The sequence below is a fragment of the Xenopus laevis genome, chromosome 2L (assembly GCF_017654675.1).
Source record: "Xenopus laevis strain J_2021 chromosome 2L, Xenopus_laevis_v10.1, whole genome shotgun sequence".
Taxonomy (NCBI): domain Eukaryota; kingdom Metazoa; phylum Chordata; class Amphibia; order Anura; family Pipidae; genus Xenopus; species Xenopus laevis.
This window is the reverse complement of record NC_054373.1, coordinates 94,853,624-94,925,712: the sequence shown is the minus strand read 5'-3', so window position 1 is coordinate 94,925,712 and position 72,089 is coordinate 94,853,624. Positions and strand designations below refer to the sequence as shown.

The window sequence follows — 72,089 nt, the reverse complement described above, 5'->3', positions numbered from 1 at the left end:
TGGGTCAAATTGGTCCGTATTCAGCTGAATTCAAAACAAAGGAATAATGCAATCGATCGAATTCGATTCAAAGTTTTTCCCAAATGTCAGTTTTTTTCAGCATAACTGATCAATCTTTAGGCCCCCAACTAGTTGCAGATGGACTTCCAACACAGCTAAAGTGAGTCATAGATAAAAGTTTGGTTGGCTGCTTCACAAAAAATTTTTTTACCATGTCATTTAAATGTTCAGCACCCATATTTGCACCTTACAAGCTATTTATGTTTGAAATGTCAAAAAATCCCTTGGTGCGCTTTAAAATTCTCATTGAAATCTCAACCGATATGAAGAAATACAACTCGACTAGCATAAGCAGAGAGATTAAAAATTCATAAAACACTATGACCTTGAGTGAAAGGTGGGCTTAAGATGAAGATTTTAAGTTGTTAAAGCTTGCAAGTAGTCTTAAAGGCACCTTTAAAATTATATCTACTTCTGATATCCTAAATAGTCATTTACATGGCTTCAAACTACAGAATGTTGCAGAAAATAAATTTCTTGTCCATTATAATTATGGTAACATGAATAATGTAGCTTCAGTAAAGCTCATAAAAAGGATCTTTTTTTTAACCTCCTCGCTCCATTGGAGAAATAACCAGCACAAAGACAGTAACCGAGCATCTCATTTCTGGGACCATCAAAAGATTTCTACTGGAAAGTCCTTATTCTAAACAACATAAAATACAAAACGCTTTATGCTTACTTTAAAACAAATGAAAAGGAAACCCAAAGCGCTACCTGGCCTGAGACTATAAATCACATTAATTCAAACCCCTGTTCATATTGCACCTGAACAGACATTTATTCCATATGAAATAGTGCAGCAATTCTGCAATGTTTGTAATGCAAAAATAATCAGGAAAACACTGGTGGCTATTTGCATACGCCCTGCACTGCTCCTGATTTAGTGCTTGCTTTTAACTCTGCTTTGCAAAATCAGTCCTGCTAAATATTAAGTCGCTACAAATGAATAGGAGCCAAAGATAGTAAGCACTATTTGTATAAGCTTTGGGGATCACTGCAGGTGCAGCTGCAACAAGATTTTCACTTTCGGGACTTCTGCCAGTGCCTTTTTTTCTAGCTCCAGTAAAATCCCTGCTGAACTGTGAGATAACTTACAGAGGGCCAGAAGTGAAGTGCCCATGTTTACTTATTTGGTACTATGTGGGGGAAATGGAAAGGCAGCATGGCGGGTCCATGCCATACTGCTTGCCTCCAGTGAAGATGAATAGTTCACATTCTAATGCTTATTTTGTCTACAACTCACAAAAATACGTTGCATGTTTCTTAGATTAAAGGAACAGTAACAGCAATAATTGAATTGTCTTAAGTAAAAATCTGCACTGCACTGGTACAACTGGCATGCTTGCTTTAGAAACACTACTGTAGTAGCTGGGGCAGCCATTCAAAGCACAGGTTACATAGCAGATGCACTATGTAGATAATATTATTGTATTCTAGTACAGAGCTCATACATTAGGGGGCAGATTTACATAGGGTTGAATATCGACGGTTAATTAACCCTCGATATTCGACTGCCAAATGTAAATCCTTCAACTTTGAATATCGAAGTCGAAGGATTTACCGCAAATAGTTCGATCGAACGATTAAATCCTTTGAATCGTTCAATTCGAAGGATTTTGATCCATCGATAGAACGACCTTCGACCTAAAAATAGCCAGAAAGCCTATGGGGACCTTCCCCATAGGCTAACAATGCACCTCGGGAGGTTTTAGGTGGCAAAGTAGGGGTCGAAGTTTTTCTTAAAGAGACAGTACTGCGACTATCAAATAGTCAAACGATTTTTAGTTTGAATTGTTCGATTCGAAGTTGAAGTCGTAGTCGAAGGTCGAAGTAGCCAATTCGATGGTTGAAGTAGCCCAAAAAATTTTTGAAATTCGAAGTTTTTTTTTATTCTATTCCTTCACTGGAGCTAGGTAAATGGGCCCCCCTGTGTTATGTAACTTGTGCCTTTTCTCCTTTTTTTCTAACTTGAATGGCTGCCCCCATGGCTACACAGCAGCTTAGTTATATAAACTATAGTAGTCTTTCTTAAGCAAACACATAGCTTTTACCAATGTATAGCAGCAGTATATATATTTGAATTACTTAAAAATGCTTTTATTTTTTGGTGTTACTGTTCTTTTAAAGGGCAACTAAGGCTCTAAACAATGTGAATCCGTTCAGTGGATACAGAAAGCATTCCCACACTATGTTACTGTCCACATTCCTGTGCTCTACTCCATTTTTGTCTGTGCTATAATTATGTATTAATATGTTGTATATTATTTTATGATAAAGGTATACATGCATACTTCCTTGGTACCATCTGCTCATGCAGCACCATGTAAATGTTGAATGTGTGGCTTATAGATGTAAAATCTTTTCCCTGAATGAAAAGTACCCATTTACACATACAATATTGCTAGGGACCTACGAGGGTCTGCAGGCCACCCACACTATCCGAATCAAATAAAATCTGTCTGAGACCTGACTGCCTTGCGGGTGCGGGTATCCCACCTGCTGCAGGACTCTACCAACTGCTGCTCATAAATATATTGTACCTTTTGTAGTCAGTTTGTGATCTCTTTAAATTGCTTTTCCACATTTAGTGCAGATTTTAAAGCTCGCCAGTGAATTGCATTTTTATGACACCATGCTGCAGGATTTGGGCTGGTAAAGAAAATTATAGAAAGGAAAACCATTTACAAATTACAATATAAAAGATATGTTGCATATCTATATATCCATATGTATATGTTTTTACTGATAACACCAGCAGGCGGGCAAGTGATATCTGCTTCAAAAACTATTTTCTTGTCATATTATCTATGGTCTATAAACAGGTACGCAGGTGATAGAAGAAAATTATAGAAAGTCCAATTAAATGAGATCTAGTTGTATAGCATTTTGCCTTTAAATCATTTAGCTTGATTTTTTTCCAAGATATACATTACTGTTTCTGGTGTGTGATATTCCACAATATGTTGTCCACAATGTTCCAATATTTCCCTTAAACATACCGTATATGATAATTGGAGATGGTAAATTGAGAAGCAGCAGAAGTTGTTTGTCTTGCAGCCCACAAGGATCATGAAACCATGAATCTATTATGAAATGTTATTTGATAGATGTTTGTGACTTAAGGCACATGGGCCAATAAATGCTGCCTACAGATTGAGTCGGCAGCTTATTGGCCCGTGTGTGGGGCCATCCCCGATCGATGGATCCCCGGATCCATTAGCGCCCAACAATCGGATCAGCCCGATATCGCCCACATCAGTGTGGGCATATCGGGAGATATCCGCTCGTTTGGCGACATCTCTACCTCTATGGCCACCTTTAGGGAGATGTCGCCAAGGAAAAACACATGCCACAAGGTGATTAAAACTAACATTAGTGGAAAGGTTTGCACTATGGCATTGTTTCTGAAGCAAACACAACACTTTTATCAGTACAATGTAACTTGTATGGTGCTCTTGGTAGGGCCTGCCTGACTGATATTGAACATTGCGTTCTGGGTGTCTGCTAGGTTACCATAGCCGTATGATCGGATCACTGGCTTCCGTATTGGCCTGGCATGTGGGTGGCCAGGTCAGGCAGAGATGGCCAGACAAGCAAATGTATGGTTAGCCTTACTGTTATTTTTAATTCAGTCATCGGCAGATAACAAGAATAAAATGTAATTAAAGGGGTAGTTCAACTATAACTTGCAGTATGTTATAGAATGCCTTATTCTTAGCAACTTTTAAACTAGTCTGCATTTATTATTATTTTTTAATTATTTCTTCTCCTGACTCTTTCCAGCTTTTAAATGTGGGTCACTTATCCCAACAGCCAAAACCCAATGCTCTGTTAGGCTACAATATTATAGTCACTTTTTATTCCATATCTTTCAGTTTAGGCCTCTCCTATTCACTTTTCAGTCTGTTATTGAAACCACTTCCTACCGACAAAATGACATCCAATATTATAATATAGTAAACAAGCTGCAGTATTTAAACTGATAATATAAAATATTACCTTAATCTGTAAACCTTTTATAAAGAAGTATTTTAGTTGGTAGCTTTTAAAAATTGTTTAATGGATTTCTATGTATTGCTAAGAAACCTCAAGCAAGTAAATCATCCTGTGGACTTTTTTTTTAAGCCATAACTTGTTTCAGGCCCTTCAGCAAAACTGCGGGAAGTTTATCTAGTTTTAAGAACATATATTGAATTTGCTAATAAATTGTACAAACTTTGGTTCCACTACAATCCACGGCCCCCAGCTTCATCAATCACAGGTTTGGCTTTACTTTTACACAAAATAGATGACCCAAATCTATTATAATGCACTGTGTGAAACAAATAACATCTACTGAATAGCCAAACACCAGATGTAGATAATTACATGAGTGCATTTATTTGAACTTACCTGGTTTTGCACTGCTCACAAGTAAAGTAGCAAAATCATTGCAGCCACGAGCCAGTTGGGATAGTTCCTCATATCCTAGACCAGCTTCCTTTTTGTTTTTGTGATTCTCCCGAGTAGAATATTTTAAAAAAGGAATGAATTAAAAAAAAATGAAAGCAAAAATTGCAGAGGCGGTGGTGGGGGGGGATACAGAGTGCTTACGTGTTTCAGAAAGAAATGTAAAATCTCCTCCCTCTTACTTGCTATGAATTATTAATGATTCCTTAAAATGTATCTCAGGCAGTATTAATAATTTATAGTATTATAAAGAATGGAGATCACATATCCAGATATACATTCTTGTCTTTCCCTGCAACATAAAATGCACTGAACAAAAAATAAATAAAAAGTGCAACCTAATTCAAATTTTTTTAATGTTATTATTATATTGGATTGTGAGAGTTTAAAACATTTCTGATACTTTTTGTCCAGTTAATATATACTGTATAGTTTTTGTTGTTCCATAAATTGTTCATAATTGTGATAAAGACAAGGGACAATTTATTAATAGAACTGCTAAATTGCACTCCTGCAGTTACACACAGATACCAGGTACATCCTTACTTTATTTTAAAAGTTATAGTAGTCTGATCAGAAGCCATTGCTTATTGGCTTAAGGGATTCTGTCACAGGAAAACATGTTATTTTTAAAACCTATTAGCTAAAACTGCTGCTCTAGCAGATTTTTGCACAAAAATACTTTTTTTCAAAAGAGCAAACAGATTTCCGTTTCCAATTTTGAAATCTGACATGGGGCTAGACGTGTTGTCAGTTTCCCAGGTGGCCTCAGTCATGTGCCTTGTGCTTCAGTCACTCTTTACTGCTGTACTGCAAGTTGAAGCGATGTCACCCTCCTCCCTTCCCTCCCCAGCAGCCTATCAATAGAACAATGGGATGGTAACAAGATATCGGCTCCTTGACACAAGATAGTTCCCACTGCGACTCCTCCAGTTACATTGAATTGGAGAAACAACAGTTCCATCATGAAGTGCTGGCTCCTTCTGAAAGCACATGACCAGGTAAAATGACCTGAGATGTCTGCCTACACCAATATTACAACTAAAAAAATATATACATGTTGGAATAAAATTTTATATGGTAGAGTGAATTATTTGCAGTGTAAATAATTTAATTTAGAAATTAAAACTAAACCATCCCCGAATTATGACAGAATCCCTTAGCTACACTGGTACAATTTATCACCCAGGTAATTAAATATGCTTTCAAAAGGTTTTCTTTATTTTAGGGTCTATGGCACTTTTCAGCTCCACTTCATTTTAATTATGTTCCCTTCATTAGTCACACTCTTCAGCAGTTATATTTAGATAATTATGTTTAAGGATTACAAAAAGATACTTACCTGTCAATCACACCACACTGGAAAAGCTTTTTTAAGTGCCTCTAAAATGTGTTTTTCTTCAGGCTGATCAAGATATGGAAATCTACATATGGCACAGAATATACATACTATTTTTTAGGAATATAGTAGCCATGAAACTTTTTTTTAAAGCAAGGTTGTACAAGCAATGGAATGTCTATTATAAACATTTGAGCTGCAATATTTCCTCACAGACTCACCTGTCGCTCTAATTTAATAAAATTCCCAGATGAATAGGCTGATGAAAACCATCCCCATAGCATGATGCTACCACCACCATACTTCACTATAGATATGGGTCAATCATATCAAAACGTAAGAATTGTGGAGTTCACTGCACTCTTGGCTCTTCTCTCAAACAGAAAGGTGGGCTGCAAACCAGGAAGGCTTCACACTCCATAACAATCTTGTTCCACCCAAGTGCACTCTAATTGGCTCATTGACATGCATATAGCAGCATCAATCAATACTTGCCCTTAAATATAGAGTATTCTCTCATTACATTAGTCTGAAAATCTGAACAATGTTAACGGAAAACAACCAATGACCAGTGATATCCATTTTGGTGGTACAAAACATCTTCTATGACATTGCCTCAAGCACAAAAACATTCTTGCCTAGTAGCATCCTCCTCCGAAAAATGCACAAATACATGGCCAAAAGATAATACACATTTGCAGAACTTTTAACAATGGTCTTACCTAATGACATCATGGACTTCCAGGCACTTCAAGTTTAAAATAACAGAAGCTAGACTGGTTCTCTTAATATCAGGAATCATGTGATCAGGCATACATTCATTATTGTGAATTCTAAAACACTTTCCATGTGCAGTTCTACCTGCTCTTCCAGCTCTCTGCACAGCTTCAATCTTTTGACAAAAAGAAGGACATCCCAAATGTTTAAAATTTCCCGATTATATTTTTTGTTAAACAAGGACATAATTTCCGGTGATGTACTTTGAGATAGAAACAATTTCCAGAATATCCAGTACAGCTCTGGGGTTATAGCTTAACTGCTTCACAAATCCGCTGTCTACCACATATCTAAGAAAATAAAAATCAGTCTACATAAAAAGTTTTATCAGTCTATAGAAATAATTCTGACATTTCCAATTGTGATAAATTCACTTATTTTATATTTTTTTTACCCAATGGGGAGTGCTGTATAAAGTCCCTTGGACAAGAGCCTAAGACTACAAAGCATTAAACTGATGTTGGACATTAACCATTTCTAAGTATAACATCAAAATGGATACTGGATTGATGTGCAGTTTTAATATACCGGTATGCTTATAAAAAAATCGATGTTCCAAGTTTGGAGACCCTATAACTTCGTACTGTACATTGCTCCCAATGCCTCCTATTAAAGTGAGTTCCAGTGCAAATTATGATTGAAAGATTTAAAAACATTTCATACTAGGCCACGCCTTATTCCTTCAATGGTTACAGATGTTGCTGCATTATTTGTAGACAGGACACAATTTCTTATACCTGCTGGAGGTGGAAGAAATATTCTTTTCTGTTGATCTGAATAGTAAAAAAGAATAAAGAAAAAACAAAACAGGCCATTGTACAACTGTAACAAAACATCAATAGCATGGCGTGACGTGAGATGTAGAGAAACCTAAAAACAAGAACTACCTAAAACAAGAAATAGAACAGAAAAGTATAGAAAAATTACAATACTTGGCCATTGGAATCTAAAATTTTAATTAACACTATGCAATTAAGTAACATTTCTGGTTTGCTGTTTGAAAACAAGACCGAAGAGAAGAAGATGGCACCACTGAGCTTCACTGCGCTGAGGTAAATAAAGAGTTATGGACATTTACCAAAGGTAAACAACTAGGCTGGGGGGGGGGAGCAGGGGAGGGGGTCTGTGTAGGGTAGGGGTTTTTATAATTAAGGTTTTGGTTTTCCTTTAAGATTAGAGATGAACTTAGCAGATGGGGTTTCAGACTTCCTTCCAAAGATCCCCTTTAAAGGAACAGTTCAGTTTTAAAAATAAAAACTGGGTAAATAGATAGGTCGTGCAAAATAAAAAATATTTCTAATATCATTAGTTAGCCAAAAATGTAATTTATAAAGTTTGGAGTGAGTGGATGCATAATAGAACAGAACCCAAATTCCTACTTTTCAGCTCTCTAACTCTGAGTTAGTCAGCAACTTGAGGGGAGGCCACATGGGACCTAACTGTTCAGTGAGTTTGTAATTGATTCTAAGGGGCCCATTCACTAAGTTTGAGTGAAGGAATAGAGAAAAAATAGTTCGAATTTCGAATGGTTTTTTTGGCTACTTCGACCATCGAATTGGCTACTTCGACCTTCGACTTTGAGTCGAACGATTCGAACTAAAAATCATTTGAATATTCAACCAATCGATAATTGAAGTACTGTCTCTTTAAAGGTCCCCATAGGCTTGCTAACAATTTTCTGATCGAAGGATAATCCTTCGATGGATTAAAATCCTTCGGAACGTTCGATTCGAAGGATTTAATCGATTATTCCTTCGATCGAACGAATTGCGCAAAATCCTTCGACGTCGAAGGATTTTATTTCGGCAGTCGAATATCGATATTCGACCCTTGATACATCTGCCCCTAAGTGTGCAGCTCAGATTCAAAAGCAACAGTTATGATTCATGTGCCCCCCCCTCAAGTCACTGATTGGTTACTGTCTGGTAACCAATCAGTGGAAGCCAAGAGAGCTGAATAGCAGGAAGTAGTGTTCTGGCCATTATGTTATACATCCAGTCACTCCAGCCTTTATACATTACATTTTTAGCTAACAAACTATATAGATTTTTTTTTTTTTCATTTCGCACAGCCTAATTACCCAGTTTTTATTTTATACTGAACAATTCCTTTAAAGGCCATCCAAATGTGCAGGCCATTCTTAGCTCATAGCAATGTTATAGGGGTTCATGTAACATTGACAATGTAAAGCATCCAGTTATCTCCCACTTTTTTTTAAATTTTATTATATTTTTTTTACAAATATGAGTGGTCATACACTTCAGAAGCCAAGATAGTTGGATATCTTTGGATGCAACATTTGCATTAGCACTAAGCCACTGCACATATTAGTTTGTTTCAGAACCAAATTAATTAATTAATGTTTTTAACCCAAGAATACGAGTAATAAAACTAAATATGTCTTGTATACTGCTGCTGTAAAATCAACATTACCAGTGGATATTATTGTTGTTTCAATGACATTTACAGCCTGACATATTTCTTATATATATTCGTTCAAGAAAGACATAACATAGCAGTCATTTGATCCTTGAATACATGAACACTTTGCTGTAATTTGCATGTGCACTGAACATACTTACTGGTTTCTTTAAAAACAGTTGGAAGTGATAATTAATACAACAGACACTTGTGTTATGCTGAGGATTTAATTGTGAGGGTTTTATTTTTCTGCCTATATCTAGTTAATGCTTAATCTAGTAAACTGTAGGAAGAAATCTAAAAACAGCACTAGTTAAGCCATTAAATGAAAGTGGACTATGTAGCATTTTCTATACAAACCTAAGGAAACACATAAATCAATTGCAGGTATAGATTCTTTTATCCAGAATGCTTGAGACTTAGGTTTTTCTTGATAAGGGATCTTTCAGTAAGGGCTCTTACAGATGAGCGTTTTTACCTGCGCCCCCCTGCGTTCCGTTTTTCTGCGTTCAGCCGCAGGGGAGCGCAGGAATAGATGCATTACATTTTTTCCAATGGGGCTGTACTCACACAGGCGCGTGTAGGCGTCGAATGCAGGTTGAGACGCAACATGCTGCATTTTTCCTGCGTTCGGCGCCTACACCCGCCTGTGTGAGTACAGCCACATTGGAAAAAATGTAATGCATCTATTCCTGCGCTCCCCTGCGGCTGAACGCAGAAAAACGGAACGCAGGGGAGCACAGGTTAAAACGCTTGTCTGTAAGAGCTATAAGTAGGATCACCATACCTTAGGTCTTCTAAAAATGATTTAAACAAAAATAAACCAGCTGTTTTGCCACCATCTAAATTAATGCATTGGAGCCAAGATCAACTAAAAGATAATTTCTAAGGAGATTATTTCTAAAATTAGAATAATCTGTATAAAACAGTCTCTTTGGGAGATGGCCTTCCCATACTTCAGAGCTTTTTGTATAATGGCTTTCCAGATATGGTGTCCCATACGTGTACAACAGTGGTGGAACTACCATTTTTGCAGCAGGTTCACTGATCCTCAGCCACATTCGGCTGAGTTTGAATATGGAAACATATGATAATTCACCAGAAATGGCAATTTATGGCCCTATAACATTCCTAGGCTCCCCAGGATTACCACCCTTACAGGAAACCTCTCCTATAAGGTAATTGATTTATTTTTAATGAAATATTACTAGGTATGACAACTCCACATTAACATGGTAAGCATTAATAAATCACCCATTTTCAGATAAGCCTGTTTCGGGATGTGTTAATTGCATTATTTCTATGTATGCATACAATATCTGTCCCATGAAAGACCTGCAGATAAACACATGCATCAGTATGAGAGCTTTGAACCCCCAGAAAAAAGTAAGTGATTACTGACGTAAATGGAGATGGCTTACTATATTATAGAAATGTTTTCACCTGTAAGAAATACCAGAATATCACCTTCAGTCTCATTTAAGTGGGTCTTTAGAGTAACTTTTAATGTCTGAAATAAAGAGGCAAAAATGACAGCATTTTTAATACATTCAAAAGTATCATATAACAAAGAATACTGTCAATCTAAATTTTTAGACATTGCATGTTAACTGATCTTCTTTAAAGCTGCAGAGCCAGGTTTGAAAAAAGGTATACCTTTAACAGGGAGAGTAAGGGTAGGATTACACAGATGTTTTCGGCGCGATCCGACGCACTGCGACAAAACGCCAGTGACAAATCGCATGCAGCGGAAATAAGGTAAGGGAATGCATTGTCGGATGAAGTCGCAGCATTGATCTGATGCGACACGACTGTCGGATGCAGATGCTGCACGCTGCATCTGGATCCGACAGTCGTGTCGGATCAACGGTGTGACTTCATCCGACATTTATATCTCGTACCTTATTTCCATCGCATGCGTTTTGTCGCAGCGTGTTGGATTGCGCCAAAAACGTCTGTGTAGTCCTACCCTAAGCAGAGGCCCCTGCAGTGCAATCTCAATCTTTGAGAGTCCTGAACTGAACCTTTTAAACAGCTGCATGGCTGAAATACCCTAGCAAATAATTGATTTTTGTTTTGTGCCTCTCTTTCTAATTTAAAATCTCTGTTACAGGCAATTTAAAGTGACAAGCAAGAGATAACACAAAAACAACAAAAATAAGCCATGATGTATTAGAGCATTTAATTCGACAATTGCAAGCTCAGGACACATTCTGTCAGCCCCAAGGGTACAAAATGAAATAGGAGAACGAAAAAAAAGTCCTTTCACAGGAACATGAAATGAAACGATCATTGAAATAAATGAGGATCCTATTTACTTTTAAGCTTAGCTTAAATCAATGTTGGCGTCTCACATTTTAGGAATATGTTTTGCTTCCCTTAACCCCTTATTGGCTGAATCTATGGAAAATCTCCCACCACATTTGAAGTTTCTTAGTAATTGGATTGGTAGGATGTAAATATAAGAGTCAATTTTATTTTCCTCTAATAGGCATGCACATACAAAATAAAAGCATATATATATATATATATATATATATATATATATATATATATAACCAATATGTATATATATATATATATATATATATATATATATATATATATATATATATATATAGAACATTCCTTTTCCTTGAACAGACAAAAGCCAAATTATTAGGCATTTTGGCCCCATTATATTATACTTAAAGTTCTTCAGGACTGTGAATGTAATTGTTTTTCCAAGTAACAATAAAATATGTAGAAGTAACTCCATGTACACATATGCACACAGTCTGTCACAACTCACCTCTGTAACATATGCTGTACTGTCTTTGTCCCTAAGTTTGAGAAAATGCTCCTTAACTGGAAAAACTTTTCCTGAGGTCTCACCAGCTACCCTATGGGAAACATTGAAATGTGTGTTAAGGGGTCACTTGATAGCCCTAGGGTCGAATCTAAAGAAAAAAAGAGAAGAAGAGATCCAAAAATTAATTAAAGATATAACAGACTTAGAACAAGCACATAAAGAAACAATAGCACGTAAAACGTTTAATATACTGGAAGCTAAAAGAATCCAATTGAAAGCACTAGTGAACCATAAAATGAAAAAAGCCTACCTGAGAACAAAACAGAACTTTTACGAGTTTGGAGACAAATGTAATAAACATTTTGCAAATTTTCTTAAAACCTCGCAATCTTATAATAATATTTTAGCCATAAGAAACATAAAAAATAAGATAAATTATGATACGAAAGGGATAGCAGAGACATTTAGAGAGTACTACCAAGCTCTCTATAATATAAAAAAAATAAAAAAAAAGAATGATACGGAAGAGAATTTAGAGAAGATGGTAAATTTTATTAAAGAAGCCAATCCGAAATCCCTGACTTTAGAAGAAGCAATAGAGCTGGAGGCACCCTTTCGGGATAAAGAAATAGAGGAGGCAATTGAAAATTTGCAGATAGGAAAAAGCCCCGGACCAGATGGATATATAGCTTCATTTTATAAGATATTTAAGATAGAGGTAACACCTTTACTAGATAAATACTTTAACTATATTTCAAAAAGCAATGGCTTCCACAAACAAGCCCAAGAAGCACTAATAACCATAATACCCAAACAGGATAAAGACCCTCAATTATGTTCTAGCTATAGGCCTATCTCATTGATAAATTTAGATATGAAGATCTATGCCCAGATACTGGGAAAAAGAATGAAACAATACTTACCGCAGTTGATACACAATGACCAAGCAGGATTCATTCCTAAAAGAGAAGCAAAGGACAATATAGCAAAAACAATATCTTTAATACAACATGCAAAAAAATCTCAGACTCCAATGTGCCTATTTTCAATAGACGCTGAAAAAGCGTTCGATAGAATATCATGGACATTTATGGAAAGTACATTGGAAAAATTTGGGTTTCGGGAAAAGTTTAGACAGAAGATAATGGCCCTATACGATAAACCTTCTGCTAAATTAAAAATTAATGGAACCCTATCCCAGACGGTTATGATACATAATGGCACTCGCCAAGGATGTCCACTTTCACCCACACTGTTTTTACTAGTGATGGAAATTCTACTGACGCATATACGAAACAATAGAGACATTGCAGGGCTACAAGTAAAGAGCAAAGAATATAAAAGTGCTGCATTTGCAGACGACCTTCTATTATTTATAACAAATCCCAGGATAACATTACCCAACTTAATGAACCTGCTTAACCGATTCGGGGAAGTATCGAATTTTAAAATTAATTTTTCCAAGTCAGAGATCCTGAATATAAATCTGGAGAAAGAGACAGCGAATCAGATCAAAGAAAACTTCCCATTTAAATGGTCAAATTCCTACATAAAATACCTTGGGATAAAACTGAGTGGGGATCTTGACAGAATGTACCAAGACAATTATGTCCCACTGCTAACAACTCTTCAAAAAACAATCAATAAGTGGAAAAATATCAGGATCTCATGGCTTGGAAGAATCCAAGCTATTAAAATGATGGTAATGCCCAAAGCATTATTCCTGTTACAAACCTTACCAATAGTATTACCCCAGACTTTTTTCAAGTCAATTAGAACGCTTTTCATAAAATTTATATGGGGAGGGAAAAACCCAAGACTAAGCTTTAAGACTCTAACAAAAACTAAAGAAGAGGGCGGACAAGGAGTACCTGACCCCTATTTATACTACATAGCCATCCATCTAGCTAGAATATTGAATTGGACCACTAGGAAAGAGAAAAAAGATTGGTGTAAGCTTGAACAGGTCTGGAGCAGTACACCTATAGAAAATCTGTTATGGGATGATAAATGGAGGGCAAATAAGCGAATAACACAACACCCTTTAATTAACGCTTCCTTGAAAATCTGGCACAGAACTAAACTGGATTTCCATATGACTAAAACCCCATACATATTACAATCATTATGTAATAACCCAAACTTCCCTCCGGGAATGGAAAGGGGTGCATTTACGAGATGGGAGAAAAAAGACGATAGACCTACTAGAATGCAGGACGTGACGAGAGAGGGAAAGTTGATTTCACTAGAGGAGATACAAAGAATATGGGGAAGACATCCCAGGGATATATGGGGATTCTACCAACTCAACCATTATATGAATCTGAATAAAAATAAGGACTGGGACAGAGTATCAACATGGTGGGAACAGCTAATAGAAGAAGATCAAGATATAATCAAACCAGTATCAAAATTATATAATAAACTATTAAATAGTGAAGGGAACATAATGTGGCCGTTCTGCCGACAATGGGAGGAAGAATTGGGTAAAACTATCCCATATGAGGTTTGGAAAAAGATTTATAAAAATGGTTATAAAATAACAAAGGTTATGAAAAACAGAGAAGCGATATATAAAATGGTAACTAGATGGCATTACACGCCCGTTAAACTTAACAAAATGAATCCAGAGATATCAAAGATATGCTGGAGATGTAATCAACAGGAGGGCTCACATGTACATATATGGGTAACATGCCCCATACTTAAAGCTTTCTGGGACCATGTGCTAACATGTATATACAAAATAACTGAGGTGGAAATTAAGAAGGAGGACTACGCATTAATTCTTCTATATATAAACCTTGAAACTTATAAGTTTTTAGAGGACCCACTTACCTTCCAATTGCTACAAGCGGCCAAATCGTTAATTACTAAGATCTGGAAGGCGAAAGAGGCGCCTGTACTTATGAACTGGGTGAAAGCTGTAGAGGAGATAAGGGAAATGGAGGAAATAACAGCGATAAAATATAATGACAGTGCTATTTATTGGAAGACTTGGCAGCCTTGGATCAGGTATAGACAATTGATGGGAGCAGAAGGGAGTAGACAGAGTTTAGATTAGGTGATGTCTGCCAATATTTGAATGTGAGGTGTAAAAATGCCCTTCCCTAATACCCTCCCCCTTTCCTTCTTTCTTTTATTTTTTGTTTGTATTGTTTGAAAAAATGCTAAATAAAGAATATTAAAAAAAAAAAAAAAGAAAAACTTTTCCTGGGATGGTTACAACAGGGCAATTTGCGAAAAACAAAGAGAGTTTATGAATTTCCAAAGTTGCAGACATTACAGTAACTTTCAGAGGGCACTTTCTCCTTTTATAGCTTCCTAGCTGGAACTGCTTCTTCAGCAATCCAAACAAGATATCCTTAGCAAAAAAAAAAAAGGGATTTGGAAAGTAAATATAATCTCATATCAGCATTGGTACAATATAGTCTTGGCAGAGATCCTGTCATTCACTGGTGTGTGGACTTTGATTTTAAAATGTGTTCAATCTAGTGCAGTTCCTTTGTGCAAGAAGGTAACTTATACTAGGTCTCATATTTATTGCAGTATACCCCTTGTTCAACATGAGTTCACTGAACATGCCTATCGTTTAATCACAAAAATGTATATTTTTTTCATTTCTCATTAAACAGGGCAAACAGGGAAATTGGAGCTATTTAATCTGTGTTCCTTGCAAGGTAGAATACCAGAATAAAACCCTTTCTCTTCTGCCCTTGTTATGACTGTTTTGGCTTATGGGTAACCAGAAGTCCACTGTACAGGGGGAATTATCTGTTCACTGGTAATCTAATTATCTACCTACATACTATACTTTTTGTGTGATTAATGGGACAGTATACCACCTTGTGAAACATTAGTTTAATGAATAGGACTTGGGCCAAACATACTTTTTGACTATTGGTTACCTTATTCAAAAAATATTCTGTATTGCTCTTTCATCTCTTTACATAGACAACTGCATTGAACTACCAGAAAAAGTTACAAAGTTCTGCACATGATAAGGATACTTTTGTCAGAGTGCCCAAAATATACAACACCTGCAATACAACTGTAATTAATAAGATCAGCCAAGACTCTTGGGGAAGCGAGACTCTCGTTTAAAGGGGGAGTGTCACCTCTAGTAGAACTGTAGAAATAACAGTTATTAAAAACTGTACACATAAAACACGAGACCCTGAAATGTGTTCAAACTTTTCCAAACCTGCCAAATTAAAATAAGTATTATAGTTAAAGGGGTTGTTCACCTTCCAAACACTTTTTTCAGTTCAGTTATTTTCAGATTGTTCCCCAGAAATAAAGACTTTTTTCAATTACTTTCCATTATTTACTGTTTTTCCAAAATCTAAGTTTAAAGTTGAATGTTCCTGTCTGTGGTGTTTGAATCTGGCAGCTCAGTAATGCAGGAGCAGACTGAATTGTTACAATTTTGCAACATTGAGCTGATACATTTCTCAGCAGCATCTCTGGAGTATTAGCAACTATTGTATCAATTCTAACAGCTGCCTGTAATGAAACCAAGAGATTCTGCTCAGCAGGGACAAAGATAAGAAATCTATCAACTAAAGTATCAATTTAGATCAGTTTACAGGGTTGGCAAAACCCCCCCCTCCCAGAGCTGCTTTAGGGTAATGTCACACCTGGAGATTCGGGGACTAATCTCCCCCAAACTGCTTCCCTCTGTCTTCTGCCTGCTACAATGAAAAAACGCCTGCGGCATGGCACTCGCGGCACTTCGTTTTCCAAAGTCGCTCGAAGTTGCCTCGTGAGGCAACTTCTGAAAACAAAGCGCCGTGAGTACAATGCCGCAGGGATTTTTTCATTATAGCAGGCGGGGGTGAAGTTGTTAGGGGAGATCAGTTAGGGGAGATCAGTTGCCCCAAAGAAGAGGCAATTATTCGCCGGGGCGACTAAATCCCCCCGAATCTCCAGGTGTGACCTTACCTATAGAAGGCGAAAAATGACACTTCAGTATTAGAAAAACGGCGACACATAGAAAATAGAAAGTAATTTGAAAAAGTCGTAATTTCTGGTGATCTATCTGAAAACAAATAGTTGTTTGAAGGTGAACTACCCCTTTAATTTTGCAATCTTTTCAGTGTTACGTTTCCAGTGTCAAAGCAACATGGGGGAGTTTATTTTAGGGATGCACCGAATCCAGGATTCGGCCTTTTTCAGCAGGATTCAGATTCGGCCGAATCCTTCTTCCCGGCTGAACCAAATCCGAATCCTAATTTGCATATACAAATTAGGGTTGGGAGGGAAATTGCATGACTTTTTGTCACAAAACAAGGAAGTAAAACATGTTTTCCCCTTGCCACTCATAATTTGCGATCTTTTTCAGCCTATCACCCTGTAAAAAGGAAAAGACGCCAGCGTTTTTTGGGACTTAGAAAAAATGTCAACTTTTTTTGGACCAAGTGCATCTTAACCCAGAATAGAACGTCACTATTATTCATACATGTTGGACTCTGGCTCTCCCTCCTCCCTACACAGCTCAGAATTGCTGGGCTAGCCTGTGCTTCATTGGCAACCAGTGATGTTGGACACTGACTCTCCCTCCTCCCTACATAGCTCAGAATTTCTCTACAATTTCTGCATACTTAACAAGCCAACAGAAGCTTCCTACCTTCAGTAATGCTACGCTGGTGGTCTTATAGCTGTACAGCACAAAAAAAAACACAAAACACTAAAAACTATTAAAAACAGTAAAGGTACATTATGCACTTGGCAACACTTCCCAAGCAGTATAAGGACCAATAGATAAACAGAATACAGCTCTAATAAGAACTTCCTGAAGCTGATAAGTTTTTTTGGCCAGTAGCAGTTGCTGTAGTGGAACAAGTGAGTTCCTTCCTGCTTCGATCAGTATGCACATAGCGCCCTCTTGTGTGTAAATAAAATAATGCTTTGTGAAGTGGTGAGCGCTCTCGTCAGCCATGGTTTCATGCTGCAGTTATAGTGATAGTTATTCATGGCTTCTCAGTGCTGTGGTAACAGGCCAGCCAAGTTTTAAATGGATCACATGGAAATGATGTGGATGCGCACCTTGTGTCCTGTGCCCTGCACCTTGTGTCCTGTGCCCTGCACCTTGTGTCCCTGTGCCACGCACCTTGTGTCTCTGTGCCACGCACCTGGTATCCTTGTGTCTCTGTGTCCCAGAGGGAGACATGGCTACTCATCTGATGTTCGGTTGATCTCTCCTCCAATCTGATGTGCAAAAACTTTTTGCACTGTGATTTATGTAGGAGTACTGCAATTGCCTAGAAATGTGGCCAGGTTACCAAAAGACCAAAGAACAAAATTATATCTGTGCAATCAATATCTGACCAATGTGGTACCTACAGTATTTAAAAATATGTATCCATACTGCAGACTTGTAGAGATTTCTGTTTAAGAGTAACAGGCTTCCAGAAAACTTAAAAACAATACAACTTTTAATTTTGTATTTAGTTTACCCAGAGCACTGCATATAAAATGTGTGGTAGATGCCCTTGAGATTTAAGCCTAGCCTAGAAAAAAAAATTGCAGTAGTATGCTAATTATTTCTGGCATTACCCTGCATGCACACAATCCAGACCATACACAAGGAATACCAGGAATAGGAAGATAGTGGCACTGCATTCACAAAAATGCTCCTTTAAAGGGAAACTAAAGTCTAAAATAGAATAATACTAGAAATGCTATATTTTGTATACTAAACATAAACATGAACTTACTGCACCAGAAGCCTAATAAAACAAACGATTTATGCTTTTAAAGTTGGTCACAGAGGGTCACCATCTTGTAACTTTGTTATACATCTCAGCAAGACCATGCACATGCTCAGTGTGGTCTGGGCTGCTGCTTAGGGATCGTCATAAATTATTAAAACAAAACAAATCAAATAATATCTGCCACAGAAGCAGATACAGCAAGGCTGGTTAGTAATCAGAATATGCAGACTGCACTGGGCCCTGTGTTGTCATGTAAACTAATGTGGATTTTACGGTTTTTGTATTGTTTAATACAAACTTTCTCCAGCTCTCTAGAACCAGTGGCTGCAAATAGAATCCTAGTTTATTTGTTTAAATCTGGCTCCATGATCTTTGTTCCTGGAGATGGAGTTGGAAACATTAAACTTTACTGAAAAAAAAAACACCTATCCCCAATAATATCTGTGTACAGTTTTTATAAGAAACCCTTCATTTACTTGCTCTGACTGCTGTGGATATTAATCTCTACGCGGTCATTGGCTGTACAGGGAAACAGACAAAACTGCTTCTGGAAAATAAGGTGGGGGACTCCCCCTGCTGGTTGAAAGTATGATCCTTTCCCTGCAGAGCAGTTAGGGACTGTCTGAAGTTTCCTATGCTCAGCAGTCAGAGCAAGTAAATGAAGGGGGAATTTCACTGCATACAGTCAGGTTTCTTATAAAACAGTAGACATATTTGAGATAGGTTTCGTTTTCATTAAAGAAAGTAAAAATGGGATTTTTATTTTTTTGCCTTTACATTCCCTTTAATGCATTCAGTGTGCATTTTTAATAGACCCATATGTATGGGCCCTTAAGCTGGCCATCCATACAAACAAACACACAGCAAGTAAATGAGTACAGAATTGTTATGTCAGTACGTTCATCACAACATTAATTTGCAAAAGGAGTACACAAATAGCAACCAATGGTTCACAGACCCTAGGGTGAAGTAGAAAACACAATATTGCCGGGTTTAACAAGAGTTTTTTTTTTTAAATCACATGAATTAGATTTAACTCAAAATTCAAATATTTGACTATTTATTCATAAAATTTAATATGTAAACTCAGACAAATTTTACCGACTCAAAAACTCAAATCGAATTTGACCAATCTCAATTTGAGTTTTTTCTCTGAAAAGGCTACAAACATCATAAAATTGATCCCTGGACCTTTCCCATTGAATTATACAGTAATTCGACAGGTTTTAGATGGCGAAAAGTCAAATTCAAATTCTTAAAGGGCTAGAGTATGATAAATTTCGAAAATCGAATTCAAATTTTTAAAAAAAAAACTCTAATCGAGTTTGGATAATTCCCTAGTCGAATTTGACAGTTTTGACCATAAAAAAAATTAGAAAATTAGAATTTTTTAAAAAACTTGAATCCAGTTTGGATAATTCTCTAGTCGAATTTAACAAAATGTGTGACTCTTTTGAAAATATTTGCATGACTGTAATATGAATTATTTGGAAACCATTGACCTAGCCCATTGTCTCTTACCCATTGTTTTGTGTCCATTGTTTTTAACTCTGATCTTCCTAATGGAAATGTACATTGATAACAGTTGTAAAATTCTAACCCAGGACTAAGTGTTCCCCCAGCCATATTGTGCTTTTTACTGGTTGCTATTTGTGTATTCCTTTATGCAAATTAATGTTGTGATGAATGTACTGACATAACAATTCTGCATTCATGGAATGTATTTGCTGCATGTTTGTTTGATCTGATGTTTGGTCTGATGTAAAGGAAATGAATAGTCTGTAAACGGGGGGGGGGGGAATGGGAGTCAAAAGCTGAAGTTCCTGGAAGACAGCAGGTAGCTCAAACCCGCTGGTAGCTGCAAATACCACCCCTCTCCATGTGTTTTACCGTTTACTTCATACCGTGGCCGCGACCGGAGAGGGGAGGTGGAGTCAAGTGCCCAAAGTTCATGCCAGGCTGCAGGGAGCATGCCTAGACCTGCAGGACCCACTAGGTTTTTTTTGCAGGGGGGGTATTTGTTAAGCAGAGGGTGCAGGGTTATGTTCTCCTTTAACATATATTTCAATGTGCCATTTCTGTTATTCCAGAAAGCCTGTGTATATAATAAACATATAATAATACACATGTCTATGTACTGCATAAGGTTTGGAATCATGTCATTACTATGTGGAAATAACCCGAAAAGCTTCAGTATCTCCCTGAACTGCAGCTTGAATATTTTCTTTGCAGAAATGAAGGGCATATACATTTACCTGAAACAGGAGAACTCATTAAAAGGTAATGCCATACATTGCAGAAAAAGTCAATTAATCTCTGAGAATGATATCTTTGTTCAGTCATACGGCATAAGCTTCAAGTGATAGATTACGCAGACTTGCTGTCTCTGAAAGACATTTAGATGTTTGACCGTGAATAACCAAAGACATTCACACACACATTTTGCTTGCTGTATACTGTATAGTCGTATAGTCAATGTAATTAATGTGTAGTACAGTAAATCATTAATGGAGCATTATAATGGATTGTTATGGATCACATAACAACATGTATTATGTAATATATTTTGGCTGAAAAAATAAAAATAGGTTACTGTCTATGCTGAGAAGTCATTAGGACCACAGCCCATGTTGTTGTGGTTCTCTCACGATCACTGCAGCAGTGAAAACACCCTACCTCACATGCAGCACCTTCCAAGATTCTCATCTGACAACAGTGTCAGACTGGCCCACAGGGATACCAGGCCAAGGTGTCAGTGGGCCCTTATGCTGCTAAACATTTGGCCTATTTCATGGTCATTCCCTATTTCTATGAGAAATAGATGGAATAATAGATTGTAGTATGTAAAGAAAAGAGACTAGGAGGATAGAGGTTGAGTGAGGAGTGAAAGAATAATATTACTAAGAGTGGGCCCCTGGTCTAAGATTAACTGGGGGCCCCTAGTCAAAGGTTTTTGGGTGGGCCCCTGGTGTCCCAGTCCGACACTGCCTGACAACACCAGCTTCTCCCATATACCATATCCCAAATTCATAGGAATGGGGAATGGAAGGAGGCAGGTAAGGATGTTTTGATCAAGTACAGCAATGATCAAACTGTTACGTGCCATGAGCTGATTTAACCAAGACCCCGATTACTTGTAGGCCGCTAATATAATGATGCCTCTGTTACTTGGGTAGGCTACAAAACTGCTGGGACATCAGCTCTGGATCCCTGTTTGTTCAATGTTGTAAGAAGTTCATGGAGACAAATTCACCTGCCAGTTAGACCTCTCAATGTGGGTGTATGAGCACTGTAAGAATTTGTACAGCAGCACTTTGCAATGCATAGTATCCATAGACTATATATTGGCATCAATTTGTGGTTCCATCATTGGATTGGAGTGGCCCTTCACGCTTAAGAAAAGAGGGTTGAAGATAAGAAAGGTCTTAGACAAAGGCCCTTTTGCACAAATTTGTAATTTATATATGAACTCTTGTAAAGAGTTAAAGATTAGACAGTGTATATAGTGAGCAAAGTACCACCTCTTGTAAACTGGAAGGATAATATACAGTTACAGAGGAGTTCCATGACCATATAAAAGCACTAAACGTGTTTTTATACAGGTCATGAAACTCTAAGGTGACTTCTGATATCCTCATATTTTGCAACAGGGGGTATATTATTTATTATATAATACACAAGTTTCAGTGAGTCATGTGACAGAAATGACATCACTATAAGCCAGGGTGCTGTCATATTAGACATAGACAAGTATCCTAATAACAGACTCTTGGACTTTATAATGTGGTGAAAAAAGAAAGCGATATTTGAGAAAGGTCACAACTGAGACTGAAACCTTGAGGGCAACAGAGGACTGAAATTGGAGGGATTTGGAAAGAGACAACATGGAGTAATGAAATGGTAAAAGGATTTGGAGAAATGGCAGAATTGGGAGAAGGGACAGAAAAAGGAACACTGGAAGAGTCCTGTTTTTCTGTCTGTGACATCATCCAGCCCAGTTACAGGCTGGAGAGCCCTACGATTGGCTGGGCGCCCCAGTGCATCATTGGATGAGAGGGGGTGCCTGATTTTGGAGCCTTTTGTACAGACAGAGTTTAACAGGGGTTGTGTTGTGAAAGATCCAGCCAGAACCAAGTCTTGTGAAACTGTCCAAGCTGTTGAATCTGTGGAAGTACAGAGAGAGCCCATCCTGTTCCCCGCCAAGCTGCTAGAGACTCAGAAGGAGAAAGATGCCACTGGTGAGATTTATCCTGCTGCAGAGCTGCATGTAATCTCCAGTGTGATTGCCTCTGAGAGCACCCCAGTGAGTGAGCCACCCAAGGGAGGATACTGGCAAGGATACAAGTGCAATTTGAAGACAGGCCTTGTGCATTTACCTGCTACGTGGGAGTGGCTGCTAAGTTCAAAGGGAGAGATACTTTTGGGAAAGGTAGTGCTACCTGGGGTATAATAGCTCTGGGGAAGGGACATTCTATTTGAACTGAACTGTGTGGTTATTAACCCCTTCCAGAGGATTGGGACTTTGATAAATAAAAGGACTATGTTGGAGAAAAATTCAGGCACCTAATAGTGAGTTAGGTAGGTCCCACATGTCCCCAGTGCAGGAGTTCATTGTGTATTAGATTGCCCAAGTTCTTTCACTACTGTTTATATCTGTTTCATTTGCAAACTGTGTGTTTTATTTGTCCTAGTGGAAATTCCCTGAGGTGTGCTCCTCAGTGTTCCTTAGGTGGAGGCACTGTGCTGTAAATCCCAGCTCCCAGTATTTTTTATACGCAAAAGGGACTCGGGGCCCCTGGATTGCCAACGGTTAACTTCAATTTAAAGAGACAGTAACCAAATTAGGGTTACAAGTGTAAAAACCAAAGTACAGTAAAAGAAAGGGTAAACACTGGTAGAAGTGAGAGAAGAGTGAAAAATAGTTGCACAAGAGAAGTGAAAAGGGGATTGGCATTAAGGTAAAGTAAACAAATGATTGTTATTTCTGTGGATCATTGGGCTCATACAATACAAATACAGAACACAAGGGCCTTCAGATTTGCCTTAGACAAGAAGAAACTGAGCTGTTCAACTTTATAAACTAACTGCCACCTTACTACCAAAATTGCCTTTATGGTCTATGTTTAATGGGTAAGTGACTGTTTACAAGTTAAGTTATCAGTGTCAACTCCCCAGGGCTAATGCCACACAGGGCTGTAAATCGTCATGCTCAAATACACAGGTTGAGCATCGGCCCCTATCCTGGCATTAGCCTTCTGTCCTGCCTGCACCAGGAACAATTGTATTTGCCTGGGTGCAGGCACACACGGCAGATTTCGGTGAAGTAATGCAAATTATCACACCTAGGCAGGGCTGGAACTATGGGTAGGCAGAGTAGGCACGTGTGTAGGGCACAATGTTTGGGGGGTGCCCGGCATGTACCTGAACTGCTGCCTGAAGTGTCCTGCTCTCTGTGCGCGTGTAAGTGTGTGGAGAGGGACATGGGTGGTGACGCGCCTATCAGCGCGCATTTGCATGTGTTCATATAACTGCATGTGTGGTGGAGGGGGCGACGCAGACGGCCAGGTTGCCTGGGGCGCCCAGCTGGTCTGGCCCGGTCCTGCACCTGGGCAGAGACAATTGTAACATGGTGCAGGTAGGACAGAATGCTAATTATAAGGGTTGATTCTCAGCCTGTGTATTTCAGCAGGCTGATTTCCAGCCCTATGTGGCATTAGCTTAAGAGTCAATTTATATGATTAAATAGGTATGTCAACCTGCTCTTCATATAGAGGATGATCAGTTTGCATACATCTGCTTTGTTAACAAAAGTATCTACAGAAAAGGAACTCACAAACCCTACTAATCATCCTACCATAAAGACTTTGAACCAGTTGCATGGTTTGTAGTTATCCTTAACCCACCTGGGAAATATCCATTTATTCTTCATTCTTGGTTGCTGTAAACTCAAGGATTACTTTATTGACAATATAGCTTTATCTATTAACTTTATTGAGAGACAAGGTAATCTTGTGGCTTTTATTGAATTCATGTAGAGCAGTGCCCTCGAAAACCAGACATTGGATAAATCCAGATACAAGAGTAGAAGTCAGAAAAACTGCATGTTTGTTGTTTTCCTTTTTTGTAATACATTTATTCCCATCCTCCGTCTTTCTGCAACAAAACATAAACATCCATCATTACTATATTTGTTATCAATAATTCATTCTTAACCACAGTTAAACACTTAGGGGCAGATTCACTAAGCTCGAGTGAAGGATTCGAATGAAAAATACTTCGAATTTCGAAGTATTTTTTTGGTACTTCGACCATCGAATTGGTTAAATTCGTTCGAATTCGAACGAAATCGAACGAATCGAACGAAAAATCGTTCGACTATTCGACCATTCGATAGTCGAAGTACTTTCCCTTTAAAAAAAACTTCGACCCCCTACTTCGGCAGGTAAAACCTACCGAAGTCAATGTTAGCCTATGGGGAAGGTCCCCATAGGTTTGCTAACCTTTTTTTGATCGAAGGATTTTCCTTCGATCGTTGGATTAAAATCCTTCGAATCGTTCGATCGAAGGATTAGCGCTAAATCCTTCGACTTCGATATTCGAAGTCGAAGGATTTCAATTCGAGGGTCGAATTTCGAAGTATTTTTAACTTCGAAATTCGACCCTTAATGAATCTGCCCCTTAAACAGTCTGTGACACTGTAAAACAATAAGCTTTGTTATACCTTTCCTAATTTAAATTATTGTACTGGTACGTGACCTGTAATCCGGAATGCATGGGAACAGGGATTTTCCGGATAACAGATCTTTCTGTAATTTGGATCTTCATACATCAACTAGCAAAATTATGTAAAAACTAAATAAACCCAACAGGCTGGTTTTGCTTCCAATAAGGATTAATTATACCTTAGTTTTGATCAAGTACAAAATATTGGATTGTTTGGATAAAATGGAGTCCATGGGAGACAGCATTCCCGTAATTCTGAGTTTTCTGGACAACAGTTTTCCGGATAACGGATCCCATACCTGTATCATAGCTCCCCCACCCCTCTTTAAAAATTCATAAGGAGTCCTATTCTAACATCACTATACTTCTCTTATAATATATAATATATATAACATATATAATATTTGCTTTTATGACTTAGTACAGACTATACAAATCATATGTGACCTCCATCATAATAATGTGAAATAAAGTGAATTTTTGTTCCTACTTGTTTTTATTCAGGCCTCCTTCAAATCTGTGCTTGCTTACACAATCAGTCATGAATGAGATGTTTTGCTCTGATTAGTGGCATCATATCTTTTTCATTCACCTTCTTAGTATCAGTTTGCAAGCTGTCTCAAGTCAGTCTGGTTATTTCACAGGAACATTCGATGATCCAATGTGCAGTCGCAAAAGGATGTAATTTGAGCACACCCAGAATCACATACAGTAGAACCACATTTTACTTTTTTTCAGGGACCATAAAATAAATGGTGTAAAATCCAGAAAAATGTAAAATCAGGAAAATGTATTACGCAATACATATTGGCAATGACGTAACTAGATGTTTGGGGGGCCCCATAGCAAATTCAATCTAGGTACCCAAAATATTGGTAAGTTGGCCTATTGTTTATTAAACTTGCTTATTAAATATGGCCTTATTTGGCCCTAAGCACTCCTGGGCCCCCCTGAAACGCAGGGTCTGCTGCCCCTTTATATTGGAGGGACCAAAGAAAAATGGTATAAAATGCAGGAAAACTTAAAATCAGGGGATGGAAAATTAAGGTTTCACTGTAATTGCAAACCAATCCAACAGACAGCATGCTATCCAAAACCAATTACTATTCTCCCATTAATTACGCAATTGATGAGTGTAAGTTTAAAACTGCACACCACACCAAGAGCAATAATATCAGAATATTTTGGGATGCTTATTCCGTTTGATGCCAATGTTTATTTTAATATAATTTCCCCTGCATTGTTTCTAATAACAGAATATATTTCACATAGTGCTGGCGATAAAAGCAGCATTATGTGTCCAACTGAATTATTGATGGGAGATGATACTTGATTCCATGTTGAAGCTCTAACAAAAATGAAAATATCTTTTCCAACACATAAACAATAAGGTTTTTGTAACATGAAATCTGATGACTGGTTCATGCGTCCCATCTAAAGCTTGGCATCACTAAGAACAGAGACAATTTTTTTCTAATTTTGGTTCTGTACATTACCACAATTAATTTGAAATGAAACAACTCAGATGTAGTTGAACTGCAGATGTAGTTGAGCTTGTACTACATACTTCGGCAGTTTAAACCTACTGAGGTACAATGTTAGCCTATGGGGACCTTCCCCATCACTTTTCCAAGCTTTTTTTGAACAAAGAAAAATCCTTCGTTCGATCGCTTAAATTCGTTCGAATCATTAGATTCGAAGGATTTTATCATTCGATCGAAGGATTTTATCATTCGATCGAATGATTTTTACTTCACTCGATCGAAGTATTTGCGCAAAATCCTTCGAATTCGATATTTGAATTCGAAGGATTTTACTTTGAGGGTCGAATTCGAGGGTTAATTAACCCTTGATATTCGACCCTTGATAAATGTGCCCCTAAATGTTAAATGATGACGGTAAACTTGCACAAGTGTAGAATAAAATAGAACAAGGTTTTAAAACAAGTTAAAGTGAATCATGTTCTTAACACTGGATTAAACATTCCACATTGTTCTTAGGTGTAAATGTAATAATTTTGATAATGTCACTTTAATGCTATGTATTATACAGCTGTGTCCAATGTGGCTGACTTTCCTATTTCTATTGGAAAAATGTTTGTACAGACTACCAAGCTGACTGCTGATATCTTTAAGTTTTACAGTAGGGTGTACATTGTTTCTTAAACTGCACAAATGCAAAATTAGAATTTTACAAGAGTCACATCATAATGTATCAGGGATACATAGAGACACATTAAGGATAAGTATAGCTTTCAAATTATTCATGGCGTTTGTGTATTATAATAACATGAATCATGTTTTTATAATATTTCAGCAGTTGTTCATCTACTTGAAACCAGACTGCTACAAACAATGGCTGAAACTCTGTTTCAAATGTACAAACCACCACATAGGAAAACATTCTTTACTTCCTTTCATTGTGCAGAATACATCATTGCCACTGTTCCCTGTAAGGTGTGTGCTTGTGTGCATGCACAAGGCTTTTTAGCTGAGCACACACAAATTAAAAGAGAGTGCACACAAAATGACAGATGTGGGAAAGCATTTTTATGTACAGTACTTGCAAGTTATAAAATTTGTATACATCATGGCAGTGCTTGGAGCGAAAAAAGTGGAGGGAAGCTCTGTGTGGTGAGTATAGTGCAGCGTGCTAAAACAAGCCCCTCCCACAACCATAAGCCACACCCATTGTTATAAAAAGCCTTACACACCAATACTTTCTGGTTTCACCCCACCGAAGTTGTCCGAAGTTTCCTCGTGAAGCAACTTTGGGCGACTAATAACTGCAGCTTTTTCAGATAATAAATTCTACTGTGTCAATATAGTACTGAGGCACGTTATACAGCTATTACTAAATTATATTAAGACAATGTGGTTAGTTGGTGTATACATTCAGGGCCTCTAGGCACACAGCCTTTGAGGAACACTCCACAACTCACAAACTCTGCCTTTGATCAAGTAAGTTGTGACAGCACAGGAATGGGTTGTTCAATTTAATTGTGAACTGCTCAGAATATTGAAATGCTGTAAGTCGCAATAATGCATTTCTAAAATGTCAAATTTTAGAGAAAAGGTGGACAAGATATTTGTAAGCATTTTACCCCATGAGACTTTCCCCTGTAAAAAAAATGTGACTTAAATTGACAATATATGCGGAAGTAACATCCACATCTCAATGTATGACTGTTTAAACTATACTTTAGGGGGCCGATTCACCAAGGGTTGAATATCGAGGGTTAATTAACCCTCGATATTCGACTGGGAATTAAAATCCTTCGACTTCGAATATCGAAGTCGAAGGATTTTAGTGCAAATAGTTTGATCGTTCGATCGAAGGAATAATCCTTCGATCGAACAATTAAATCCTTCAAATCGAACGATTCGAAGGATTTTAATCCAACGATTGAAGGATTATCCTTCGACCAAAAAAATTTAGGAAAGCCTAGGGGACCTTCCCCATTGGCTTTCATTGACTTCGGAAGCTTTTAGATGGCGAACTAGGGGGTCGAAGTTTTTTCTTAAAGAGACAGTACTTCGACTATCGAATCGTCGAATAGTCGAACGATTTTTAGTTCGAATCCTTCGATTCGAAGTTGAAGTCGTAGTCGAAGGTCGAAGTAGCCCATTCGATGGTCGAAGTAGCCCAAAAAACACTTTGAAATTCGAAGTTTTTTTACTTCGAATCCTTCACTCGAAGTTAGTGAATCGGCCCCTAGATGTTGAGTGTATCAACTACTAAACAAATCTGTAAGGAAATATTTTGCTCAAAGCTCTGTAACAGTAACGCATATGGCATATGTTTTGTTTTAGGTTTGATGTGTTATAAAACAATAAAAATTTTACCTATAAAAAAAAAAAAAGATATTGACATTATAAATACAATGGCCTATATGTTGCTACAGCCAACAGTTATCACGGGAAGCTGCCACGATTCCTACAATAACTAAACTGCAATCACTGACTGGGGCAGCTTTAGGGCAATATTTGTTGTAGACAATGTAAAGCAACCATAAATTTCAACCATAAATTCTCCCAGGGATCATTGCAGCAGGGAACGTATTAATTAGCAAAGAAAGGTTAATAGGGTGATTAAAACCTTCATGATTTTTAATAGGGTTCACATAACTGATATGACTTCTGTCACCATTCATAATGTTTGAACATTATATAGTGAATAAAGTACCCCCTTTTGTAAATTATAAGGATATTATAAGTTACCGAGGAGTTTCATGTTTTTATGCAGGTCATGAAACTCTGAGGTAACTTCTAATATCCTCATGTTTTGCAACTGGGGGTACTTTATTTATTATAATACAAAAATTTCAGTGAGTCAAGTGACAGAAATGACATCAGAACTCACCGTTTATAACTGATTTATAAGGATATCATTTACAAGATATTTATAGCTTTTGTGTATTATAATAATATTACATAACACTTCCTTATTTAAGAACACCCCTTTTAATTGTACTATTATTTTACTCCCCCCCAGAGAAAAGCTGTTTCATATATTTTCTCTGTGATTAGCAGAATGCTAGAATACAGTTGGAGCTTTTAAAATGCCATTGTTTACTGAATATCACTGTCCATTAGCAGCTAATAATAGAACCGGCTCTTCCAATCTCTGCACAAGCTCTTATTACTAGTCTTCTTCAGGAGCAATCAATAACCCCATCAATTATTCAGGAGTTGTCCCTGTCTGCCTTATAATATGCCAAAGATGAAGCATTGGAGGAGGCAGCAGTAGGGTACAGGAAGATCAACTAATAAATAATCGTTCTAATTTAGCTATAAAGCATATACGCTTAAAAGAAATATGTTTTGCCAGACACCCATTATTTATTGCAGGTCTATTTGTTTTGAACACAGAAATACTGTAAATACAGCAGTCTATTTATAGAGATGATTTATAGCTACTATTTAGGTCTAATGTGAAATCTGGGTTGCTATGCTTTTTTTTTTAAAGACACATTACTGTAATGTAACTAGAGGTTACTGTGCCCAAATTTTTTTAGGACCTCTACAGTCTACAGCTGCTGAGTCAGACTGATGTTGTTTCACCTCTGAATAAATTAGCCTAAATTTATGAGAAATGTAAAATAGTTTTGCATACTTTGTTTTTTTTTTCTTCATTAAATTATGTTTAAACCATAATTAGTAGCAGATCTGGATTGCAGGACTGGTTTTATTGAGACACTATAAACTCAACTTCTACAACGCCTTTTATGTCTCATAGCATTACAAGAACTGAATCATCGCCTAATGATGATGTTAAATGGCGAGTCAAGGTGTGAAATGTGTTGGACTTTAAAATCAACTATGAAGTTCAATGTAATGAAACTCACTTGAATAAATTTTGTAGTGATAATTGCAGCAGTCCTGGGCACCCCATTAACAAATGCCCTATTAATAAATGAGCACTGGGAAAACATTCATGTCAACACTTTGAACATTACTATCAACGTCCATTTAAAAGAAAATGGGTATACGATTGTTTTCAGATATTGTACAAAATATATTTCATAACTAATCTTATTAGCAACGACATCTCTCCGGTGGTAGAAATCTGAGAAGGTCAAAGACCAGACCCTTTTAAAATAAGCTAAATAATATAATGCTTATGAAATGTGTTGCTTGGTACACGGCCCCAGTTTTGCAGTGTCTAAAAAATTTACAGCCAGGGGTGTAACAGAAGCATGCTGGCCTCCCTGCCAGAAAATATTATGGAGGGCCTGGCATGTATAGGGGCTCCTGCTTGAGCCTCTCTGCAACCCTTCGCCACATGGGGGCTCAGACGCGAGCACGTCAATTAAAAGAAATAGAGAGCGACGGGAGGTGGATTTGAACACTATAAAGGAAGCAGGTCTGTTTACAGCTGCAGTTGCTGCTATGGGCCTGCACATTTCCCTGCAGTTAAAAACTCTATTCATTACAGCAAGTTAAGTTAACATGTGCTCCTTGCACTTCTGTATTGTTGCACTTGATTCTGCTGCCATCTTCCTCCCTCCGATTCTCTGTCCTCCTCCCTCTGGTTCTGAATTGAGCACTGCTGAACCACACAGCAGCTCTAGGGTTTCCACACATCTTCTCACCTGTCTTGCAGGTCTCATTCTTTCCTGTGCTTACTGTATGCTCTTTCAGTAATGTGTGGAGCAGCATTTAAAAAGTAAAGTCGTTTTCCATAGGGATGCTTGACTGGGTATGTTAGCTGGGGTAGAACAGCACAGAGGACACATAAAGCAAATACATGAAGAGAGCTTATTTTTAAATTGCACATGTACTTAAAATACACAGCTAGAATAGGGTTGAAGCTGCTTGATCTGACTGTAATATGAGGATTTATAAGAATGTAACATAGAACTGTAAACTGTGTGGTTTGGCTGAATTTAAATTAGAACTTTTTTCTGGATGATATTTTCTTATTGGGGTGTTGATTGTTCCTTTTCTGGTGTCAAAATGATCATTTTTTTCCGAATCGTTTCGATGGAAAATCTATCACTTTGATATATACGATGAAGAACATTGGTAGTTTATCACCAGGAACCTTTCATTTTTCCCCCTCTTTGTCAGTCTGTACTTCTTCGCTCATTTAACAAACTTCGCCAGCATTTGAGCAATCCAGCCTGCTGGTTGTAGGAGGCATTCCAGGCCTACTCCTTTAGCTGCACCTTGGTGGATTTGTTGTCTGTTAAGTGATCATAGAAAGCAGGGATGTAAAAAAGCAAAGAAAAATTCCAAGAAAAAATTATTTAATACAGCTATTGACCATTTGCCAATACATTCAATTTCCACTCTTCGTCTGTGGTTTTTCTGCTTTTTTTCAACCCCCATCCCGTGTTAGCCAACTCCTTTAACAGGTTTAACCGGCCTACATGCTCCGCATACATCTAGGAGAGCAAATAAGCATTCACCCCAAATCTCCCCCTAATTGATCATCAAGCTGCATCCCCATTCATTATTGAGAATCTCCATCTCCCTATCTGAGTTATTAATATATTGTAAAAAAAAATGCAGCTCCAAATACACACAAGCTTGAGGTGTATGCAATTGTCTTTGCTGCAGCATGTGAATTACCCTGTATTCAAATGTCTAGTTAAATGATGCCAACAAGAGATGTTTTGGAATATTTGAAAACTTTTATTTTCTCTCATATGAGCACCAAACACATTGTAAATGACAGAAATAATGCACTTTCCTCTAATACTGAATAACTATGTACATTTACACAAAACATGATGACAAACAATTACATTGAAAACATGACCTGATAAACTCATAAGCCAAAACAAAAAAAAAAGTACACACATATTGTAAACACAAAAGCAATACACACAGGTATCTGATTTGAATTCTTGTAAGATAGAGTTTTTCTTTTCTTTAACCCCATAAGTGAATTAAAGTTTGTAAAGAAGGTTCGAGTTACATGCATGAGCCTCACAACTTTATCTCCAAACGAAAAAAAAACTATTACATACTCACATTCATATCTTCTGGCCCCTCAATCATTTAAAGGCACACTAATGATACAATAGCTTTTGTTTTTTTTTTTTACATGTAAGAGTATTTTGTCATAATGGCTGGACTATTGTTGTTTTATAACAGGCAATATTTTCCTATTTCTTCTCCCAAGCTGACACTGCCACTGTATAGCTCTGCAATCAGAAAATGTGGCTTGTTGAGAAAACAGGGTACATATATTTTAGTAAGATACATAAGCATTGCATGAATATATGAACACGCAAATAGAAGTGTGTATATATAAATACACAATATATATCTGGATAAAGTCTCACACTCACAGGGCTGAAAAGTCATTTAAGTGTTTTTATTTCACAGAGGGAAGACCTCCCTCTGTGAAATAAAAACACTTAATTGACATTGAAGGCCTGTGAGTGCGAGACTTTCTCCAGTTTTACATTTTTGTCTTTCGTTTTTGCACCCAGGCACCGTTAATCTTTTAGATGAGAGTGCTGGTATCCCTTCGGCATATATATATATATATTTATATATATATATTTATACACACATATATACATACATACTTTCAGTTGAGAATCTGAATGGTATCATGAGTACCCTCAATGCACTGAATAGAATAGGGACTTCTTCCTTACAATGGTGATAGAAGCAGTCAATATACAGAGGTGCAGCAAATATATTTGCAATCTTGCTCGTCTACTGTGTGCTGTATATCACTAACCCATTTTCCAAAAGCTGAAAGAACAAAAATACATCAGGACTCATAAATGTAAGACACATGTGAAAGTCTTCCTGTAACCATAAATGCTATTCTGTTGAACTCAAACACTCCCAATGTTTCACAGTTGGAACTGAAATGATATTTGTATTCATATTGTTACAGAAAGCACATAATGGTAGATTTCAGTGCCTAATAGGGTTCAATACAGTGGCAGCTTTTAAACAAAATCAGCTTTGTGCTGAGCTAGAGCCAACAAATAACAGCCTTGGTGCTTTTCACAGTCCTGCATAACTAGTGTACAAGCGGCCATTGTGTGCAACAGACACGTGCCTAAAAACACCAAGTGTGCTTTTCTAGCAATGCAGAGATTAGAGTGTGATTTCAATTTGCCCAGTATGAAAGAGAAGGCAGTTTAGCCTGTAGAGTATGTAGATTAGATAAATCCTAAAGGATACCTTACGTCCTGAAAGAATCATGTATTTTCTGCAAGAAACTGGGACTCTGTACAGTATACTATGGCTTTTTCTCTCTATTCTTCTCTTTTTCTATAAAATACTGTATGTTTTATATTTGATTCCAATGACGTTGTTGCATTATTATGCAATTAACTAGAAACATTTGGATACTTTGTAATTACGTTTCTTTCAAGTAAGAAACCCCCAGTTTACATTTATTGTTTTTATTCAATCAAATTCCCTAAATTTCAGGTTTGAGGTAAAAAAAAAGAAATGATGATGACAAGAGACTCCAGGAAAAAAAAAATTATATATATATATATATATATATATATATATATATATATATATATATATATATATATATATATATATATATATATATATATATATACACACACTCCGTTCCTAATGAAATGAAGGTTGTTTACTAAAAATATTTGGACTTGTATATACACCACCATGTTCTGCTTAATCAAAACAAACATAGCAATAGTGCAATAGCACATTGGACTGCTGGACAAGATAATTGTGGCAATCTAAACATTAGCCACTACCACTAATTGTTTCCCGTTGTTGCAAGAGCTTTGGGTTTCATTGTTTTAAGCACCAGAAACATAATAAGACAAAAGCTTTCAGATGACAATGGTGGAAAGACATTGGCTGTGGTTTACAATCCTGGATTATGCAAAGAAAAAATGGGGCAATCCAGCTATGCGGTGTGTCATTGGCCTAAAGCGATGATTTAAAGGATTTAAAGGAAACGGTCATGGAAGAAACAAGTTTTCGTCCATCTTTTAAAAGAGAGAGGATACAAGGATAGCATAAATGTATTAAAGGAGAAGGAAAGCTACCAAGGCAGTCTATTGCCAATAGATTAGCCAAAATAATGCAAGCTAGAATGGCATTCTTATTTTTTAGAATGCTTTTCCATACCTGATTAATCAGCTCGAGACACTGTCTCTGTTTGTTTAGGATAGCAGCTGCCATATTAGCTTGCTGTGACATCACTTCCTGCCTGAGTCTCTCCCTGCTCACTCATAGCTCTGAGCTCAGATTACAGCAGGGACTGGAGAGAGGAGCAAACTGAGCATGCTCATGCCCTGCCCTGGAGGTTTCAGCTGAAAACAGGAAGTCTGATACAGAAGCCCATGTGTACACAATAGAAGCAAAGAAATCAGTGTTTCTTTCTTCTTTAAAGGAAAAGGAAAGGCTTGCAGCACTTGGGGGTGCAAAAAGTTAGGCATCCCCAAGTGATGGTATTGACTTACCTGAAACCCCGGGCCAGTGCTCCTATCAGCAGAAAACCACACCAGAGCGATCTTCTTCCGTCTTCAAATTTCCCGGGGCAAACACATGCACAGTTGAATGAAAAAGGCAACTTTTTAGTTAAAGTTCGACTTTTTGTTCTACTGCGCATGCTCAGCCAGGCGAAGAAAGAGGAATACGGAATCACTCCGTGGTGCTCACTGGTATAATCCCAATAATGATTTTAGAGAATGGTAAATCATTTTTCCCCATCCATCTAAAGCTCTCAGAAGTGATAGGGAAAAAAATGATTTATCAATGCAGCGAAGGTCACACCGTTTTGTTAAGGAGACTTCATAATCACTGAAATAGTAATTGAGCAAAAAGTGAAAAGTATAAAGTGTCCCAATGTAACTAGAAGAAAATGAAAAAGGCAAATATAAAAGGGATGATAACACTATATATAATTTATGAAAGCTTTCACAGCTCTCAGAATGTTCCCTTTGTGACCTCTAAATATATTTAGATCAGCAGAAGGCTAAGAAATAGTCACGTCCTTATACCTCCCTTCCTGACATAGGTTGATCAATAGTGGTAATAAAATCTAATGAGTAGACCCCACACTGCATTGCATTGATAGGCTTAATAGCTTTCCTCCCAGATGTTTCTGCAGGGAATTCCAATATAAACATGTGGATGCAAGGCCGTATTGAAAATTTGCACTGCTTATGAAACCATACAAGGAAAGCCGGGATATGCAGTAGCAGAAATATGCTTAAATACTAGGGATGCACCAAATCCAGGATTCGGTTCGGGATTAGGCCAGGATTCGGCCTTTTTCAGCAGGATTCTGATTTGGCCGAATCCTTCTGCCCCAGCCAAACCGAATCCTATTTTCTGACTTTTTGTCAGAAAACAAGGAAGTAAAAATGTTTTCCCCATCCCACCTCTAATTTGCATATGCAAATTAGGATTTGGTTCGGTATTTGGCCAAATCTTTCACAAAAGATTCGGGGGTTCGGCCGAATCCAAAAAAGTGGCTTTGGTGCATCCCTATTAAATACAATTCTAGAATTTAGCCATGGATGCCATTCATTATAGAAAATAAAAAATATGTAAATAACTTTGACACTTGATTTATTGCATACAGCAAACAATGAAGTGATAAAAATGTATTCAAGGGCCAACCAGTCTAGGGGACCAACTTAGAAAGCTATGGCAGATAAAATAATTTTTATGAAATTATACACCTAGCGTACCCCTCAAGTTTTGCTGGCTGTAAAACACTAGGGCTGGGCTTAGTTCTGCAGCATCTCAGGAGTTCATCCGATCACTGGATTTACCCATATCTGCAGCTTTCCTTGTGAGATAGTTGGAGAACAGCCACTACACCAAATCAAACCAAAGGATTCCCCCAAACACTATATCCAAAACTAACCATGCCATACCATACTGTATAAATGCATAATGATTTTTTTCTGATGTTTTTAAGGTCCATAAAAGTGAAAAAACATGCAAATAGGATCAGGTAGTGTGGGTGATTCTAGCCTTAGTGCCAGACCATTGCTCCACTCAGAAGGCAGATTCAACAGATCGATCTATAATCTGATTAACTGCAAATAACTTATACAGAGAGAAGATCTGATTTGACGATGCCTAATTATCTTAACATCTGGGGTTTTGAAGAATACCAGGAAGTAATAAGGAACACACCTCACCATTATAGTCTCCATTCCAAATCTATTTAGCCAAACTGGAAATTGACAGTTATTATTGGCAGTTGTGCCTGCTTTACATCTTATTGACAAAATCAAGAAGATGATAGGTTTAGCAGATAATGTCTTATTTTTAAGGTGGTGATATCAGCTTTGCTGGGACACATTCCATGCAATGCCAGTGAACTCAAACTCTATATAGCCCTGAGTGGAACTACTTTATACTGTAACAGGATTTAGTCATAGATAGCAGTAGATAAAAATGTTTAAATGGTTGCTTGGGCACAGCTTCACCAACAATGTAACACACAATGGAGACCTCCATAATCCTCAATCCAAATCAATATCATAGAAAAACCACCATCCAAAATTTAAAGTAGAAAAAACGACATTACATTGAAACTATTGCTATTCATTTTAGTAAATGACTTTAGCACAAATAAAATCTGGGAGTACAATGTGATTTCATCACGTTGCTTTAACATTTGCATGGATAATATATCTGGCTAAAGTGTTAAGCTAGGAGCATTGCAAGGTGCTTAATTGAATTCCTCTATTTTACAGCAATTAGAATTGTGTAGTTTGCCTGTGAACTAGTGTACTTTTGGGAGAGGGGAGTCAAAAGAAAGGTGATACGTGATGGAGATAAAGGTTTGTCCAACAGGATGTGTTACATTACACAGAAAATGACGAGACAACAAAAACAGAGAATGTGCACAATCTGCGTAACTACCTCTTCTTTCATTGGCAGTGCTTTCTATCACTGCTTATAAATATTCATTTACAGGAAAACAATAAAGCACATTTTAATATAAAGATTGCTATTTTGTTTTATCAGGTGACCTGCTGATGAAACAGAATGCACGCTTTGGTTTTCTTTTCATGTTTCTCAGTTTCAGAAACAATAAATGCATATTACTTATATTTTGGAAAGAATGTAAGAAACAGTCCATAATGGCTATATCATTTTATGATGACTGCTTTCCCATGGTGCTTTGTGATAGGGCTAACAAACCAAAACATTTCCCTAGTCCAAAGTCAAACCCTTATTAGCAAAGAGCTCATTCCAAATAAAATATTGAGGCTACATTATGCTACTTCACTACTACTGGTCCTACAAACCATGAGGGCTTAATTATAATCCTACAGACTTGTATCAAATGTTGCTTATAAATTCATATATGCTTAAATATAGCCATAGGAGTGAAAAAAGAAAGAAGCCTTTGTGGCAAATTTAGGATTCTGCCAGTAAAATCTGTGTGTTTCCCCACCCATTCAAGCATGCATCCTTTTTGAATCATGTTTTGCATCTTGTAATACAAGAGTCTTAATAGAAAATTTGATTTGAGTATTAAAGTACATGTATTTTCATGTAGGCACAGAGTTTGTTTTACCTGGTGCAATTCTTTTTTTCCAATATCAATTGCAGTTATACAAAGAGATGATTTTTTTTCTTAATTTTCCCAAAAACATTGCTGGATGTTGTTGCAAGGATGTCAAAAGTCATCAAAATTTTTTGTTATATTGTTCATCATGATTTATGAAAGTAATGTAACGAAAACTAAAAACAAATTACTATTGATCCCATAATTGTAAATAAGGTAAACATATCAATTTCCACCCTAATCTGGCTATATGTGTCCTGCACACTGTTTTATAATTCACTAATAGATTAATGTCTTTTCGACAAGGAACAGAAAAATAATACACGTTGTAAAAACAAAAACTGATTTGGTACCTAGTATGTTTTGTTGAGAAGTTAAAGAAGCTCTCTTATTTTACACCTCTTATTTTACATCATGGTTATGTAATTACTGCAGAACAGAAAACTAACAGTGTAAGGTGCAGGGTTGAAGGTGCCAACACAAAACAAAAATATGTTAAACACTACTCTTTAAAGGTAGCCAGGATGATGATCGTCAATCACTGTTCCCAAAAGAAACCCTGTGGATGCCTGCTAGCAGGGTAACTTATCCGAGAAGTGGATTATTTCTCATATTTAAGTTGTCACGACTGCAGCCTGGCTACAAAAAGATGTGACCTGGTCACTGAATTTAAGACCCAGGTACTTGCAGGAGGTCTATGACATTGAATGATCCTTCCACTATTTCCTACTACTTCTTCCTTTTTATGCCCACACACCCACCCCCACCCCTGATGTGCCACTTTCTTTACGCCATTACACACATAGCATCAAATAAACTCTACAGAGTTAAAAGAAGAGATTGGGCTATAAGGCTCCTGATGCTTTCCATTAGCCAACTCTACAAAAGAGCAGGACAAGGCCAAGGGCAACTCACAAAGGGGTACAAAGCAAAGAGACAGAGTGTCAGAAATTTAGAGGCCATTCACCAAGAATGATGGATTGTGGGTGAGAGGATGCTCCATGCGGCACAGCCTCTGAATCATATGAAACCAAGCACTCAGTAACTCGCTCATTCTAAGGATATAACGTTCTGCTGAATGTTATTCTGAGACTTTGCTTCTTGTAGGGATCTTCACTTCAATCCCATCCATTATCCTTGATCATGTGAGCTAATTCAATGATGTACTTTCCTTCTTTATACTTCTGGCTGCTTTCAAATGCATGTTCCTAGAAAATGTAAAAGAATATACAAATATAAGTATGTAGCTAGTTTTACTGTAAACAAAACAAAAAAAAACCCATGAGTGAAGTAGTTTAACATGTTTTTGTTATGGCTTATGCTCTTCTTCAGTACAAATATTAGAGGGTTACCCTTAGGGGCATATTTATTAACATTGGAGACAACATCACTGGTGATATTGCCCATAGCAAGCAATCGGATCTTTGCTTTTGTTTTCTAACTTGAAGGTGTCTGTTCAAATCCAATTGTTGATTGGTTACTATGTTAATAAATGTGCCCCTTTGTGTGTTAATATTCAGTAGTTGCATCCTATTCTCAGTGTTGGCAGAAAATACCTGCATAACAATTTTTTCTTTAGGAAGCATATATGTACTACGACACAGGGGTGGTCCAAGCTAGGCAACCATATGGCCACCTCCCTCCCCTTGGTGCGTGCGCAATGACATCAGGTGCGGAGGAGGGGACGAGCAGAAAATAAACATCCCGGGTTACAGGGAGCACTCAAACCCGGATTAGGGGTAAGCGGTGGGCCATTCAACAGGCACCTGCCCAGTGCTTCCTCAGTGTTGCACCCTAGGCAGGTGCCTCTTCTGCCTACCCCTAGTTCTGGCCCTGCTACCACAGGCAGTTTATGAAAGCCTGGCAAGGAATGACTGCACATGTCCCTTTAGTCATATAAACACAGCAGATATTTGCAGGTAGCTCAGATACTACTAAAATTGCCGTTTGGCAGGGCTTACCATCAGGGGGGGATGGACAGGAGGGAGTGTTGTACCGGGCCCAGAGGGTAAGATGGGCCCCCCTTCTTTGAGAGAGCTAACGACTTTGGAAGGGAGGGCAGGAGTACAGGTGGAGGCATCTTCGATCCATTCCCTTCCTTTATTGGTCACAGAGTTTATGTCCAGTTGAGCTGCTCAGGGATTGGATAGCTGAGGTTTGAACTTCTCCTCCAGCTCATCCAATCTTCATGCAGCTTTACCAGGACTTAAAATTCTGTGACCAATAAGGGAAGAAAATGCCGTCACTGGAAGAAGATGCAGCCACCTGTGCTCCCCCCATCCCTTCCAAACAGGGGCGGAACTACCGGGGGAGCAGGGGGTGCGAGCGGGCCAGGGCCCGCACCCCCTCAGGGCCCCCGGGGGTCCGCCCGCCGCATGTTCGGCGGCCAGTTCTGGCTTTATGGAGGGGGGCGGGGGCCCGGCTGCGCGTCCTGCGCCAGGGCCCGCCCCCTCTAGTTCCGTTTTTGCTTCCAAAGTTGGCAGCTCACTGACAGCAGGTGGGCCATACTAATCAAGTAAGTGCAACATGACAGGGCCCCACTAAAGTTAACCCTTTGTGGTCCCTGTAAGTGTATGGGGGGACCCTGGCCACCAATTTATATTTAAACTTCTGAGGGGGGGGGCTGGTCACAATTTTTTTACATGGACGTGTAAGGGGGGCCCTGGCCACCAATGTTTTTTTTACCATGTGGGATCCTAGCCACCAATATTATGGGTGCCCTGACCACCAATATGAATCACCAATTTCTTTTTAATCTTTATTAAGTATTTCTTTTTATTCTTTATTAAGTACTGACCATCAATGTTTTTTTTTATTAACACGTGGGGTACCCTAGCCACCAATGTTTTTTTTTTACAGTGGGTTGGGGAGCCAGACCTGTGGGTGGGGTGGGCGCAGCCCAGGGGGCCCAGGAAATTTTGACGTATGGGGCCCTGTGTTTTCTGATGGTGGCCCTGCTGTTTGGTATTTTGAAAATATTATCTAGTTGCTAGTTACTCTAGGGAATGATTACATTTTTCGTGAATAATTTGTAATGACTACAAATAAAAAATTAAAGCTTTGGCTCAGGGCCAGACAAAAGCAAAAAAAAGTATAAGATTCACTATAGTGGTGGAGGTGAATTCAGGTATAGTTTGCCTTTTTATGTAGATATTGTGATGTCAAATTGTCATGTTAATTTTAATCCAAGAATGAACAAACAGAATTGTTACTTGCAGAATTATGCATTTTAAGAAGTTATAACCCCTCTGTATCTAACTAGCTTTACGATTATCAGAATTATTATTTTTTTTAGATGCAATTAGTTAATATACATGTATACATTTAAGTGAAACACTTGCTTTACACACATACTCCCATATGCAATAAAAGCCACTAAAGGTTGCCAAGGTGCAGCAACTCAAGGCAACCAATAAGATGTTTTTAAACAGGTGCACAGTAAATGCTTACAGCTGTATAATGTTGCTATTGAGAACTAGGCTTCTAGCAATCTTTTTATTACATAACCCTAATATTGTATTATCATCTATAAGTGATTAAAAAAATCACTTCTAGATGATATAAAAGATAGAAATAGCAGTTGGGGGGCCTTATTTGTCAAAATCTGAATTTTTCTATTTAAATAAAAAAAGTCCGACCAAACTAGAATCCACGATTGGGCCTTATTTATTATTAAAAAAAAAGCATGATTCCAAAATAGTCCGATTTTCGGGTTAATTACAGGGCAAACCAAAGAAACTTCCAAATAGGATAGGGACCTCTCCCATTGACTTATATTCAACCTCGGTAGGTCTGAGATGCCAGATTTTTGGTTTTGGACTTTTTTCATCTTCGGGGAATAATAAATCTTAGAAAAATCAAGGTTTTTTTTTTACCACTAAAAAATCAGATTTTATGGTAAAAAAACTAAAATTTTTCGAGTTTTTTTGCATTCAGTATTTGGCAATAAACCCTTAAATGTTACAAAATACGCAACACAAACTGGTTAATGGTATTAAGGGAAAGCGTGGAACAAGGTAGGTTGTGTACACTTGGGATGTTAGCAAGTTCTTAGGTGCACTATACCTTTCTATTAAGGAGCATGCTTGACAAACAATGCTTACATATTTCCAGCCAAGTGTTGTTTTGCAGTTTTCACAGTATATGTCTGCTACCGCATGTAGCCCAGTAAGTAACACACGTTCCTCTGCAGGCCCACAACCTACATTTACACTACATGTGGAAAGAAGACAGCTACATATTAGCCAGTGTGAATTGGTCACCTGCCAGGGAAATATCCCTTAGAAAAATATATGGAAAACGATAGGACACTTATTAAAATTCACCTGAAAGCTGCATTTAGATCCAGTGGCACCCTAGGCACCAGACCTTAGTGCACCCCAGCTTGCGGAAGTGACTGCCATTACATGAAAAGCAGTGTTATGACCATTTTACAAATCATCAGTTCAGAGATGCTTTCTGAAATCTAACACATAGCAAATAACTAAATTCAATGGCTCAGAGCGCTTAGTTCACATGAGGTTTCCTGCCAGGGATTGCTAACTAATTGGCCTTAATGACCATTAAATAGTTATCACAGCATAATTTGGTGTGTGCTGGGTCCACCTGAGAAGTGGAACTAATCAGATGAAAACTTAAATTTGTGTTTAAAAAAAAAACAAAAAACAATGGTCATTGCACTGCAAGTTCATTAATCTATTTCACAATGTTATTTTTGTCTTTTGGTTTGAGATACATTTTATAAGTGAGCGATTTGTTTTCCTGCAGAAAACCCCTTACTCTTGCTGAAAGACCCAGATGAATAGCAGGAGTGGTTGTACCTGGTGAAGATTTCTAGGTAAAGGAAACCATGATTAAGGCAAAGGGCAGATGGAGAATTGACTCTGCTGCTCTTAGCCTGCGGATCCGCTTCATGCCCCATCTCCATTCATTTGAACCACTTCTGCTTGTGTGCAGCATGCAGCAAAGTGGAACGGAGGTCAGACTAAAAATGCCTGCTTTCACGTATTTGGGATGACCTCTAAGACCTCTGACTGCAGGCAAGCAGATCTTATTCAAATCAATGGAGATAGGGCATGAAGTGGATCTGCTTCTCTCAGTCTGAAAAAAATATGCAGGCTGAGAGCAGCAGAGCCAACGATCTGTCTGCCCTTGACCTTACCTGATCTTCTGGATGTTATTGATCTGGAAAGCACAGCTGGCGAACATCATGGCTCAGTTGTTTGCAGCAGGAAAAATATGCTAGGTTAGGTTGATTAAACTACTTATAAATGGATTCATACCTAAAAAAATAAATAATAAAAGAATAAAGCATCTTTATAAGCCAACAACATTTTAACTTTGCAAGTTCTCCTTTAAAATTCAAGTAAGTGTTGAAAGCAAGGAAACGTTGCAAAAAAAAAAAAAAAAAAAAAAAAAAGCAATACTCACACTGAGTTGAATAGATAAGCTCGACCTTGACTTCCTTGAAATGACTGCAAATATAACAGAGACATATACTGTAATATTTTGAAATGCATAGAGGGATTTTTGCGCCTACCACATATTACATAGGATACATATCAAATTGTTAGATGCCGGGTTGAAGTTCTAATAAAATTGGTGGCATTAGCTGAATGCTGAACTCATCTGTCCTTTTTCCAGTAGACACTAGAGCAAGATTTATATTGGTAGCATTACTCTCTCAAGCATGCCTTTCCTACTAGAGACATTTGGTTAGATGTGTCCCTTCATTAAATACTGGATAGCCCTCAGTCTACTCAAGGACTCCATAGATATCTATGAATGACATAATTTTAAAGGAGAAGGAAAGGCTAAAACTAAGTAAGCTTTATCAGAAAAGTCTATATAAATAGACCAGTAAATGCTCAAAGTAATGCTGCTCTGAGTCCTCTGTCAAAAGAAACACGGCATTTCTTTCCTTCTATTGTTGGGCTTCTGTATCAGACTTCCTGTTTTCAGCATAAACCTCCAGGGCTAGGGCTTGAGCATGCTCAGTTTGCTCCTCTCTCCCACTCCCCCTCCCTTTCCCCCCTCCCTCCTGCTCTCCCCACTGTAATCTGAGGCCAGAGCTATGAGTGAGCAGGAAGAGAATCAGGCAGGAAGTGATGTCACACCAACCTAATATGGCAGCTGCTATCCTAAACAAGCAGAGAGATTCTAGAGCTGTTTACTCAGATATGGTAAAGCATTCTGCAGAATAAATATAGTGTTATAGCTTGCACAATTGTGGCTAATCTATTGGCAATAAACTGCTTTGGTAGCTTTTATTCTCCTTTAACACAGTCTAGCACAGGCCAATTACATGTAATAGCTCACCATCACTCGTTTAAAATACAGGCAATGTTTTAATAATCTGTTTAATCTAAAAATTATAAATGTTGCCAGACAATAGACCATTTAGATGTTGCTTTATATAACTACAAAAATTCAGTTTTTCATGGAACTAGTTATAAAATACGGGCCTCTAAATGGAGGAAAGTGTTTACTTATCACCCCACTGAACAATTGCAGCCTTTCAGAAAGACCGGCACTACAGATGAAATCCATTTATCCCGTTTTCTTAAAAGCTTCTTGCCTTCTGAATTAAATGCAAGAAATAAAAGCACTCTTGAGATGTTCAATGGCGTGTGTCTCTATTACCTTTAAAATGTTCTGTAAGAGCATTTAGGTAGCAACACCCCAGAGAGGAGTTAATTACATACTCTTATTTAGTAGTGAGCCTAACCCCTGGAGATTAGGGCTCAATTATTTTTCAAGATTGAATATGCAGAAGGTGAACATATAGAAAATATACTTGAGTGGGTTAGGCTTTGTAGGTAAAAAGTAGGGCAGAAAGCACTGGCATTCTAAAAAGATACAGGAGAGATGCACAATCTCCCTCTACATTAAGAATATTCACAGACAATGCAATTTCCTTTCATATCTGGAGCGCTATAAATAATTCCACTCAAAACCAGTACTGATGATAACTTTTGGGCGAAACAAGTTGAAGAATAACATTTCTGTGCTGCAGACAGATAGAAGAAATCATAATCATATTGATATACCATCAGAGTCACTGGCAGCATGCCGGGCAACGGGGAATGAGCATAGAGTCTACAATCCACATAGTGCTGTTTCACATGGAAATTGAAGCAAGTTCATCTTAGAAGTAAGTTTGCTGATGCTAGGGTATATTAAGGTTAATGGCCCCTTTCTCGATAACAGATCTATTTTACTGCTCAATTAAATGGGGGGGGGGGGGGGGGTTGTTCTAAAAATGGGGCAAGACTTGTCAGGCCAAAGTCATGTACAGACTTAAAGCAATTTTAAATTAAAAATCTCTATATAGTATATAATTTCTAGTTTATTAAGGCCCTTAATCACCACTAGACTATTACATTATAGCAAATGATAGTGCTTCCTTGTTAAATGTATTTAATTATTGTCCTTTTGAGAATAAGTTTAGCTTGCTACTGTTATCTTTTATTGTGATTATATTTTTTATAAATGAATGCTCTTACTTTATTATAGCACTAACAACAACAGAATTTCTACTCCCATGGTAGTCTACATGCCTTTTTGAGAAGTTTCATTTTTGGTTTAGAATTCAAGCACCCATTCTCCTTGTAGCCACATTCAGTTCCTGATCATATTAAGAAAGCTTATGTGCATGCTGCCATGGCCAAACACATTGCAGGTGAAATGGGCATATAAATGTGCAAGCATTTGATTGCCTCTCTATTTAATAAAATACCACTCCACATATGAAAAGCATGGGAAAATAACACAAAAAATCAACCGTTCTAAAAATGATTGATCATTTTTGAAAGTGGAGTAAATCAACCTCTAACCCAGTGGTTTTTAAATGCTTGGGACTGGCCCTCCTAGAGGGGAAAATCTTGAATATATTTTGGGTATCCCTAAAACTATACCAGGGTGACCGATACAGTTACGTTTTTAATAATTTATAACGATGTTATGAGCTATGAGGGTCTGACATTTGAACCTAAAAGCGGTGTCTTGGTACACAAAATCTGAAGAACTCCCACATGACTGCAGCAGCTATAAAAACACTAATTTCTTCCCACATATGGCAAAGTGAAGCACTAAAAATAGCCTTCATCAGGCAGATGGCATGACAGTCCCTGCTGGGCAACAACTGCCTGCCAAGCCAACAACTATTCACCAAAACCTAAAATGGAAAGCCACCTTCAGTTATCCTTTCAGTTTTGCTTGCCACTGACACACAAGAGAGTTTAAAATACATTACAGGTATGGGATCATTAATCTGGAAACCCGTTATCCAGAAAGCTCCTAATTATGGAAAGGCCACCTCCCATAGACCAGATACAAATGTTGTTGGCCCCCGCACACTCTACCTACTAGGCGGAACAAGGATGCCTGGAGCACACAGGTGGAGGCTCCGCCACCTCCCAACAATAGTCTAATAGAAAAATCCCAATGACACACAGGTCTGCTGAGACACTTCAAGTGTTTATTGCAGAGTGCAGTGCAACGTTTCGGGCGGACCCCTTTGTCAAGCATACGGTACATACAGTGTAGTGCATATAAATAGACAAACAATAATCCAATTAAACATGTCACAATTAATCCACCAATTAGTAAACAGCAAAATTCAGGAGGGAGACACCCTCAATTAGAAGCTTGATCACCTTTAAAAAACAGATAGTGTACTATTGTCCAATCGTCAATCCAACATCGTTCCATCATCTAAAATGTGGCCAAGATGATTTGTGAGTAAGGTCCAAAAAGTGTTAAAAAGTAATAAGTGATAAAAAAAAAAAAACAGTGATACAACTTGATAAAAAGTTGGTAAAAACAGTTGGTAAGCGTATAACGCATATAACCAAACCGAATATATACAGCATTTATAACATCAAATGGATTCAAAATTCAAAAATGTACCAGTGTTTATACTGTGGCCACATACCAGCCACCATTGTACTGTTAATACAGGTATGGGATCCGTTTATCCAAATAACCTCCAGAAAGCTCTGAATTAAGGAAAGGCCATCTCCCATAGACCCCATTCTATTCAAATACGGTAATCCAAATTTTTTAAAAATTATTTCCTTTTTCTCTATAATAATAAAACAGCACCTTGTATCTGATCCCAACTAACATATAATTAATTCTTATTGGAAACAAAACAGCCTACTGGGTTTCTTTAATATTTACACGATTTTCTAGTAGACTTAAGGTATGCAGATCCAAATTACGGAAAGATCTGTTATCCGGAAAACCCCAGGTCCCGAGCATTCTGGATAACAGGTCCCATACCTGTACCACATTTCATAAAATGGTTTGAAAATAATTGTATAAAAAAGGAAAACAAAGGCGGCTATTTATCAAAGGTCGTGTTTGTGAGGTTTTTTTTAACTCGAATAAACTCACAACTCAAATTTTTGCTTATGTAAAAAAACGTGATTGAATGCAATTGGGGAAAAAACTTAGAATTTACTGAGTTTATGGGCTAAACTAAAAAACTTGAAAAACCAGTGCAAACCAGTGTTAAAAACCCGAAAATCATGAAGGCCACAAACATCTTCAAATGGTTAAATGGACCACTGCCATTGACTTTGACTACATGACCTTGACAGCTGGAGAATTTTCAGATTTGGGCATTATAAATATCATATTATAAAAATATAAAAAGTTTTTTTTTTTTACTGAAACTACCCTCAAAAAAACTCAAATTTTTGGAGAAAACACAACTCGAACTTAAATAAATAACCCCCTTAATGTAGGAATATGTGGGTTATGGCATGGTTATCATATTTAAAAACATTCATTTATATTATGTTATTCCACTACAAAAGTATAACCAGCTTTCACACTTCTGCTGGACTAATGCAGCAAACGGGCAGGCAGTAGAGGTACCATCTTTGGGAAAATTGTTTATCCTCTGCAGCTCACTTATTCCTAGTAGAGTCAATATGAAACATGGACCATGGTATTACTTGTCACTAAAAAGTAGTTTATATGAGTCAGTTATAGCTGACTAAAAGAAGAATGTGAGGAGAGCCTGTTTTAAAGACATGTGGCAGAAATTTGGAATCAATGATTGTAATCACTGCTTCACGCCTTGGGCAAATACTAAAATGGATTTATATTTCAGTTTAAAAACCTCACTGGGCTCTTAGCACACCTGTCCATATTGCAGCAGGGTTAGTTCTGTCTGTACATTCATCAGCAAAACACACTTAGCAAATGCTGAATATGAACAAACTGTGTAGCGCCTTCAAGTAAAATGTTACCACTGAATGGAGTCCTTTATTATTTAGGACATTTTTCCAAGGAAATACTAAAATGAACCCTTGTTTCATGGCTACATTAACTGTTGATTCCTCCACATTCCACCCTCAGACTATAGACAATGAGTGTGTTTCTTGGAAGTCTGTTTCCTAAGGGGGAACATTAAATGTGTTTGTGTTTAAAATCAAAACCCTATTTTTCTGCTGAGTGATTTATACAGAGAAAAGTGAAATACATTTTCCCTGCACCGTATAATCTCACTTTATGTTTTTTCTCATTGAATATACAGACAAAATGTTCACTCTTTGAAGAAATCAAAAATATAGGCCTCATTTACCACCGCTATGGTGGAGATTGCTGGAACTCTAAGAAGATACGCAATTGGAAAAAATGTAATAGTGTTACACTCCTAATATATTTTCCAGTGGCCATAGTCACATACTCCTTAAAGGGGGGAGGGGGTGCACGACGAGCCATAATAAAATCAGAGCGATGGTGCTACTGGGACCATCCTCAATCTTTATTAACATCCAGTTAATTGGCTTGCCCATGAATATAAAAACATCACCGTAAATTATGTGTTTAATCTGAAAGACCCACAAGGTTGATACCTTACTTCATGCAAAAATACACACTATAGGGTTATAGTGTTGGATTGGGGTGCCCACTGGGGCTGCTGTCTCAGGGCCCCTGCCGCAACCCCACTCCAGCCAACCCCCCCCCCCCCCTTTGTTCCTTACTGGATGGATTCTGGCAGGGAGTGGGTCTGGGCCAGCGGGGCCCACAAGAGCTGGGGCCCATTGGGTTTTTCCGGTACCCTGCCAGCCAGTCTGTATGCAATCTATGTGCCACCCATATAGCATCAGCACCACAATCATCCTGTCCTGACATTGTAAATGAATCCTTATTTTTTTTTTTTAATATTCTCTCCATTCAATTTTTCTTAAAACTACTGTTGCTAGTCTGTAGCTGCCAAAAATGACTCAGCAGAGTTAAAGGAGAACTATAGTGACTATAAATGCTGTATTTTAAATAAACTACTACATAGGCTCCACAACACTAAACCAGTAATTCTGCATGCCTTCAGAGTTGTCCACAGCAGCTCCCCATCTCGTGAGGCCATATTTTGAATGTCAGTGACACAGCACATGCTCAGTGCACTCTGGACTTTTGTTGGGAAACTTAACTTAGGGATCATAAGAAATAATCAGAAAATTAGCAGCATGTGAGGTTACACCTATCATTGACTTTATTATAATTATTTAGAATGAAAAAGCTTATATGATGCTATCCAATGTAAATCTTAATAACAACTAATAGTACAAATCATCAATGCTAAAGGGTTTTAATTGCCATGGGCTAGTACAGAAGCCCAAAGCATTGGCAATTCTTTGATGAGTTTTAGTTCTCCTTTAAAAATGAATATGGTTAAAAAATGTCATATTCTATATACTGAACTTTTTGCACCAGCCTAAAGTTTCAGCATCTCAACAGCAGCAATGATCCAGGACTTCAAACTTGTCACAGGGGGTCACCATCTTGGAAAGTGTCTGTGACACTCACATGCTCTGTGGGCTCTGTGCAGCTGTTGAGAAGCTAAGCTTAGGGGGTCATCGCATATTTACAAGCAGAAAATAAGGTTTGTCTGTAATATAAACTGATACCACAAGGCTGATTATATTCTGGTGCTAAATGCACTGGTTTCTGTGCTGCCGTGTAGTAATTATCTGTATTAATAACTAATCAGCCTTATATTGTGACATTTCTATTCTGTATATACAGTATATTGTTAGTTTATCCCTAAGCTCAGTAAATGACAGCAGCACAGATCATGTGTAATGAATCAGCGGAAAAGAAGATGGGGAGCTACTGGGGCATCTTTGGAGACACAGATCTTTACTGCTAAATGGCTGTGATTGCTTTAGGCTGGTACAGAAGCCCAAAACATAATGTACAACATTTCTAGCCTACTTTTTTTAGTTTGACATACATTTGTATAATAAATTATATAGAATAGAAGTTTTGAAATGCATTTTCCACTTAATCCCCCAAACTAATTGAGCATAACAAACATCATCTGTTGGGTGGATACTGCATGATTAACTTCCTCTAAAGTTATTTTTTGCTTTTTTTTATTTTTTTTCATTAATCAATGAAAAGATCAATGACAGAATCTGGCAGTCAGATGTAACAGAAGAAAAACAAAACAAACTCTAAATGATGCTGAATATAGCAAGTCCCTAGAACTAGCTATATGCCAGTAAAAAGTGCTTCACTGTAATTAAGAGTTATAGAAAAATAATCAGATATCCGTAACTTGAACGAGGTATAACTTTCTGCAATATAGAAACAAGGGGGTTCATTTTTGGCAGTTATTACCACAACAGAAAGATACATTTAATTAACTATTTAGTTTAACCTTCACAGAGTTGCACTTGAAATGACGCAAAACAGAAAGAAAAGTTATGCGGCAAAAGAGTCTATACCTTATATCCCTTTATTATGTTGTATGATATCTAAGGATAACATACCTCTCATGATAAATACAAGGATGGCTGCAATTACAGAAGAAATATATTAAATACAACTGGACAAACATTATCTTGTGGGAAAAACAAAATTTATTATATAAATAATGAGGACTGGGATGTTGGACATAAACAAGATGTGATATAATATAGATGTGTATAGACACTTATAACCTGGCAGGAGCCAGCTCTTTCCTGCAGTTATTTAAAAGGCTTTAGATTTTATTTAATAATATGAGTATATTATTTTTTACAATCAGTAATTTTTTTCCTGGTGTACGCACCATATATAAATATGTGTGGGGAGGGGGTACATAGGACTACGTTTATGGAATCAAACAAACCTGATATTTCTTGAGAGTCACATGAATTTGACTCCCTCTCCCTGTCACCCACAGTAAGAGCCCTGTCTCCCACTTCCTATAGTGTGCACCCAAATAGCTGCCACTGAAAATCCTACACCTGCAATGCAAACTAAACTGGGTAGTGACAGGGTCATGACTGTAGGGCCAGGGAGGTCGTCAAAACACACCTAAACAAATATTGTACCAAGTTGATGAAGCGGATGCTACAAGGCTGATTATTAAATCTGATGTGAACTGTGCTTTACATACTTCCCATCATTTTTGAAATAAAAAGAGGGACAAAAAAGTTGGCCGTGCGTGGCGAAAACTTTTTGACCATGCCAATTTTGTGACCACACCCCCTAATTACCATGTTCATTTTTCAAAATTTGGCAGGTTATGAAAGTTTGAACATATTTCTGTGTTTTTTTTTAGTTATTACAGTTTTGCTAATGAAGGTGAATTGCCTTTTAAGCTGCGAGTCTAACTTTTCCCAAGGGACCTTTTATCTTATATTGTTATAATTACTTATTTGCTTATATCTCAAAATTGTTACAAAAGTATCTTATATGCAGCCGTGGCTGTTCTGAGCTCTGTGCCAAAAGCCAATTAAGTTAGAAACTTGGTTTCTTTTTCTGGCTGTTCAGTGCAGAGAAAAACTGAACTTTCCAGTAAAAATGAGGGACTGCAGGTTGAGCTGTTAAAAGAGGGACTGTCCCTCTTTTAACAAGAGGTATTGCATATATATATATATATATATATATATATATATATATATATATATATATATATATATATATATATATATATACATACAAACTGATTTTATCATATTCTGTTTGTACTCATTTTTGGCATCTGTGATTCATTTGGGGTTTTTAAATGCAACACCCTGCATTTTTGAGCTTGATAGAGGGCTGTGTTTGGAACTATGCATTTTTCCTTGCTTAGCATGTATTTATAAATGCACAAAAACACCCCCGTTTAAGAGCCTTTTTGATGGCTTGTAGCAGCTTTGGACTGTCAATCCTAATGGGATCAGGTTTCTTATTTCACTGCTTAGCTGCCAACAGCACCTAATTTCAAGGCAAACACTCCTATTTTGTTCCTTTAATCTGACCAGTTGCACAGAAGTATTGTATCTTATTGTTCAGTATCTGCTTTTACCTTATAATGTATCGTTCTTGATGCTTAGTAGTGTTGCTGTAAATGTGACCACTGAGCAAATAATAAATATAACTATCCCTCTGTTTTATTTTAGTTCTCCTATGACAAAGTCCTGATGACAAGGTATTCCCAAAAGCCATTTTCAAATGTTAGCCATTACAGTGTTGGAGAAGTGGCTGCCATAATATCCAAACAGAGGCCATCATCTGTGATTCTTTCAGTCTGACCTTGCTGACACAATGATGTATATAATGGTGTATAACAGCTTCTCTAGAGCATATACAGTGGTAATGAAGAGCCTAGATACATATGACAAACCTTTTCCTGTCTATGGGGTGATTCAAGGAGAGGCTTGAAATCAGTGGTGATCTGCAGGTTTTCTTTAAATGCTGATGGAAAGAATATGCTTTACTATAGATATGGTTATATCTAGCAGTGTATTACTTTGTATCCGAGAGTTATAGTGAGTGTCTGATGGATGGGTGACTGTATTTACAATCTTGGTGGGATCTGCTAAGATACTGTTTACCTCTGGTTTAGAATAACAATATGTACTTGAATATGTCTGTAAAACAATTGCACGTATTGCAACTTATTCCAAAAATGACAGCTTATATCCCGAAATATATTGGCGCTGGAACAATTTTAAGTGAATGATACCGAAAATATAAATAGCTTATAAAAGAACCTTGAATGAAAGAGCAAATAGAAGGTATCATAAGATGGATTTTCTTTGGCATTAATAAAACCACAAGGTACTTTGCTAGTACCCTTGCCATCATTCATAAGTATTATTACGGGGCTTTAAGCTACAAAGGCAGATTAAATCATATAGGTTTATAGCAAGGACATGTAGACGGAAAATCCTTAGCCTCACCATTGTTAATCTGTCTGAGTAGCACAAATCTGGGAAATACAGTAGGTCAACAAAGTTGAGACTCAGGGCCATGGTGAAGCAGTTGTGAAATTCTTTATGCACTTTCCTTTAAGGCTGAAAGGAACTGCTCATCATCAATAGCACCTTTCTCCTCCAGCGCTCCAAGGAACACAGATGTCAAAATGTGCCCATGTCAATCATTAAATGCCCTGTTCCCAATTAATCAGTGTATTGCCAACCAAACTGCCCACAGTTTGAGTACCAATGTGTTTATAAACAGTGCCCTCTCATTATATTTTTATTCTGTACCCCTTGTTTGTTTAATTATTGTGCTATATAAGCCCACCATCAGCTTGTACATGTATTAGTACTAACACCATATTAATACAGACTGTACTGTTCTTGCATCACTGTCAGGATAGCAGTTACATCACAAACAAACCACTTTCAATCAATGCAGCATTAGTCATGCCATTTATTCCGGATGGTTTTTCAACATATTAAAGGGAGTTTGTGAAATAATTGTAAAACATGTTACTACATTACTACAGGCCTAAATGGAAACCCAAGTTGTTCAGCTGGTATAAGACTCATACAGGGTCATACCTGACTGACATCAGAATCTTTGCGTGTGTGTGTGTCTTTTTTCAATCTAACTTACTATGTTACTATGAATATCATGGTGCTTTTTTTAAAGGAGTTTTTTCAGCTAGGTCAGCAAATAGATGTCTAATAAACACACTCCGGCGGGAAAGTTGTAGTTAATGATGCAGGAACTTGGATGAATATTTTTCACATATCAGGCTAGTGCAACGCAGATCTTAGTCTTAGAATAAATGCAGGACAGGAATCTGCTGTTACAATGAGAATAACCCTTTCCTTACCTGCACACAGATCCATTGTGTTATCCTAGGTGCAGGCACACACATTGGATTTCGGCCAAAATCAGAAGCATGTGCCTGCACCTAGGCCGACACAATGGATTCAGGTGCATTCAAGGTAGAGGCTAATTCTCATCATAGGATCGGATTCTTGGCTTGCGGCAACTACATGTGGCACTAGCCTTAGGGCTCATTGCACTTTGCACCACCATCAGCCCTGTTGTTTGGCAGCACATCACTCATGAGAGGTTGGTTGGGTTGAGAAATGTTTAAGTCCCCTCTCCTGCTCCTTACATTGAGTGTCAGTCATATGTGCAAGTTATGGCTGGCTGGTACAAAGGAGCCCTATACTTATTGCCTACCCCACTGTAGACAGTAAGGACACTGCTGATTTGTGCCCGTCATTGCTGCTTCCAGAGCTCACACCAGGTTTTTAATCCAGAGTGTAGCAAGACATTGGACGCATATGATTTGTGAATAAACCCTTAGGGGTGCAATTTTGCAACCCGTAGTGCTCAAGCCCTTACTTCCAGGGTCTTCCTAAATGACTCTTATTAACTATAACAGCAAAGAAACGCTTAATTTTGAGCTTCTAGACAAACCGTTTTAATCCTGAAATAAATAAAATACAGGAATGAAATGATTCCTTCAATATTGAGAAACAGCACCATATTAAGTCTGCATAGGAAAAAAAACAGGCAGCTGGAAGTTGGCAGTCTAAGATCGGTTTTTAGTTGAGCTCTTCTGCCTTATCTCCCCACCCGCGACCAGCAAGAGGTGCAGTGAGGTAGGCCCGATACACCATGGACCCACACATCACTAGTGCACACACAAAGTGGGTTTCAGCAAAAAAAAAATGAAAAAAAAATAATTTACTTCTCCAAGGCGTTAATCTTTAAGCGATTAGATCCATTGTCTGGAAACTTATTTTCCAGAAGCTCTTAATACAGGAATACCATTTCCCAAACTTAAACAAACAATTCAATTTTTTTAACAGTGTCCATTTTCTCTGTATCAATCAAACAATACACTGTGCTTGATGGGAACTCTGTTACATACATTTATGTTGGATTAAGGAATGTGAATCTCAATCACATAAAAAAAACCCTTCCCCAGTACCAAGCTTTTCAAATCTCATACTGCAACATTGCATCATATTGATTAGCTGTACAATAAATTAAATCTCAATCACTCTGAATTTATGAGATAATGTTGTAGGGGTGGATAATTATTCTATTTTGATATACCAAGGATAATAACCTATAATGATGTTTATAAGATTCACATTAAAGCCTAAACATAAAACTCATCTATTTATTTAAAATACTGTCTTTTTGAAGGTGGCATTTTAAGTATTTAAACGTGTAAAGCAGTGGTTACACTGCTTATATTGCTATACTATCAGTGACCTTATAAATGGCTCACAAACATGGAGTGTTCTTTTAAGCCTGGCAAGGCTGCACACAAAGTGGAAAAAATATGACTATGGAGAAAAACTAACATTCCAGAAATGGCTGCTCATGTCCCCAAAATACCTTTCATTGGTTTCATTGGCATGAACAATAATTTTTGCTCTACAGTTCATTTGCAAACCAACAGCAGCAGTTTTAAATAAGCTTTATATAACAGCAGGAATTCTGGGAAGGAAAAAACATTTATGAATAAGATTTCCATTTTTGTACAGTACCCTATAGGGGTATCATTTGCAGTTGTCATCTATGCAGTTTTCAATTTACATTCAGAAGTAAAAAAAAAAAAAGGAACAGATTTTTTATAATGGAACTCCAAATATTTACTTTAAAAAGTATACAGTTTTAAGTTTTTGTGGCCTTTGAAATAAACAGCATTTGCTCTCACACGAACCCCAACAGTTATCGGAGGGTCTGTGATAGTATAAAGTCTGCCATTTTCATACCTCCCAACATTTTGGAAGTAAAAAGAGGGACAAAATGTTTTTTTCACACGTATCGCAAGGAAATGTTTTGACCACGCCCCTTTCTGTGGCCACACATCCTAATTACCATGTTCATTTTACAAAATTTGGCAGGTTATGGAAGTTTGAAAATATTTTGCCTTATCTAAACAGTTTTTTTGTATCTCAAAATTGTTACAAAGTATCTTATTTGCACCTGTTCTGGGCTCTCTGCCAAAAGCCAATTAAGTTAGAAACTTTGTTTCTTTTTCTAGCTGTTCAGTGCAGAGAAAATAGGGACTTTCCAGTACAAATGAGGGACTATGGGTTGAGCTGTCAAAAGAGGGGCTGCCCCTCCAAAAAAGGGACAGTTGGGAGGTATTAGAAAGATAAATGGGAGCACTCCCCCTTCTTTCAGCTAACGACATGCTCCGCAATTTCTTGGTTTGTTTCTACAGTTGGGAGGTATGCATATTTTGACCTTCCCCTGTTATCTTTTCACATATATAATGTCACCCAGTATTATCTGGGAAACCCCAGGTCCCAAGCATTCTGGATAACAGGTCTTATACCTGTACTAGCATCACCCCAGTCCTGTCCTACTAGCTACTGGTAGCCATTCTGGATTCATTCAGCAAGGCTCTAAGCGCGTTACAACTTTGTCTGTTGCTTTATTCCCTCAACAGTAGAACTTTATTTGCTCAGCTTAATGAAACCTACTTCAAATGGGGTACTTTCTTAATTTTAAATGCAAATTAAATTTTCTAAATGTGCTGTTAAGGCAATGTTTTGAATAACATATTTATTTAACAAATAGTACTGCTACTAGTCCTTTTTACAACAAAATAAATGATTTTTGTTTTTCGTTCGGACTGATTTCATTTTCCCCAACAGTATATTTAGGATGACAAAAGGATGGCCTAATAGTTGAAGGATCACGTCAGTAATAAAGCAAGCATATAAAGGACAAAATCCTTATTTTATCTTTTTTTCAAAGCTATTATCTTACAGGTGAACACATTTCAAACGCATGCTTTTCTATGTCCTTCCTACGCACTCTTTTTGTCTCTATAGCAACAGCTGTTTAAATAGACTGCTAAATAAAAATGTAAATTGTGTTGAGAAAATAAAATGCCACAAAGTGTTTCACAGTGCTTAAAAAGCCTAACTTAAATATGCAAAATCTTTAAACCTTTAAGGGGGTTATTTATTAAGGATCGAGTTGTGTTTTCCAAAATTTTTTGGTCAAAATTCACATTTTCGGGTTATAAAGAACTCAAATTTCAGATTTGGCCAAATACCATATTAAAAAAACCTCTATTTTGCATTTTCGAATGTATTATTATGGTCGATACAACACTAAGTCAACTGACATTATGGGTTAGGAAGCATGTGAGGGATTCTATTGAAGCCAAATGTTGCAAAACAATTGCATGATTTCCGCCATATTTTGACCCAAATTCATTTTTCATCACACCCTTATTACATTTTATCTATTGCTGAACAATAGAATGGTAAAGTACATACAGTAGGTGAGCTCCATTGCTACTATGCTATTTCACAGATTATCCAGCAAATTGGTCACTAGACAATGATCAGCAACTTTCACAAACATTGCTTTTAGGGATAATTTTACAAATGGCTTTATCTGGGAAACCTAAGCCATTTGATATTTCACCATCTTATAACTTGTGTAATGGTGCAGTTTTGCATTGAATAGCATTTCCATATACGATATGAGACAAAATGACAGGTTTGGGTACTTTTAAATGCTGCAAAAAGCATTGGAAGATCATGCAGTATGATCAATACAAATATTTAGCAAAATTAAATTAGACCTTCTGTGCAAAAAATATTACTACTCTACAATACGGAAACTTTTGTTCGCTGACATGAATAGCTCAATTTCATGGACAAAAAACTGTCAACTTGTTCCAAATTCTTTTATGAGAGAAAACATGGAGTATCATACCTTTGAGATAAGCTCATCATGATTTGCCAAATGAGCTCGGCAATGTATGCAGCTATATGTTCTGTGGCAGGAGGGAAGATATGCCTGAAAAGTTTTGGACCTCGTCATTTTCACCATTGGAGCCACTGATCGTTGATTAAATTCTGGAGTGGCCCAGGAGGCGCTTCCACAGGATGGATCGCACGGGAAACACCGGAAGACACAGGTAAAGGCCGTGGTTTGGCAGGTTAAGGGTGTGGGGGCAGGCTCCACACACTGAAGAATACACTTATCTTCTTTAATTACAACACTCTGTCCAGGTACTGGAACTCTTTGCCAGAGACCTGCAGGGCAAAATAAAAAAATATTTTGACAGTAATGAAGTGCCTATGTCTTATAAAAAGGGTAGCAAATGTTCAACGGAACATTTTCTGTGCCAGTTCATGATACATAATATAATATGACTAATAGAATCTGCTAATTAGGATTATATGGAAAAACAGGAAAGATATAGGATTTGCAGCAAATATACTTAAATTTAAACACAGGCAATAGTGTATGTTATATCAACGGGGTCCTGCCTCCAAACCCCAGCAGCCATATTCATAGATAATTTTGTATGGCGATCATTTGAACAAAACTAATTTTTGTTCCAGTCTAAGATCAGCAACAGGACGAGGCTGAAGTAAAGAACACAGAAACAGAACATCACAGTGTAGGACTATACAAATAATTTTAATTGCTTGTTTTAGTGCAGTTTACTAAAGCAAAATACTTGAATTATATAAGTACTTTTTGGAAATAATGTATTGCATTGGGTCATTCCTAACTGAGCACATAGATTGATCCTATAACCATAATACAACACATTTGTGTCTCTAAACAGCATGCAATACTTAGGAAACTGAAGTAGAGTTATAAAAACACAGGTTTTCTACTAAACTAGGTGAGTGTGCCTGTTTATTACCATCATGGGCATCTAGTGCAGACTAAACTGAAAATGAGTCAGTAGTAAGAAATTGCCTTTATGCAATCCCGGATTGTCTGCAGATGCAGTCACAGATTGTCATTGAAATGTCCCGACTTTCAATTTGATCTCCTGCACTGTACAAAGTTTCTGAAATTTAATTAAAAAAAGAGGCTCTTGGCAGCGAGCCCAGAATACTCAGCACCTGCACTTTGATACCTTTGTAACACTTTAAAATAAGCATATAATTGTAACTATTTAAGATAAGAAAGTCTCTTGGGATAGATTTTATTTGTCGACAATCAGCAGATAAAAGCAGCATAGCAGCAACAAAAAATATTAAAAATAAAAAAAAAGAAAGTCTCTTGGGCGCACAGACCCACAGCTTAAAGGACAATTTACCTTCATTAGCAAATCTGTGATAACACATAAAACCTGACCCTAAAACTCCCAGAAATGCATTTAAACTTTCTATAACCTGCCGAATTCTTTAAAATGGATGTGGTATTTAGGGGGTGTGGCCATAAAATGCAAGTCTTTTTGTCCCTCTTTCCATTTTGGAAATGCTGGGAGGTACATTATGTTGTATGACTAACTGACTCAGGCATATACGTAGGCACTGCACACACAGCTGAACCTGAAGCTCACACTTTATAGAGGCAGGGAAGGAACATACCAGTCTTATATAAGCCGTAACCATATATTACACTGAAAAGTGAAGTAGTTTTAAGAAATAAGGTAATTGCGGCCCCATGCAGATATACTGATTGCCAGTGTCTGCACATTGTTTTTCTTTCAGCCAGATGTATCTTTATTATTATACATACATGTCGGGCCCTAGGGTTGGATATCGCCCACCTCAAGGTGGGCAAATCGGGGAAAGATCCACTCGTTTGGCAACCTTGCCAAATAAGTGGATCTTCAAGTCTATGCCCAGCTTCAGCCTGTGCTCCATTGGCAACCAGTGATGTCAACTAATTGACATCCCACTTGACATTGCTGGTTGCCAATGGAGCACAGGCTAAAGCTGCTCGGTGGGAAAATAAAAAAAAGTTAATAAAGACATAGTGGCACTGAGGGACTCCAAAATCAAATTTGCCCTGGGAAGATGCCCTATTTGCCGTTTTATTAAAGTGGCCCTGTGTGCAGCATACACAGCTGGGGCAACTCTATATGCTTCATTGTGGCGATGCAAAGAACTGTTCCTGCAGAGATCAATTATATATCGAATTTCCAAAAACAACAACTGATTTCGGTTTCTCCCCAGACATAAAAAGAGTGACAATAGAATACATAGTGGTGGGGAGTAAGCATCCCACTTGCACTATTACCTGTCGAAGCAATTGCATGTAAAGACATACAGAATTGTATACAAAAATATGAATTCTGTATTATTTTGGATGAATGTGTATGTGCTCTGAAATGGGACACAAAGATATTGAATATTATGCCATTAATAAGCATACTGTCCTTTCCGCACACACAACTATAGTAAGAAGAAAGAACACAACACCAGCTGTCTATGCATTAACAATGACCAGCACTGCATCCAGTTGCCAAGTGGATTTACACAGTTAAAATTAGCTGCACTACGGGGTCATCCTATTAAGGTTAATATAGTTATCCGGCTTCACTATGCCTTCTGGCTTTATTGTTGCCAGCTGCCCAATTTTTGCCATTTGTCTTTCTCTAGGATGGAATAAACTGCAAGATTTTACTAGAAATACAATAACTATTTTTTCTAAATGACAAAATGACATCTGATTAATATGATTACACACTTGCAATTAGGGATGCACCGAATACAGGATTCAGTCCTGGATTCGGACAGGATTCGGCCTTTTTCAGCAAGATATGCAAATTAGGGATGGGGAGGGAAATCACGTGTCTTTTTGTAACAGAAAAAGGAAGTAATAAATGTTTTCTCCTTCCCACCCCTAATTTACATATGCAAATTAGGATTCGGTTCGGTATTCGGCCGAATATTTCGCAGAGTATTCGGGGGTTCAGCAGAATCCAAAATTGTGGATTCGGTGCATTCCTACTTGCTATAACATGGGAAAAAAAAATACTGTCCTGAGGGGAAAAAAAAGGCATTTTAAAACTGTGTACACACTGTGTCAAGAGTTGGTGACAAACAAAACATGAAGCAGGAAGTAAAATGAGAAATGTGCCAGTGTATTATTCAACTTTCAAACAGGAGAGAGAAATATTTATTGCCCTGACCTTTACCTAGTAAATAAAGATTAGAAGAAATATTCTTTGTGTGTATACTTGGAACCATAGTAATAATGGGACATGACAAGCTCTAAACTCAAATTCCCAGCTGATATGTTTTTTTCACTGCAAGGGCATAACAATAGAGGAATCAGGACCTGCAACTGCATATCAAATAGGTAAAAGATGATAGTGAAAAAAGTCTTAAAGGAATTGTTCAGTGTAAAAATAAAAAATGTGTAAATAGGCTGTGCAAAATAAAAAAAAATTCTAATATAGTTAGTTAGCCAAAAATGTAATGTATAAAGGCTGGAGTGACTGGATATCTAACACATAGCCAGAATACTACTTCCTGCTTTTCAGCTCTCTTGGTTTACACTGACTGTTACCTTGGTTACCAGGCAGTAACCAATCAGAGACTTGAGGGGGGGCACATGGGTCATACCTGTTGCTTTTGAATCTGAGCTGAATGCGGAAGATCAATTGCAAACTCACTGAACAGTTATGTCCCATGTGGCTCCCCTTCAAGTCGCTGACTAACACAGAGTTATAGAGCTGAAAAGCAGGAAGTAGTGTTCTGGCTATTGTTAGACATCCAGTCACTCCAGCCATTATAGATTAAATTTTTGGCTAACTATATTAGAAAAAAAAATTATTTTGCACAGTCTATCTATTTACCCAGTTTTTATTTTCACACTGAACTGTTCCTTACTTCCTTTGAGGGTTAAGATGGCCATAGACGCAAAGATACTATCATACGAAATGAAGATTTGTATGATTTTGACACGGACAATCGTTCGTCCGACTTAAGGCTACAATCTGCATGTTTATAGCCAGCTTTAGAGGGGCCTGCCAGAGAACCAAAGGATAAACAGGCCCAGAATTGTGGGAAGGACTCAATGGCCTGGGCCTATGGTGGCCGGATTGTAGGGGTGGCATGCTGCCCAGCCTCACTGATCCCTGGTGCTCTGAACCTGACAAAGGAAATTTGCGCAGAAGTAAAGGGGAAGGGGCAGGGGTGATGAGGGGCGTCTGGCCTAGGGGTGCCTGCTATGTAAAGCCAGCTCTTAGGATAAAATTCCTACAACATACTACATTTAATTGGGGCCCTGAATGTTAGGTTCTCTGGTAGGTTCTCCAGGAGGCCCAGTTTAACACAGCACAAAAAAAAACTATTAAAGCTCAACCTTCAGAGCACCTGTGGAGAAGTTTTCTTTTTTTTATTGACCTATTCCAATCCACTACTAAACACCTGACACCTTATGCAGTGGATTGGTTTCTTCCACTCAGCTGCTTGTTCTCATTTGTAACTCTCTAATATCTCTCATTCAACTGAGGCCAACACTGGCCATAGACACAAAGATCCTATTGCACGAATCAACGTAAGATCGGACTTCCCCAACTCCCGACCTACCACTAACCACTAACAGATCAGCCGATGTTCTGCCCCTGACAGCAATCGTACGAAAGTTATGTCTGACAAAGCTGGTGACAGTCTCCCTCCGAACATCGTACGATCGGCAATACATGCAGAGATATTACCCGCAGCCGACAGAAATCTTTTAACCTGTCCGATCGACCAAACGACCGATCTCCGCGGGACTCTCCACACAAGGTCCGAAAATCGAACGAATCCTCAATTCGTACGATCAGATCTTTGTGTCTATGGCCAGCTTTATTTGCGAGACTCTGGCCAGGGTCTAACACTGCAGAATACGATGGAGCTAATTTAAGGTGAAACATTAAATATTCCCTGTACATGAAACATAAAAACTCTTTGTACATGAGGAAAGGTACTGTATGTGAATTTCTGAGCAATTCTAAAGACTAATAATAAAGGTCCTATGGGATCAGAGCAATTGTCTGGATCACAGGTTTCACTAGTAGATAGCTTATGCAAAGCAAGTATGGCAGGGTGCTGGCTCATAATACTTTGGGATAGCCAATGACCTTCCACAAGTGTTAAATAAAGGCACAAGCAGCCTGAGGGGCCACAGAGGAAAGCCAACTACATGTCCAGACTTATCTCTGTATGACCAGCTTAAGAATCCTGTGAAAAATACCGTTGTAAAAAACAGCAGTTGCATTTGAGGGTCTAAAATTATGCATATTTAAGTGTCATGACCCCAAAATGCAGAGTGCAGTACCAGCTCATTGCTTTCAATCATTACTACACAAGGCAAGCTGCTGTAATAACCTATATTTATTTAAGGAAGGGATAAAAAGGCTACACATAATTTACTGGACTAAAGCTGTACTGAGAGTCAAGCAAAGAACACATATTAATTCAGGCAGACAAGTATCCCGCTGAAACTAAAAGCTGTGAATAATATAAAGCCCTTTTCCACTTGAGAACTGTGCAGGCGGGTAGCTAAGGGCCATTTTAAGGCCTTGTTGGGCCCTGGGCACAATTCAATTGGTTAGCCCAGATACTGTAATTTGTTCCCCCTACCAAATATCTCCCAACATCTGAAAAAAGGAAAGAAGGATAACAAGAGCTGCCTCGTTATACACAGCAACATTTTTCAACCACATCCATTTTATGGCCACACTCCCTAATTACCTTGTCCATTTTACAAAATTTGGTTATGGAAAGTTTGAACACATTTCTGGGGGTTTTAGGGCCATATTTTGTATATTATAACAGTTTTGCTAATGAAGGTGAAATTGCTTTTTAAGCTGCGAGTCACAGTTCTCCCAAGAGACCTGATTAGCTTATTAGTTACAGCTGTATCAAAGTGCAGGTGCTGCCGAGTATTCTGGGCTCTCTGCCAAAAAAGCTGTTAGCGTAAGACTACATGGATGTTTTCAGCACGATCCGACGCGCTGCAACAAATCGCAAGAGACAAAAATAAGGTAAGTGAATGGATTGTCGGATAAAGTCGCAGCGTTGATCCGACGCGACCCGACTGTCGGATGCAGACGCATCGAAAACGTAGAAAACGTCCGTGTAGTCCTACCCGTATTTAATGAAGTTTTAGAGACTTTGTATCTTCTTCTGGCTTCAATGCAGGAGATCAAAGATAAACTCTATTCTTTTTAATAAAAATCCAGGACTGAGGGTTGCGCTGTCAAAATCAGGGACAGTCCCGTAGAAACGGTACAGTTGGGAGGTATGCTAGCATTGCCATACTATATTGCCATAACTGCACTTACACACACACAAACACACACAAAATGAATAGTAAGATATAGAAAAACAAAAGTTGCATTTAGAACATTTAGTGATGACATTTTTGGTAATAAGTATAAAAACGTGAATAAAGGGCTTCAATATAGAAAGACAAGGAGGGAGGGGGAGGCACTGAAAAAAAGAATAAACAATATAAGGCAACCCTGCTAGCCAATGCCAATATGTCACAATTATTATTTGGGCATAAAAATGTAATAGAATAAATTTGTTTTGTACAGGTAAACTGAGGTAGGTACTAAGGAAAGGTGGGAGGCCAATCTGGCAGTGGCAGCATCAGGCTCTATCTGCAACAACATGTGCAAACCTTATGTATGCAAAGAGAGAGAATTGCCATAGGCAGAGGGTCATCTCTTTTGGTTTGGGGGGCTAGTTATAGCAATAGTCTTTGTTTTTAATAGTAAAATGGCACACAAATTCAGCTAAGTAAAATAAATGCAGTATCAACTTGATGCATCATGCCCCAGAATAGTGCAGAAATGCACAGTGCAGCCAAGTGTCCCTTGAGCATATGGCAGAATACGTGTATTGCCAATTCTACATATAATGCTCAAGAACATAATATTATTTTTTTTATAGCACCAACATATTCCTTGGCACATACAGAGATTATAGATCATTGCCATCAGGCCCTGCCCAGTGGAGCTTGCAATTGAGGTCCCTATCACATTCACAGATGGTTATCCGGAGCCAGTTAACCTGCTTGTATGTATTTTTTGTCTGTGAGGAAACTGGGCTACATACACTAACATTTGGTACAATAAATAAAATGCAGGCTCCAAATAATATCCCAGAATTATTAAGGATCAAATACATGTTTTTTTTTTTAACAACTAATTTACATAGGCACTACACACAGACACACACACAGCAAACAAGTGCAGATAAGCACAAAAAGGCATCCAGAAAACAATATCTCCCATCCCCTCACTCTGCACTTCTATCTGTCCCCTTTGCTAGCATTTTTTTCCAGCAGAACCTGAAGCTCCCAGTTTATAGGCCGTAACAATATGTTATACTAAAAATAGAAGTCAATTTAAGAAATAAGGCAATTGCGGCCCCTAGATGTGTCACTGTTATTATACATACATGTTGGGCACTGACTCACAGTTCTCTGCAGTTCCGAGCTTAGATCTTCCCTGTCACACTGACATGCTGAGCTCTCTGTCTCTCCTCCCTCTCCCTCCTCCCTGCACAGTTCAGAACTGCCCGGCTCAGCCTGTGCTCCATTGGCAAACAGCGATGTCAATCAATTTCCCTACTTGTTCCTGTATTCACAGTCAGCTTTAGGGTGCCTGTGGCCTGGGGGTTTGGGTGGTGGGGAAGGGAGGATTGACACTGGCCAGTGGGAAGATTAGAAAAAAGTTAACAAAGACTTCATGGCACAGTGGGCCCCAGGCAGATGCCCTGTTATTTAATCAGCCCTGGGGAAACTCCTCCTATTTTAGTATGTGTTGGTAAATAACACTGTCACATGGATAAGACAATTTTGCAACCCACTAGATATCCTCCTGTTGGCTTCTGCTTTTAAATAGGCCATACATAGCATACAGAGTCTGCCTTGATCTGGCATGTTTGGAATGTGATCTACAGAACAGGCTTTCTTGTTTGACTACCTTGTCAGTTTGCCCTGTTGCCACAACATAACTAGCCTCCTTCTCTTTTATTTTTAACACAGTATTTAAAAACAAAACAAGGCAAAGCGACATAAACAAAATAGGAGCTTTTAGCTGGAGGCACACCAGTTGGACTTCTGAGCAAAAACCTTTCTAAATAAAAAATAGTAAATATAATGGAATGATGACCATATAAATCTGTATACTTTGTTTGCCACAGGTTAGCCCCTGCTACTATTTGTAACATTGTCATTATCCTGAATATACTAATGTTTATGTTTTAACATACTGTAACAATTTCCATTTTCTTCAGACACAAGCCGAATAAACCTCTGGAAATAAAAGGAATATTATAGCCAGTTTAGAGATTCTGAAGCCAATAACTGTTTTGTACGGAGTAGAAACAATTCCATATCGAACAGAGGCTTCTTTTAAAGTCATTGCTTGGTAACACCATGTAAACATTATGGCTTTTTCTCCAGAGGCAGTGGGAGGCATGGTTTCCTTGTAGTCTGCTACAGCAGAGCAAGCACTATGACAACTCCCACACACACACACTAATAAAAACAAGCAGAGATGATTTAGGGGCAGATTTATCAAGGGTCCAATTTCGAAGTGGAAAATACTTCGAAAATCGACCATCGAATAGAATCCTCCGACATTCGAAGTTGGAGGATTTTATTCATTGTACGATCGTATTCTGATCGTACATCGAATCGTACGATTTTACTGTATGATTTTCCTTCAATACCCAAAAACTTAGAAAATTGCTCTGGAAGATCCCCATAGGCTAACATAGCACTTCGACAAAGTTTTTTTAAAGAGACAGTACTTTGACTATCGAATGGTCGAATATTCGAATGATTTTTACTTCGAATCGAAGTCGAAGTAAATGCGAAGTGGTAGTATCCTATTCGATGGTCGAAGTCTCTAAAAAATTACTTTTGAAATTCGAACTTTTTGTACTTCGAAAATGCACTCGAACCTTAGTAAATCTGCCCCTATATGTACGTCCGCCAATCAATGGAATAATGGCAAAGTGAATGGGAAGCTTTCTTTAAAACTGGATGACATTGAATTTGAAAATGATCATCTTAAGGTAGCATTGGAACAAAAAAACAAAATGTTTCCCTCATATTCAGGCCAGTCTGACTTTTTCACCACCACAAAAAAAAAGAGATATACAAGAGTCTTTATAATACACAAAGAACCAATGCATCTCGGAAAACATATCCTTCTTGAAGATACTTAGTGACTCCACCATGACCCGAATGCAGCACTGAGCAGATACATATGATAGCACAATCGCACTCACACACACACAGCAGCATATCTACTCTGAACCCAGACTGAAAAGAACCCTCATGCCATCACAAAGCCTCAGCAACTTACTGAGTGGAAGAAGACGTTACAAAGTATCCAACCAGTGAAGAAACGCTCACGCAGCTAAAGTGACTCTCCAGCCAGATCTGCATTTGAGCTCTAATACCTGCAGTTCTCGCAGCAGAACAACCGAACCAGCCACCACATAAGTGACACCTTGGTCCACCTATACGTATTAAACAGCGGATAGCAACACAGTTCCCACTGGTTAGCCTGGGTTACTGCCCATTGTAACTATGAGCCAATAGGCTGCGTGGAAACGTTTCTGCCCTGCCTACTTGTTACAATTGTCGGAAAACCAAAACATGAGGTTAGGTTGCAGCGGGGCAGACAACAGCTGTAGAACGAGTCAGCCAATGAGCTGGCTGATAGAACTGCCAGCATGGGAGCCTTGAGGTGAAACAACTGACTGAATGTGCCTCATAGTTTCCATGTGTTTAGTAACTGCTAGGGTTGTACAGGCAGTACTATATTTACAGCACAGGCGAAACACAAAGCGGCGGACCTTAGACCTAGTACCTTTCATAGTCAGCGCCCACTGCTCGACTTTAGCAGTACAGGACAGAAAATAAAGTGCCACACAAATTATTGATAGGTTTACTTTCATACAGTTTTGTGGACGGCCGCCTATCTTATCTTTCCACGGAGCAGTGTTGATCCTCCATTCCACTACTACCCAAATCCCCAGGCCACAGGCACCCTGACCTGACTGTGAGCATGCAAGGACTGGGGAAATTGATTGACATCGCTGACTGCCAATGGAGCACAGGCTAACCCAGGCAGGAGACGTGGGGAAATTGATTGACATCGCTGGCTGCCAATGGAGCACAGTCTAACCTAGGCAGGAGACGTGGGGAAATTGATTGACATCGCAGCTGGCCAATGAAATACAGGCTAAGCCAAGCAGTCCAGAAATGTGCAGGGAGAAGGGGAGAGACAGAGAGCTCAGTGTGACAGGGAAGAACTAAGCTTGGGACGTGAGTTAGTGCCCAACACGTACATATAAAATAGTGACACGTCTGGCTGAAAGGAAAATACTTGGTAGACACTGTCAATCTTCATGCAGTTGCCTTAAAACGACTTCAGTTTTCAGTGTAATATATAGGGTTGTGGTTCCTTCCCTACCTATAAATTGGGAGATTTAGGTTCAGCTTAAAAAAAAAATGCTGCTGATATAACCAGGGCATGGAAAAGCAGACAGAGAGAAATGCAGAACAGGGCCAGAACCAGGAGTGGGCAGAAGAGGCACATGACAAGGGCACAAAGGTAAAGAGGTGCCACACATATACCCCTACTTCCTAGCTCTTGAGGAGGATGGCTTTTGCACTTCTAATTTGGCCACACAGAACTCCTGCCTTCCCACCTGACGCGCCTTATCGCGGGAGTGAGTAGAAATCCAAATTACAAAAGCATCCCTTATCTGTAAAACCCCAGGTCCTGAGCATTTAGTATAACAGGTATGAGCTCGAAGGGGGGGGGGGCACCAATTGGATTTTACCCAGGACCCACAAAAGCTTTAAAATGGCTTTGTTTATTCCGTGTATTCCGTACAAAAATGCTGTAGTAGAGCCCTTGGAAGGATTAGGCCTAAATAAACAGCTTGGAGCGTTGCATCTGACAGCAGGCTCAAGGTTGGAAATCCTTGGTTTTATTGGTTGCTTGACGTCAGAGTTTCCATTTCATCCATTCAATGTCTAACTAGGGTAGTCACCCAGCTATATTTAATTGCCTGGCTAGTAAAAATTATGCCAGATACCAATGTTATTAACATGGCAGTAGGGTTGACGCCTGCCCAGTATTTTACCGGCATGGCCATTAAAAATTAAGCTTGATCCCAATGTTATTAATAGGTGAAAGGCATTAATATATAGGAAGGCTGGAATATTTTTGAAGAAAAGGTGGCAACCCTACATGACAGAAAGATGAAAACATAAGGTCAGTTCTGCAAAATTTCCCTTAGTCTGTTGTATATACAACCCCATTCATTAAAGTGTACTTGCACTCAATGGCACTCACGGGTCCAACAGCACCATGTCAATAGTCACAACACAGATGAACCAAAATAAAGGGACGCACACGTCACTCATTCTTAACACCAGAAATGAACTGGACTTAAACTTTTAGGTCAATTGTGTAAATGTAATTTCCTTTTGAACCTTGTACTAGCTAGATTCATCTGTAAAGCATGCTGATTAGATGACATAACATTTATGGGTTTATTTACTTTTGCCCAAAAAACCTCGACCATAAATAATCACAGTTTAGTAAATAACCCCCGTAGAGTGTCATTACCATACAGAAATTGTTCGAGTGTTGGCAAAGTGCTAGGGCGTGTTTTTTTTTTTAATATTAGAAAGCCTGGTTCTGCTTTAATCTTCAAACTACCAATGGGGGTTTAGCTTTGACTTGTGCTGCCCTGGCATGAAAAGCATACCAGCAGCCAAAATTCTTGTGCATTCTCAAAGCCAACATTGTTAATGCTTAAGTAACTGTGTAGCTTAGACTAGGCTATTTATTTAACTATATCAGGATTACTCAATATATGGGTAGGGACCCAGAGATGGGAGGGGGCTTCACAGACAGCGTGGCTGCAGTAATCTTACTACCTTTCAGGGCAAGGGCACACAACACATTTTTATGTTGCATTTTTTTTAATGCATATGCTGGAAAAAATATGCACAAAATATAACCCTATAGACATATAGGGGTACGCTGCATTGTAATCCCACGGATGCTTACAAGCTTACATTCGCCAGTATACATTTTAGTTTTTCTGCCAAAGCAGCAATACGCCAACAAAACTACATTCCGCAGCAGGTTCGGACTGAGAATTAAAATAGGCCCTGGCATATACAGGTACACAGAGGCCCAATCAGCCCACAAAGAGGCCCAAATAGCTCCCACCAGCCCACTAAATACTGACTTTCTATGGGACCTTACAGCAGCCCCTCTGGCATTTGCCAGAACCCACAGATTGCCAGTCCGGGCCTGTTCCGCAGAACATAGTAGGATCCGCTAGACAGCAGATACATGAGGCTGAATACACTGTGTATTTATAATATGGTGATAATATTCTCACAAGGTGGCATTTCCCCATCAATAAAATGCTAACAAAAAGCAGAAATAGTGCAAGTAGCTGCAATGATAAAAGACATGTTTTGAATGCAAAGCATTCCAAAGTATAGTACAAGATATAACACCCATGTTTTATAAACCCCATATAAAAGGGATAAAGGGAATGTACAGTATGCCTAAAAGCCAATTTTTAATGAAATACAGTATACTAAACACATTTACAATTTACAATTATTGCAAATTGTCTGTAGTTTTAAAGTTATTTGTAAATTCAGTTTCTACTGAAAGCATTATCTGTATTTCCCTTTCTGTTTTCTACCCTGCTGGTTCTTACTATCAAAACAATGTGGGAGAAGTCAGCTGATTAACAGACTTGTGAGTAAGCATGCAAGGTATTGTAGATAATGGAGTCTCGGGCTCAAGGAAAGCAGACTGTTACTATATTGTTTCAATTAGAACCAGCAGTGCAGAAAGGAACCTACAAATGCTGCTTTCTGTTGCAATACATTTACAAATAGTCCTAAAATGAAAATACTTCTTGCCACTTATTATGAACTGCATCCCACACTTTAAACATTCTAATTCATTTATATTTTATATTACAAGGCTCTGATATTGTGGCTTTCATTCTTTTGCTGTGGTTCAGCAACAGACATTGTAGACACAGATTAAAGGGCAAGCCAAAATAAACATTTGAATGATAAAAGAAAGCATAATTATAAGCAACTTTGCACTATACATTCATTATATATTTTCTATGGTTTTAAAGTTATTTGTATATGTATTGCCATTTAAAGCAGTGTGTCCCTTTTTTTTACCTCTTTTCCCGATATGCCCCCAAAGGCAGGGCAATATTGGACTAATCCAATCATTCGGCCCTAGGGCCATATGATCAGATTATAATGATGGGAATAGGCACAGACAGGACAAGGACCGTATCAACTATCTGATGTGGTCCTTGATAGCAGGGGAAAATCAAACCTGCTCGATCGATAGCTGGACGATTTTTGGCCAGATACGCGTCGGGATAGACCCGACCCCCATATATAATATAAGGCACTAAGTTTCGCCAGTAGCAGTAACTCATAACAACCAATACAATTATTGCTTTTAAATAGGTTGCTAAGAGCTACTGCCACTGAGCAAATTTAGTGTCTTTTAGTAGGCATGTGTCTAGGGGCAAAGCTGGGGGGGCGCCAGGCACTTACCTGCGCTGTCGCCTACCATAATGTACAGTCCCGTCTCTCCCCGTCTGGCACTGATATTTTTTGTAACTCCGCTTCTGCGAATGTTTTGATCACCTATATTATCCAGCAATTCTTTGGGGCAAATTCACTAACCTGCGGAAATTCACCAGCAACGGTTTTGCTCACATCGCCCCACTTCGCCAGCCGAAAATTTGCCAGGACAACGCTAATTCACTAAAATCTGAAGTTG

The 72,089-nt window shown here is 38.1% G+C and overlaps 1 protein-coding gene across 4 annotated transcripts; it reads right to left on the bottom strand.

The window, feature by feature from the left end:
* Positions 1 to 36,288: 36,288 nt before the first annotated feature.
* On the bottom strand, positions 36,289 to 67,738 carry ypel2.L (yippee like 2 L homeolog). Of its 4 annotated transcripts, none has more exons than XM_018245301.2 (5): positions 67,587 to 67,738; positions 58,226 to 58,548; positions 43,715 to 43,758; positions 42,388 to 42,496; positions 36,289 to 39,492 (listed from the first exon to the last, which is right to left on the bottom strand). In XM_018245301.2, the coding sequence occupies exons 2-5, from the start codon at positions 58,340 to 58,342 to the stop codon at positions 39,403 to 39,405; spliced, it is 360 nt and encodes a 119-aa protein (XP_018100790.1). In that variant the 5' UTR covers positions 58,343 to 58,548; positions 67,587 to 67,738; the 3' UTR covers positions 36,289 to 39,402. The 4 variants fall into 4 exon arrangements, with proteins under 4 accessions (XP_018100790.1, XP_018100791.1, XP_041438147.1 ...); XM_018245302.2 differs by lacking the exon at positions 67,587 to 67,738 and adding an exon at positions 65,668 to 65,772; XM_041582213.1 differs by having other exon boundaries at positions 39,382 to 39,492; positions 42,350 to 42,496.
* Between the last annotated feature and the right edge of the window lie 4,351 nt (positions 67,739 to 72,089).

What these genes read in the sequence shown, in the direction of transcription:
- ypel2.L (XM_041582213.1), bottom strand. Translation starts at nt 58,342, where the DNA reads ATGGTGAAAATGACGAGGTCCAAAACTTTTCAGGCATATCTTCCCTCC. An exon ending in GCTTATCTATTCAACTCAGT is followed by an intron (nt 42,497 to 43,714) that starts GTGAGTATTGCT and finishes TTCCACATGTAG; the next exon opens with TGTAAATGTAGGTTGTGGGC. An exon ending in GCATGCTCCTTAATAGAAAG is followed by an intron (nt 39,493 to 42,349) that starts GTATAGTGCACC and finishes TACATTTTCTAG; the next exon opens with GAACATGCATTTGAAAGCAG.